Source organism: Carya illinoinensis, chromosome 9 (assembly GCF_018687715.1).
Source record: "Carya illinoinensis cultivar Pawnee chromosome 9, C.illinoinensisPawnee_v1, whole genome shotgun sequence".
Taxonomy (NCBI): Eukaryota; Viridiplantae; Streptophyta; class Magnoliopsida; order Fagales; family Juglandaceae; genus Carya; species Carya illinoinensis.
The window spans coordinates 17,651,615-17,723,703 of NC_056760.1; the positions used below are offsets into that span (position 1 = coordinate 17,651,615).

General features: G+C 38.2%; 2 protein-coding genes, 1 long non-coding RNA gene and 1 pseudogene across 5 annotated transcripts; 2 read left to right on the top strand and 2 right to left on the bottom strand.

Moving 5' to 3' along the window:
• Window positions 1-4,238: 4,238 nt before the first annotated feature.
• On the bottom strand, window positions 4,239-7,234 carry LOC122277386. Its single transcript, XR_006228992.1, has 2 exons — window positions 6,525-7,234; window positions 4,239-4,842 (listed from the first exon to the last, which is right to left on the bottom strand). It is a non-coding gene; the product is annotated as an uncharacterized LOC122277386 (long non-coding RNA).
• Window positions 7,235-23,166: 15,932 nt separating this feature from the next.
• Window positions 23,167-23,568, top strand: LOC122276876 (receptor kinase-like protein Xa21). Its single transcript, XM_043086770.1, has one exon. The coding sequence runs from the start codon at window positions 23,167-23,169 to the stop codon at window positions 23,566-23,568; it is 402 nt and encodes a 133-aa protein (XP_042942704.1).
• Window positions 23,569-26,440: 2,872 nt separating this feature from the next.
• LOC122277383 (receptor kinase-like protein Xa21) lies at window positions 26,441-31,958 on the top strand. Of its 3 annotated transcripts, XM_043087354.1 has the most exons (3): window positions 26,441-26,746; window positions 26,963-27,397; window positions 31,498-31,958. In XM_043087354.1, the coding sequence occupies exons 1-3, from the start codon at window positions 26,476-26,478 to the stop codon at window positions 31,854-31,856; spliced, it is 1,065 nt and encodes a 354-aa protein (XP_042943288.1). In that variant the 5' UTR covers window positions 26,441-26,475; the 3' UTR covers window positions 31,857-31,958. The 3 variants fall into 3 exon arrangements, with proteins under 3 accessions (XP_042943288.1, XP_042943287.1, XP_042943286.1); XM_043087353.1 differs by having other exon boundaries at window positions 26,441-27,397; XM_043087352.1 differs by lacking the exons at window positions 26,441-26,746; window positions 26,963-27,397 and adding an exon at window positions 29,348-31,358.
• Window positions 31,959-32,541: 583 nt separating this feature from the next.
• On the bottom strand, window positions 32,542-48,915 carry LOC122277384 (annotated as a pseudogene).
• Between the last annotated feature and the right edge of the window lie 23,174 nt (window positions 48,916-72,089).

Genomic DNA, 72,089 nt, shown 5'->3' on the forward strand with positions numbered 1-72,089 from the left:
CTAATTTGTACAAATACAAATAGCTACAAATTTTATCTTTGCCAGATAATAATTTTATGGGAAGGGTGCCCCAGGGAATATGGAACTTAACCATGCTTATAGAGTTATACCATGGCTACAACAACTTTGAAGGTATGTCTAGTCTTGTTTTTATCAATTAATATATGGATGCCAGTAACATTGACTTAGCAAATTAACATGCTTTTCGATCGTATCAGCTAGATTAGCAGGGTAGTTTTCAAATGAGGGCACAAAGTAATTTGTCGACAATATACAAACATGGTAACTAAAACATTTATTTTGGTGGTGTTTGAGAGGGGGGGGGGTGTTCTAGGCTTCTTTTTGTGGATCATCCACCACCACCAAATATGACATACTAACTGATGAACAGTACTGGTTGGCTTTATCCAAGAGTTTGCCAACTGGCCTCGTGAACAAAACTAGGCCGTAATATTAATATATTTGTGGGAGATCAGCAGCTAGCAGGCCAGATGGCTTGTTTAATAGTCAACTATATTAATATCTTTGAAGTCTTGGATATATTAATAATGATATGCTAATTTGAATGCATGATGATCCATATTTGTGCATGATAGGTGCAATACCAAGTGAAATTGGAAATCTACAAAACTTAGAGTTGCTTGACATCACAAGTGGCAGTTTTGCTGGTCCCAATTCCATTGAAGATCTTCAATATCTCAACAATATAGTATATAGGAGTCACATTAAATAATCTTTGAGGACATCTTCCATCAAATACGGGAAATTTCCTTCCAAATCTTCACCAGCTATATCTTGGGGGAAATCAACTTAGTGGAATAATTCTCAATTCTATCTCCAATGCTTCACTGCTCATTGAATTAGAGTTGGCTTACAACTCATTCTCGAGCTTAATCCCTAACGCACTTGGTTATTTAAGGTTCCTTAGGTTAATCACCTAGCAAGCAATAATCTGACTATTGAATCTTCCACTCTAGAATCAAGCTTTTTCTCTACCTTCTCAAATTTCAGTAACTTGAAATGTTACTTTTGTTGGATAATCCACTAAATGGAATCTTTCCTAGTTCTATTGGAAATCTCTCTACTTCTCTTCAATACTTTGGACTAGGTCATTACTGTATAAATGGCAACATTTTGAGAGAAATCGGCAATTTAAGCAGTCTAACAAGTTTATTGCTAGATAACAATCAATTTGCCAGGCCTATTCCAACTACAGCGGGGAAATTGCACAAGCTTGAAGCTTTATACCTTCAAAATAACAAACTTGAAGGTTCCATCCCACCAGAGCTTTGAAATTTGGAGAGCTTGGTCGAATTAAGTTTAGCTAGTAATGAGCTCACTGAAGGCATTCCTGAATGCATGGGAAAACTAAATTCTTTAAGAAATCTTTACTTAGCCTTCAACCAGTTAACTTCTATGGTTCCCTTAAGCTTGTGGAACCTTACGTGTATCTTGGAGGTCAATTTGTCATCAAGTCTTCAAGATGGCTCTCTACCAATAGAGATGGGGAACATGATGGTCCTAAGAATATTAGATTTATCAAGAAATCAGTTATCAGGTGATATCCCAACAACAATCAGTAGACTCAAAGATCTAGTTAATCTCTCCTTAGCCTACAATCGATTGGAAGGATCGATCAATTCCTAAAGCATGTGGAGAATTGGTAAGCTTGAAATTCTTGGATCTTTCCAATAACAAGTTGTATGGCAAGATTCCCAAGTCCTTAGAAGCACTTTTATATCTAAAATATTTAAATGTCTCGTTCAATTGACTACAAGGAAAAATTCCTTCAATAGGGCCATTTGAAAACTTCTTGGTTGCATCATTTATGTCTAATGGGGAATATTGCAATAAAAGTTTTGAACTTGCAAGTGGAAGGGGCATTCAAGAGTTTTGATGTAGAGTGTGACATACTCCGCAATACTCACCACATAAATCTAATTAAAATCATCAACATTTGTAGCAACATTGAATTCATGGCACTTTGTTTTGGAATACATGCCTAATGGAAACTTGGAGAAGTGGTTGTATTCCCAAAATCACAATTTGAATATCTTACAAAGGCTAAACATAATGGTATTATATGTCACATTAGCACTAGAATATCTCCATTATGGTTATTCAACAACTATTGTTCATTGTGATTTGAAGCCTAGCAACATCTTACTAGACCAAGATTTGGTTGCACATGATGTTGATTTTGGCATGGCCAAACTCTTAGGCGATAGAGATTCTATGATGTGAACCTTGACACTCGCTACTATCGGTTATATGGCACCAGGTGATTATTTGAAACTTGCATATCTATCACTTTCTACTCATGTAAATATACATAATTTGTGTGTGTGTGTATAAGTAGTCTTTGTGTATAATATTGATATGTGAACAATCTTTGTTTTTGTTGGGATTTTTTTTAACTATTATCAAAAGTTGAATGTATATGCTCATGATAAGTTGTAATGTTATTACTTAATAGAATACGGATCGGAAGGAATTATTTCTCCAAGAGGCGATGTGTATAGTTACGGCATTATACTCATGGAAACTTTCACAAGAAGAGACCTACAGATGACATATTTTTAGAAGAAATGAGTTTGAAGAGTTGGATAGAGGTATCATTACTAGGACTTTCGGTAATTGACATTATTGATAGCAATATGTTGAGCAACGAAAGAGATTATGCTTCCATGGAGGAACTAATATCTTCTATTATGAGATTGGCTTTGGATTGCTATGCAGAGTCACCTGAACAAAGAATTAATATTAAAAATGCTTTAGACACACTCTGCAAGATCAAACTGCATTTTCTTCAAGATCATACAGATCAAGGAAATTAATATTGGAGTATCAAGGACTTTGTTTAAGATTGATTCATGCATGTGGCTTCCCAAATAAAATAGATTTGTTGGGGCTATTGAAAAGATATTGCGTGTTATTATTACTCTGTTGTGGCCACGACAAATTATATATCATTAGAAATGGAGCAGTTCATGATTGCAATTACTTCCTAACATGGTACATCAGATTGTAAAATTATTTTTATTATAAAATAAATTTAATATATCACATAAAATTATATATATTAGTTTGTAAGTTTACATTTATGAATTATCTTTGTGGCTATAGCACTTATAAGCAACAAAGAGATTTTATAAAAATAGACTTATAAAATGATGTTGCTTTATATAATACGTTAAGTTCACTTTATAATAAAAATAACTTTATAATTTGATGTATCACATATTAAGTGAGGTCAATTTGTAAATTTACTTTTACAAAATTCCTTTGCAGCTAAAGTAATTCTCGATGACTTATAATTATGACATCCAATCATGTTCTCTCTATCATGTTGAAATGATAGCTAGAAATTGTTGTATTATTTTTACCTTTCTATATATCTATGTAATTAACATTTTTGTTATCTTAAGGTGTCGTTTGGATAGAGAGTTGAAATGAAATGAGTTGAGATGAAAGTTAAAAATTGAATCAAATATTGTTAGAATATTATTATTACTTTGAGATTTGAAAAAGTTAAATTATTTATTATATTTTGTGTACTTTTAAGAGTAAATCACACAAGCAATGGAGGGCAACGGGTTCGAGTCTGAACTCTCGTCTTTTGGCACTGAATAAAATATAGGGTACGTAGTCTAAACTCTATTCTTGCTTGGTCTCAGGTTGCTTCAAAATTAATTCTATGGAAAGTTAAGAAGTCTTTAGTCAAACAAAACTATTATGCCCTTCTAAATTATGGGCTCTCCCACATATGAAGACTTTGAAACCATGGAGGACCTTAACCTGTGTCTTATTTATTTTATTGACTAGAAAAAGAGTAAATTACCATTGCTTCTAATCTAGGACTTTGAAAAAGTTGAGATTGTTGTAATTATGAAAAGTTTTAGACAAAAAAAAAAGTCCTAAATTTGGCTCACAAACCATTATAGCTTTTCTCGGTTTTGAAAATGAGTAATGTTACATACAGTTATAGAATATGTAAGTGTCATACAATCATTTAAAATAGGACACTACAAGAAATCAGACTTTTTCTAGTGATTTTATAATCGATGCAAAAAAAAAAAAAAATGATGCAAAAAGGAGTGTTTTGAGTCAACTCCCAACTCTTTGTGGGCCTCAAAACTTACACGCAACAGTTTTCATTAAAGCAATTTTTTTTTTTATAAGTTTATTTTTTATGAGAAATTTTCATTTTATTAAAACTAGAAAATCGGACCGAAAACTGGTAAAACCGGAGTACCGGTTTAAGGGGATAACTAGTGCGTAATCGGTTTTGAAAAATGCAAAACTGATGGATACTGTTTCAATCCTAAATTTTATCCAAAACCAAACCAAACCGGACCAGTTACAACCCTAGTGACAATTTATAGTGGGTTTTAGGACAAATTACAACGTCGCAACATAAAATTATTTTGGCAACGCTGTGATTTTTGTCAAGATAGGAGCGAAAGGGGCGCCAAAAGCCACTATGCCTTTCATTTCCCCCCAACTTATTTCCCCCCATGTTTGCCCACATCGACACATGACCACCCTTCTGCACTTCGACCCATTGCACCAACAGACTCCATTTTCATCGCCTACAAGCTCCACCCTTCTCAGTGTTCTCTCACAGTGTCAACTCTTTTGTCGTGAGATTTTAACCCATTTTCCACTCCTCATTTCTTCACACCGGCCTTCTCCCTTCCGTTCTTGGTTCACCAACTTCTTAGTCTTCAAATCCCATAATTGGCTACCCTAGTTTGCACACAACCTTCTCTCCACTTCAAATCTTCACAATCGGTACCCTACGTGCAAAGCTTCCCTTACAAATTTTTTAATGCTCCGGTCCTGCAAGGGTCAGAGAGTTACTTCCTGTAATTTAAAACTCACATTCTATCAAGATATTTTCAGACTCTAAAATATAAAGTTGTCCGAATACTACAAAATATCTTAATAAAAACCGACAATCCTTAGAAATCTTCTATAAGTAATTTACTACGCTTAAATAATCAACTCACCCATGCTCCATAATCTTGATCCTCAACTAAACTATTACAAAATCATCTGAAAAATGTTATACAGATAAGGGGTGAGTTATCAACAACTCAGTAAGCAAAAAACATATGCTAGTGTGGAAATATGAGCATTTACAGAGTTCAGAATGCAGAATAAATTATTTTTACTTTTCATTTCAGAGTGCGGAAGTAGAAACATGTTATCAAAAAATGTCAGAGCGAAAGTTTAAAAAATATTCTTATTCATAATTCTCTTGGCATAGCATAACTGACCACCATTATACCAGAACATCATATTTATCAGAAGTCATGTTTAACCCCCGTGGTAGGGTTGTGCAAACCCCGGTAGCTAACCGAGCAGAAACAGAATGTGAATCTTCCCCTTATTATTCTTAGAGCCCCGAGTGTGCACACAGAGAAGACCACCAAAAATTCACTTTGTTTCCAAAGTGGGTGCACCAGAAACAGAACAGTTGGTACCATCCCAAACAGAAACCACTATTAGCACCCATGGTAGGTCAAACAAATCACAATCCACAAACCACATCCCGATTTAGAATGTCATGTCAAAAGTTTTCATAAATCACATCATTACATATCAGAGTTTAGAATATCTCAAGAACAAAATAGAATCAAATCACAAAAATATAATTTATACACAAAATTTCATATTCGCACTCTTTACGTAGTTTAGAAACAAAATGTTAAAAAAAAAAACTCATGTTTACACTAGTCATTACAAAAATATTTTTCCTTTTATACAGAATTCATGAGTATTGCTAAAACGCATAATTAAGCTTGTTTTTCATATTTCTTTTCAAAAACCAAAAGATGCATATTTTAAAAGTCAACTATGTTTCATTTTCATTTTATGCAAAATCTAATATAGGAACCTCGCTTACCTGAACTTCTTAACTTTTCATAATTTTTCACAACAGTGCCAAAAGAATATCAATTATCAGCTATAAAATTCATGTAACTTAAATAAATATCCAATTGAACAATTATCACATATTTATGCCTAAAATACCTATTTTAATTCCTCAAAAACTTAAGATTCTCTTAATTCTAAAACATCATCATTTTCTAAAACAATCAATATCAGAATGAAAAATCACTAGAATAATTTCTTAAAATGTAACTCGGCACATACTAATTTTAAAACCCAAGTTCCAATCAAAACCCAATCTCAACCCACAAAGGGAAAACAGCCTACGTAAATGAACAGTTTTTAAAACATAAAGTCCAAAATGGACATTTAAAGTTAAAAAACTTAAATAATCAAAAGTTGGCTTTTTGGGAAAGGCAAAAACAGAATTAAATAAATAAAAGAAAAGATCTTCTTGACTTTACCAGACCATCGGGAAAGTGATAAATACTAAACAAGGACAAGACTGTAAATTACAAGCATGACCTAAAACTACAGGCATCCCATCCCAAACACACAAATCCAAAGTCATAAGAGTTGTGCGGCTGCGCTTACAGTGAGGAAAAAGGAGATGTGCAATAACTTACCCAACGAGCATATAATACGTACACCGTGCGGAAAGGTCACCGTGAGCCTGCTATGGTGGTGCAAAAGCAGTGCAGTGGAGGAGCTACACAGTGGCTTGCTGCAGCTTCGATGTGAAGGAGTTTGCTGTATGTGGATTGTTCTGTTTTTTTTTTTTGCGAAAAACAGAGGCTCACCGTGTGACTGCAGGTGACGTGGTGGCTTTCTTACACGGTGGTTACAGGGCTGGGGTACGGTGGCTGGCCAGAGGTTGTGGTAGATGCTCTGTTTGGGGAGCAAAAACAGAGGTCCCTTTTAGGTGATGGCCAGCGGTGGCTCCACGTACGTTCACGGCTGGGCTGGCTTACGGTTTCACATGGGGTTGGGCAATGGCCAGTGGCTTCCGTCGTTGAGCGCACACGGGCGTGGGTTTTTTGTGATGGTGAGGTCTTGCAACTAAGCTGCAGGCGAGGTCTAACGCCGTGGGTGCGGAGGTTCAGAGACAGGGACGGTGACTGCATGGAGGTTGTGGAGGGTGGAGACTGCCGTGGAAGGTTTGCGGCAGCTATAGGCTTGGGAAACTATCACATGCAGGTACGTATGTATATATTTATAGACGATGGAAAAAACCCTAGAGAAAGAGACGCGCATGAAGAGGGAAACGGACGGCGAAGGCAACCCTAGTGATGATGGAAGAAATAACCAAAAGTATATCAAAAAAATATACTAACTGCTTGCCGAAAAAATAGAGGAAAAAATAGATACGTGCATCAAGCATGCCGTGGAACACGGACTTGACGAAGAAACCGTGCATACAGAAAAGACTGTGAGGGCTTTGCGTGAACTTGTGCAACACTAGAAAATAATAGAGTGATGAAATTAAATAAACAAAATAACCAAATGGCTTGTTCCTGAATTTTAGATAATCCAACTTGTTTAAAAAGATATCTGAAAAGTCAAATGGCCTTTTCACATATATAATTAAATAAATTAAAAAAAAAATTTGAAAACAGCTTGGTACTAGTTTGGGATGTTACAAATTTTGTATTCCTTTGTTCCTAGATTTCACGCAATATATATAAATATATATATATATATATATTTTGGGCAGTCCAGTATCATCGACCGAGGCTCCAAGTATCTCTTGTTGCCATTGCATTTATCATCCCCCTTCACGAGTAGGTTGTGTTACAAAAGTAGTGGTTTTTAGTGGGTACAATCATTTTTTCCAAAAATGAAACTAATGTGCATGTTCCTCTGTTTGTGGTTTAATGTTGTGTATCTGCCTCTTGTGGTGTTTGAGCTGGTCAATCAGCTGTGGGTATTAGATTATTTCAGTTCATCAAATATTGCTTGTTTTACATGAATCAGAAGCCTTTTCTTGTAGAATTTATGGCCCTGTTTCTTTACCTTCTATGCTGTAAGTAACTGATTTATGTTAATGCTTGAAGAAAGTGCTGCCATTTTTCCCAGAGTATATGAATTTGTGAAGTTGTTGCACAAAGTTGGCGGTTTCCACACTTTATGGGACATTTCTCCGTAGCTGTTCTACCCTTGTATATTTCAATGAGTTGCTCACTTTGTTTGTTTTTTGGGTTATGTTATGCAAAAAAACTTTTTGATAAACAATGTAAGGAGTTTGAACTTGCTAAAAACTAGAAAGTTCAGTATCCATGAGCTATATGTCAAATGACATCTCTTGCCCCTGTACGAATGTGAAGGTGGTGTCATTATTGTTTTAAAAATATAATGGAGTCCTTATATAAGTTACTAATGAAAAGAAAATAATTATACAGTTAAGGCTAGAGTCTAAAGGTCCAAAACAATGCCTCATAAAGATAGAGGGATTGATGATCACCCTCAACTATTACATAAGTCTCACTGCCACTTATCTGTACCCATAAGCACACATAGGGCTATAAACGAGCCAAGCTCGAGTGAGCATGGGGTGTGCGAGCTCGACTCGTTCACTACTCGAGTCAGGCTCGACTCGACTCGTTTGTCAACCGAGCCTATGAGCCAGTTCCAGGAATGAAGTGATACCATGTTTAACCATGTTCTAGATTAGCTCTTTTCTTGTGAATCCCCTAAACCGCATTGAGTCCTTCAATTTTCACCCCTAGTTCATGCCACATTAAATGCGCCCCTCAGAGGGCCACGCCACATTAAAATCACCCCCTCCAAAAGGCCACACTGCATCAAAAGCACCCCCTCTAGAGAGCCACACCGCATTAAATAAGCATGGCTGGAGAAGCTATGAGGAGGACACCTCCCCCTGTCGCAGGGCATGGGCGCCTAATTCTAGAACCAGGAATAAAAATGACTCACAAGTATCAGGATAGGGGATAGACTCCTTGAACTCTCTCTACTAGCTTAAGCACTCTATTAAGGATATACTGACTTTAGCATCAGAAACATCCCAAGCAACACCCAGGCAGTCGTCTCACGGTGTTTTATTTGTGTTCGCAAGCCCAAGACTAAAGACTCAAGCTGCTGAGGGTCCAACTCAGAGGCGTACGAAACACAACGTCAACAATGGTGGGATTCTAAAAATTTTTAGGTGTTCTTCATATGCTTATGAGACCTCACTTTCAAACTGTTCGGGACCAGAAGGAAACAACCCCAGTGAACATAGAAACTAAGTTAGCAGTGATGGAAAAACTAGTAGAAAAGCTGACCACTGAGGTAGGTGTCCTCTGAAAGGAAAACCAAGCCCTCAAAGACAATGCCCAAGAACCAAGGCAGGATGAATAACCCAACAACAGCAAGAATCATCGGTCCAGAAATGCCGGGGAGGACGGTGATGAAGATGAGGAAAGAAAGAACATGCAAAATGAACTATATAATCTCAAGGGAAAGTACAAGGATATGGCGTGAAAAAATAGGCACCTCAACGTCGATGGAGTAGCTGATTGTCAGCTTGGGCTCGTCGTACAACGCAGAGGTGATGTCAGTACCACTACCATCTAAGTTTTGGGTCCCCCTGTGGAAATTTATGATGGGACCCTAGACCTGGTCAAGTACTTCGAAACCTTCAAGGCGCACATGACCTTGCATGGTTTTCCCAAGGAGGTGGCCTATAGAGCCTTCCCGCTAACCTTGAAGGGACCAGCGAGGTTGTGGTTTGGTTCCTTGGCACCCAGCTTTATAAACAGTTTTGTGGAACTGGCCCACCTATTTCTCACACAAATCATGGCAAGCAGGAGCAAAAGGCTCCCCGCGACATTCCTCCTCACCATCAAGCAAGGAGAGGAAAACTTGGAAGCATACCTGCCTAGGTTTAACAAGAAGCGCATGACGATGGAGCATATATGGTTGCCGTGCATGCCCTTTGGGCTTCTAACTTTTTCATGTCTCTTCATCTTCCTTGTAGAGACTCTCCCCTACAATGACAGGTGTCACCACCTATCACCTCACTAGAAGACCTTCTTGCATGTAGGACACATGGCAAGAAAGAACCTCTTTCCCTTAAGGTAGGCGTCTACCCTAACTCTCTGGGCTCCAAACCCTAATTTCACTATAAGGCTAAGTTCTATTTGGCCTTCCTCAAGGCCTCTTATGCCTTCTATTCCAACCAAATTCCTCAATAGGTTATTCCTCCTCTCTTGGCCCAAATTAACAATACATAATAAGATAAATAAAAAGCTTAGCAAAAGTTTGGTCGTCACATCCTCCCCCCTTAGAAAAAGATTTCGTCCTTGAAATTGGTACCGTAGTCACCAAAACAAATCTATTGATTGAAAGCAATTCAATCCCCATTAGTACCTCTTGCATTGGCTGTGGTAGAATCCTCAGGTGATGATGGAAGTGGTACTTCGCCTTTTTCTTCTGTCATTGAATCTTGCGATAAATAGAATATCACTTTGAAGTCCGGATCATAATACATATTTACTCGCATCTCATTTAAGTTATGCTAAATCTCAAGTTCGGTATCTTTAATAGATTGTCCTTCTTCATGATAAAGAATACAGTCAGTAGATGTATCGAAAGTTTCAAAAGGCTCATATCTTAAAGCGTAAGCTTCTGCAGTGCGAATGGATTCTACCTCAGTGTAAGTTTGAGTAGACATAAAAAATAGTGCCTCGCAGATTCATGTACAACATGAGTGCAAGGATGCTCGAACCTTTCCATCTGATACCAATGAGCACTCATCATTCGATCCATCCTTACTCTCAGTTCCTGCGATTGTGTTTGCATCTCTCTCTAATTTGTGCTACATAGGATACAATCATACATGGGGTTTGCCTATTATGAGCCATGCCCTGTTCATGGGTATGGAAGGTGCACATATCACCATTAGAATTCACAAATAACACATAGACATCCATATACAAGAAATCAAGGTATAGTCAAACAATCATTCATAAATGAGGTTCATGAATACAAAAGTTCTAAGTTACAAACAAATGAGGATATTTATTGCTCATTAAATCTTCTCTCTCCCATGTCACTTCTTGAAAAGCTGGGTTGTTCCAAAGCACTTTTACTAACGATATTCTCCGATTCCTTAGCTCTTGCTCTTTGCTATCCACAATTTGCACTAGCCATTCTTCATAGGATAGATTAGGCTGAAGTTGTATACTACCGTCTTCCATTACTACGAGCTTCCTTTCCCCAAAGCTCTTCTTCAATGACGATACATGAAAGTCATTGTCCACTTCTTGCATCTCGGCTGGTAGATCCAATCGATATGCCACTGCACTGACTCTTTCCATGACCTCAAACAATCCTACATACTGAGGACTCAATTTTCCTTTCTTCTCGAACTGCATGACTCCCTTCATGGGCGAAACCTTGACATACATCCAATCTCCAACATCAAACTCTAAATTCCACCATCATTTCTCGACATAACGTTTCTAACGACTTTGGGTTGCTTTTATCATTTCTTGGATTAGTGCCACTTGTTTTCATACGTCCTACAAGTACTTGGTCCTAAAAACCTTCTTTCACCAACTTCATCCCAATATAAAGGGGATCTGCACTTCCTTCTGTACAATGCTTCGTAAGGTGCCATCTAAATTATTGCCTGAAAGCTATTATTATAGGCAAATTCTATCAATGGAAAATGGCTTTCCCAATCGCCACTTAGTTCCATCATGAAAGCACGTAACATATTCTCCAATGTTTGGATAGTATGCTCCATTTGTCTGTCTGTCTGCTGGTGATAGGCACTACTAAACTTTATATTCGTGCCCAAATCTTTTATAGACTTTGCCAAGAACATGAAGTGAACCACACATCCCTATCAGACACTATAGACTTAGGCACTCCATGAAGCCTAATTATATCCTTAACATAAACTCGAGAAAGCTTGTCTAACGAGTCTGTGTTAGCAATAAGCAGGAAATGTGCACTCTTGGTCAATCAGTCAACTATATCGTTTGCACTTTAATGGTTGCAATTCTCCAGGTGGCCTCTAATGCTCAGCCTCTAATGCTCAGCCTTCACTAGTTGATAGATTGAACATTTTGCAACAAACTCTGCCACATATCTTTTTATTCCATCCCACCAAAATTGTCCCTTTAAATCCCGGTACTTCTTGGTGCTACCAAGGTGAGTGGTATATGGTGTGCAATGGGCTTCCTTCAGAATCTTTTCCTCCAATTCAGGAACATTAGGCATCACTTTTCTCTCATTGTAATACAGCATTCCCTATCTACCAATCTAAAAGTGTTGTGGTCAATGAAGCAAATTCAGCCTTAATGTGCTGCTCAAACTCTACCAAAGTATCTGGGTGAGCCCAGCCTTCACATGCCGCTTAGCCCCCTCACACCAAGTGCGAAGGTCAATGAGGTGAGTTCAACCTTAAGGTGCTACTTGACCTCTGCCAAAGTATCTAGGCGAGCCTAGCCTTCACATGCCACTCGACTCGGTCTTGCCAAGCGCAAAGGTCAACGAGGCAAGCTCAGTCTTAATATGCTGCTCAACCTCTACCAAAGTATTGAGACGACCTCGACCTTTACATGCCACTCGGCCCCCTCTCGCCAATCACAAGTGTCAATGAGGCAAGTCAAGCCTTAACGTGCTGCTTGACCTCTGCCAAAGGATTAGAGCGATCCCAACCTTTACATGCCCCTCGGCCCCCTTCGATTGGCAGGGAAATCAACAAGGTGGAGGGTGACTTAAGGCATTCATACCTCCCCCCACAACGTGAAAAGTCGCCTACCCGCGAGGTAAAAGGAGGTTCAAGCCTGTGGCACTAGCAACGCCATATTTTGCCTAATGCTTGGCCTCTCATTGGAACAAGCGAAGGATACACACAAAGTGTAAACAGGTGTTGATAAAGGAAAGATAGAAAAATAAAGGAACATAAGCAAAATGATAGAGAATGCTTATTCATTAATGATCGAAGTCTTTACAAAGAGAAAGATTGCAACGTCTCTACAAGGGATCTTACAAAAAGAAAGAATAGACGCACACATCTTAAAAAGGAAAGTACTCTGCCGATGAGCTTGGGTTTCTCAAAGGCACACAATCCCTCACCCAATCCAAGAAGTAAAAAAAGATAGGATTCGGAGGGCCATCATGTTTCATGTACCTCAAGACCCTTCAGAGCACTAGGAAGACCGTTGTTAGAGCAAATCATTTTCTCTTGGAAGTGGCAGATAGGGACACCTGAAGCATGATCCTCATCACTATCAAGGATGTCAGCAATAAGCAGGCACCGGGTTGGTCTCGAAAGATGCCCTCCTTCTCGGTATCTTTTCCACCTCCTTGGTTGGAGAGCATTTGCCCAAACCTAAATGGTTCCATTGCGAGAGAAGCTCCTGGCACCAGCCAAGCCAGATAGGGTAGCGCCGGCCTAATCCGTTCAATTGAATGGGTTGCGATGTCGTAATGAAACATAAACTGCATGGCAAGTCCTAAGATAGGAACAACACAACCATGAAGCCCAAGCCATACCACCTCTAGGACGCACCTCCAAGTGACAGAGAACAACACAACCTTCGACAAGACTTCCTCTGGGCGAACATTTGCTTCAGTGTGAACCTGTGGCGAGCCTTCATCCAAGAAGCGTCCCCCAAAGCCAAAAGGGTCATCAGACCCAGGGTCCCTTAGAACAAAACCCACGCAAGAAATGCAGAAAGGCTCTAGTTGCTTGAAGGGCAAAAAGGGAGATACGATGATTGCCAACGAAGAAATGAAGACTTATGTAGGTGTTCACGACAGTTCGTTCCCCAAGGTTTTGGAAAAGTGTGTATCCCAAGACCCCCATCAAATTCGGCGCAAATCTCATAGCACACACCGCAAAGACTATCTGGCACCATTAATGCAAGAAGGGTGTAACAGACAAGTATTAATATCTAACTGCCTGAAGTGTGTGGGAACTCATGCACGTCACATTAGCTACCAAAGAAGACCAATGGAGAAGCCTGGGAACTAACACGTGGCAAGTGGGCAAGGCGCAAGTCCCTCTCCTTTTTCATAGAAGGGGGCATCTCAAGCCTTAGTGGAAAAAGTGAGTAGAAAGTCCCGACAAACTGATCGACAAAAAAAAGAAAGAGCAAGAGATGGATGAGGAAATCACCACAAAGCAAAGCACGTGGCAATACAATGAGAAAACAAATGTGTATACAAGTATACTAGTGGGCCGTAGTGGTTTCATCTTCAAGAGGAAAAGTGTCTGAGATCATTGCTTGGCAAATTTCGCCCCCGTGATTAAGGGTGGTAGGATAGAGATTGAATTATTTGAGATTGACGGCCCTCAAGTGCGCCTCTAGTGCTTGAGAACTCACTTGAGGATTCGAAATAACATGATCCCGCATTTTCTTAAGCCCTTAAATATACCCATATGCCCAAGCAGCTTCCTGCAATTGAGCCAAGTTGCTCCGTAAGTCCTCGATTACTACATCCTGGGTAGCAATCCTCCACTGAGCCGCCCTTAACTCTTTCAAAGCCTCTTCTGCCCTTGTCTAAGCTACCAACAGCGAGTCTTCCCGGACCTTCAAGGCAACTAACAATGACGAGCACTCCCCCTCCAATAGCTTGAACCATTGGGCTTCAAGCTGGCTCAGTGCCTCATTCTCCACCTAAAGTTGACTTAGCGACTCTTTAGTCGTCACCAGCTCTGCCTCCACGCATTTTTTCTCCTCCCTCTCCCCACTTGTGCAATGGAGAGCCATTTTCACCATGGAATGAAGCTTTCGATTCTGTTCCTCAACTGCCTCCTGGCTGCTCACAATGAAGTCAGCCTATATGTCGACTCCCTACAGTCCACTATGACAAGGCATAGACGAGTCAAAATAAAAGACAAAGAGAGATGAACAAAACAGGAAAAGAGTGAGTCAAAGAGAAGGAAAGCTCGGAGAAAAAGCTCTACAAAAATCTAAAGCCTTTGCTCGCACAATCCCGGCTTCAAGATGAGTGGATGCAAAGATAACCTCCACCAAGCTACCTATGGGAGGTGACACTGGTCCACCCCAATGCTCCTAATGTCGCCCAACACCTCCCTGTTTGGCCCACCGGTTGAAGGGTTGGGAAAACCCAAGTCATGGACTCTGAATCCGCCTAGGAAAGTGAGTGATCTTTCCCCTCGCCCGGTGTATGCGGACTGTCCTCCCCAGACCTCATGACAGTGGCTGCAACCCCCTATTAGGGACCTCAGTTTAGTCCCTAAACATTATGGTCCACAGGCTCACCTTGTTGTGGTGATGACCAATTGTGCCTAGCCAACTTGCTTGGCCTTGAACTTGCATGGCAATTGAGGGTTCCTATGTTGATAAAGGTTTAGTGTTTGAGTGCTGGAAGTTATGATAATGATGATGATGTGGTAGGGTGATCTAAGTGATGATTTATTGCGTTTGATGCAATGGGGAACTGCTTGTTGGTTGCCCTTGATGTTGGCACCACTTGGATGATGCTTAGGGTTGGTATTGTGAAGTATAGCTAGGGTTTTGGGTGGTGGCTAAGAGGGATTACGAGATAGGGAAATGATGGACTAGGGTTGGAGTCTAGGGTGGGTTGCTAGGGTTTGGATGGTGTTTGAATAAGTCTAGGGTTGTTCCTAGAGTTTAGGGTCTTGGAAATGATAGGATTTGAATATGGCAAGTGGATGAGGATCTTTGGTAGGATTTGGAAAGATGGAGATGATTGAGGGAAAATTCCTAAGTTGTAGGAATCTATCAAGGAAAGATAGGGTTTCAGTTTTGGCAAGTAGAGAGGGTCTTGTTTGAATTGAGAAATTGAGTGATTTTAGGAATTAGATTTGGAAGATGAGATGAGAATTCCTAAAATATAGGAATTATCTTGTGGGAGTCTAGGTGGTTTCGGCTAGGGTTTGTGGGAATGGATGAAGGATGGCTAGGGTTGGCAACTAAGGCAAGAGATGTGTATGGAATTATGAAGGCAATGGGAATTTCAGCTAGGGTTAATTTGGATAGAGGAGGGCTTGTTGGAAAACTAGATCTAGGGTTCTATGACTTTATGGAAGTGATTTAATATGGACTTGAGTCTTATGGAGGCTAAATATGTGTTTGGTAAGTAAGAAAGTGTATGGAATGGATATGAAATTATAGACCTGGGCTATGGCATGTGAGAATTATAGATCTATGGATGTGGAAATGTGTTAGGTGTGATTTATGATTGGGAGATGGGAAGATGAAAGTGTTTATAAAATCAAAGAGAAATTATATGAACAAACTAGAAAATATAAGAACATAAAAGTATTTATGGATATTTGAATAGAGAATGGAAAGATACGAAAGATTGATAATTAGATGATATGAAGATTGAATGGAAAATAAAGAAGAGATTGATAAAATGAATAAACACCTATTCACGAATTGCAAGGTGTTAATCCTCTCCTTGGGACTCACGAATTGCATCCAAAAGAGTCCAAGTGCAAAAGCACCGAAATTGTTCACAAGAATACACCCAAGTGTTCCACAAAGGAAAATATACCAAAAGATACAAATGAAATGACTAAGGGTCCTATTTATTGAGCTTACAAATTGGAAACTTCCAAAAGGTCCTTAGTAAATTAAATGAAAAACAAAGCAAATTAAATAAATAATACAAATAAACAAAATAATAAAATGGATAAATGACCCTATGACCATGACATGCATGGCCCATGGTGGGCTAGGGTAGTGCATAGCCCATAGCTAGGCTAGTCTTGGTTTGGTCCGATGGCTGACTGCATGGCATGGCATAGTGCCATGCGTTGGTCTGGTGGTGGACACGACATGGCGCTGTGTGTGGCTTGCTGATGGTGGCATGACATGGTGCCAAGCTTAAGCCTGATGGTGGGCACAGGGTGGTGTCGTGCTGCTACTGTGAGGCTCAATCAAGTAGCTTGGACGGTGGTCCTACATGGCCCGGGTTGGTGGCCTGGGCTATGGGCATGCATGGCCCAAGCTGATGGTCTGGGCGCTAGGGCTACAAGGCAAGGGCTGGAGCCATGAGCTGGATGGCATGCCTGGTGGGTATGCCACTAGCCTTGCCTGCAAGGCACGGGCTGGAGCCATGCGCTAAGTGGTGTTGGGGTGCGCATGTATAAGTGCAGGCGCATGCACAAGGGAATGCACATGCCTACATGCAAGGACTGCGCGTGGCTAGTAGCCTCCATGGGCGCCTGCTACATGTCCGGGTATGAGCCAAGGCATGCATGCAGGCTAGCCATATGACTATCCTGACCCTCCAAGAGTTGTGTTGAGGTGTGGTCCCGGGCAATCCTCCTAGGGGTTGTGACACCCTCCCCCCTCTCCGTCGGTCGGTGAGGAAACTCATCCATAAGGGCCCCTCAAAAGTGCATTTAGAGCCAGTTACCCCTTTGAGACAGGTCCTATAGCCCCGCGGGCACGACAGGCACCTCAGAACCAACGACTACACTACAACATTTGTTAGTTTTTGCCGCAAGGGCATGTGGTCGGAAAAACTATAGTCGTAGTGGGAAATGTTCTTTACCCACTAAATCTATCCGTGGGAGACTAGTGACTTAAAGTTGGTGACACTAAGTGTTTTTTCCCACTAATTCGTGAATTAGTAAGAAATTGTGACATTTTTCCACCAAATAGATAGTGGAGATAGCCAACGAATTTCGTGGCAAAAGGTTACTCAAATTAGATTGGTTAGTGAGAAATACTATATTTTATGACGAAATGTGCTGGTGGGTATTAATATTACCCACTAGAGCATTTGGTGGAAAAAAATGTTTTTTGGCAAAAAAAAAAGTGTATTTGCCACGAGACATCTTTGCAGCAAATAGTAAAAGAATTGAAAAAAAATAATTGTAAAAATAAAAATAATGATATTGTTTCACACCTACTAATCAACATTCAACTAAATTACTAAATATCACATATAAAAGAATTTAGGAAAAAAAAATTGTAAAAGCAAAAAAAGTCATCTTATGGAAAGATTTACAATCGTTGACTATTTGTACGGATATGGAAGGATTTACAATCGTATATTACACAACTATCACCTAGAAATATCTCCTATAATGGATTTCTCGATCAGGGGGCAATATTCTCGAATCCTCGACACAACTTGTAAGAATACTAAGCTCCTACATACAACCCATGTTTTTGGACTATGCCTATTGATATTATCGATCAAATTTATGATTACCTCTAAATAACTCAAATACATTATATACATGCTTTTACAGGGACAAGCTCGTGTATCCAGGCCTTTGGTACTCAAGCTTGAACTGAAAAATCCTGAATCAAGAACATCCTTGAATGCCGTAAAATAATGACCATGTAAGCGTACAAAATTACAAATAGAGGTGCTCATTTAGGACAAAAAAAAAAAATTACAAATTTGCGAAATCACAAGCAACTCATGATTAATTATTTAAGTACCTTCTTGTGAGTTGATAAAGTCTTCAAAACAAAGGGACTCATCATGTAAAACTGCACCTAAAAATCAGAAGCTACAAACGGTTCCCTTACTTCTACCAGAGCACTCATAAATCTCAACCAAGTGATCATTGATCCTATACATGGTAGGTTCATTAGCCTCCCCCACTTTATGGTGTTGTACATTCATAGCCTATTGATCAAACTACATCTTAAGATATTGTTAAATAACAAACATAAGTGTATAAAACTACCTCTTGATATATTGCTTGTTTTTAACTCATTTCAACTAAAAAATATGTAATATGCAGCGAACCAGAAACAATTCCCCCCCACATAGGTAAAAATAAACCCCCAAACCAGAAACAATTCCCCCCCACATCCTGCAACCAGAGGCTCCACAACATTCATTTCTTTTCTTTTTGATAACACAAGAACAATGGAAACAGCCATTCATTGGGCCGTAAATTATTTCTTCATTAAAGTGTATCATAGAACAATTAAAAGAATGAAAACAAAAGGAAAAACTAAAATCTCAACGCTTCACCGACTACGAACACATTCTCAACAAGGCCCAACACTTCACAAATCACATCACCAACACCCTCAACACGACATACATGTGCTTCTAACACTTAGCCCAACTTCACAACTACAACACAAGACCCAACACTTCACAATCCAACAACAATATCACAACCAAATCTGTTTCTCCTCCGACTTCCACAACAACACAATCAAAATACTACATATCCATGAATATAAATCTGTCTAAGCAATCAACACCATGCTATACATGTCCATTTACTCCAAAATAAAGCACTAAAGATATAAAGGTAGGATTTTACCATGCTTAAGGGCTTCGACAATGATGAAAGCGTGCGGAAGTTACTGCTGATGTGTCGGTGGGTTGCTCGTGTGGCTCACGGCGGCAGATCTGGTGGCACAGAACAGGGGATCCGTGAGAGAGAGAGAACGCGAGGGAGGAAGAGGGATCATCGCCAAGGTGGGGGCTTTGGCTGTGGGAAAGGGAGGAAGAGGGATCATTGCCGAGGTGGGGGGCTGCTGGCATGGTGGTGGTGCGGCTCAACCGCTGGCGGTAGAGTTGGCTGGCAACGGCAAGGAACCGAGTGAGGGTGAGGGGACTCGGTTTGGGCTTGCCTCGGGGAGAGAGAAAGGGAAGAGAGGGAGAGGGAGGCGTGGGGTGGCTGGGTCCAATGAGGTGGTTGCACTCAGTGGCGGTGACGGTGGCCTGAGATAGAGCCGAGGAGAGAAAGAGTGAAAGGGGAGGGGGTCCGTGCTGCGGCGTCGGAGAAGAGAGAGAACACAAAGATTAAAGAAAGGGCGCACAGGTTTTGGGGGGGGGGGAATTTTAATGTTTCAAGTTTAATTTCAACCGTTTGATCTTTAAATTTAATCCAACGATAAAGGTTAAATACCGAGTGGAACTAACTTAAGGGAATACTTATTTGCGGCGACTTCTTGTCGCCGCAAAAGACCTTTTTTTTTTCATCTCCCCCGTTTGGTGTCAACATGTTAGTTTTTTTTTTCACTACATGAAGTAGTGGCAAAAGGTAGTTTTACCCACAATTTTAAAACCGTGGGAATGGCAGTCATGGCAAAAGAACATTTTTTTTCCACAAATAGAATTTGTAATAAGAAGTAAGTATTCTTCATGAGCATATATAGTGGGAAAAGCACTAGTGGGAAAAGGTCAATTTTGTTGTAGTGCCACCACAAGCTTGATGACTAAAGCAATAGCTGAAGAAGGAGCAGCCGACGTGCTAAGGCCGAAGGATTTCCCCTCCGCGGGCCTCGGTCACTGGATGCCGACTGCCCTCGCTTATTGACCTAGAGGAGATGCAGGGTCACTACCAACGTTGGTTATCTCTGTGCAAGGCTTCTTCCCCTTACCTTTGAGAGGAAGGCTCGGAGAGTGCTTCTTTGGTAAGGTTGCTGGCGGCTAGGTGGAAAAACCAAGGCTGGCATGGATGGTGTGATCAATAGGACGAAGGTACACCACGATGTTCTCCTCCCCTAGAAGAACTTCTGAGTGGATAGTAAGGGGGTGCTCTTTCACCCACTCTTTAATGATGGCAAAGCATAGCAACTTCTCGAGCGTGCCTGTCGGTCACACGACCTTGTCACTGGAAACGACACCCTACTAGGCCTTGATCAGAAACTCAGCATGGCCAATCTGTCGAACGGGGAACTCCTACCCCTAGCCGGACACGAAGAAGAACTTACTAGTCCAATATGTGATTTTGCGATATCACAGCTCCAGTACGATAAGGGCATGTCTCACCCTAAACCTGCAGATATCCCCAGCCCCTCTTTTTACATTGTGGATCAGGAGGAATTCACTGTAGGTCAAGTCGGCATGCTCTAGGTCAGACTTCAATAGTGCACACCGCCACAAGACGTAACCGCATATCAAAATCTACCAAGAGTTCAGATGAAGTTGGGCAGGAGCTAGCCCAAGATAATACAAGACTTCACAAACAGGACGAGGGAAGGGCAACCTCAACCCATAGAAGAACATACCGGGAGGCCTCTGAATGCCAGTGATGACAGGCATAGCCCAACTCCAGGGTCACCTCGGGATGGTTTTGCTCATCAAAGTTTGTAGGCTTAGCGAATGTTTTAGTGGCCATTGGAAGTAAGGGCAAAGAAAGGGGAAGTAGGAATGCGAGGAGAGGGCAAATGAAACTAGAAGAAAGTGACAAAGACGAGACAGAGCTTTTATAGAGGAGCAACGGTTGGCCTTCCAACTCCCACGAGTCGAATGTGGGAAGTAGAACGGTTCAAATCCCGAGTACACAATATGCGAACCTAAAAACGCCACCTGACAGTCACTAATGCGAAAGGGAACCCAAGGGCCACACACATGGAGGGGCCGAGAGGTAAAGTGTTGCCCCACTCAAGCAGAAAGGACAACAAGCGATGAAAATTGAGAAAGAAAGAGGGAGAAGAAATTCCTATCTGGTTAGCCCGATGAGAATTGGCAGGGTAACTGATAAGGGGTTTTTTCCCCTCGACCTAAGGCCCAATCCCAATATTGTGAGAGGCCCAGGCCCATCGGGCAATCCATCAGCCCCATTAAGGTGTCCTAACCCCTAGCAGAAGGCGATGACCACCTAGGAAGCGAGGGAAGATCACCCTGGAGCAAAGGTTGGTTGAACACACCACATCAAAGAAACTCTGTCCCAGATAAGCTTGAGTGGACAGGAGAGTGAAAGTCATGATCTTCTAGTGAGAGAAGAAAGAAGAACTAGACGGCATGCATCCTCTGGCAGGACAAGGTAGGGAGTAAGTCGTATAAAATGCGCACCTAAGAGGGCCACGCTACATTAAAAGCACCTCCTCCAAAGGGCCATACCACATTCCTCTAGAGAGCCACACTGCATTACATAAGTATGGCTGAAGAAGCTATGGAGAGGACACCTCCTCCTGCCTCAAGGCATGAGCACCTGATCCATAAACCAAGTATAAAAAAGATTCTCAAGTATCGGGATAGGGTTAGACTCTTTCAACTCTCTCTACTAGCTTAAGCACTCTACTAAGGATATACTAACTTTGGTATCAGAGACTTCCCTACCATTACACCGGCGGCCGTCTCGCGGTGTTTTCTTTGTGTTTGCAGGCACAAGACTAAAGACCTGAGCTACTAAGGATCTGACTCAAAGGCGTACAAAACATGACATTAATAGGAACCAAAAAATCAATTGCAACGAAGAGAATATGTTTTGCAATAGGCCAAAATCATCGTCATTAGGACATGTCTATAGAGTTGTAAGTGTGGGCCCATTTCTGAAGACATGCAAATCGCCACAATAAGTGACATATTGTGGAGCTGCGAGTCAAGAAGCATTTCCAGCGTTTATCTTTTGTCCATCACTATTGTCCTGCATATAGGTAAATAAATCACATTATTTACCGTGCAGAGTAGTAATCTCTACAATATTGGTTCCATCCCACCTGATCTTTGTAATTTGGAGAGCTTGGTCAAATTAAATTTAGCTAGTAATGAGCTCACCGAAGGCATTCCTGAATGCATGGGAAATTTGAAATTTTTAAGAAATCTTTACTTAGCCTTCAACCAGTTAACTTCTATGCTTCCCTTAAGCTTGTGGAACCTTATGTATATCTTGGAGGTCAATTTGTCATCAAATCTTCTAGATGGCTCTCTCTTGATAGAGATGGGGAATATAAAGGTCCTAAGAATATTAGATTTATCAAGAAATAAGTTATCAAGTGACATCCCAACAACAATCGGCGGACTCAAAGATTTAGTTAATCTCTGCTTAGCCTACAATCGATTAGAAGGATCAATTCCTCAAGCATGTGGAGAATTGGTAAGCTTGGAATTCTTGGATCTTTCCAATAACAAGTTATCTGGTGAGATTCCCAAGTCCTTAGAAGCACTTTTATATTTGAAATATTTAAATGTGTCTTTCAATCGACTACAAGGAAAAATTCCTACAGGAGGACCATTTGAAAACTTCTCAATTGCATCATTTATGTCTAATAAGGCACTTTGTGGTGCTTCATGACTAAGTTCCCCCATGTAAAGAAGATTCTCCTCTTAAGAAAAACACTACTATGGCGCATGTGCTAAAGTACGTACTACTAGCAATTGGGTTAACAATATTACTTGTAGTGGTCCTTGTATTGGCCTATACTAGATGCAAAAAAACAGAATGCCAAAGCTCCAATTGAGGCAGACCCATCACCACCAGTGATATGGAAAATAATTTCCCACTAGCAACTTGTACAGGCAACACAAAGGTTCAGTTTGAACAATTTACTTGGCAAATAGAGTTTTGGATCAATATATAAAGGAACACTCTCAAATGGAATGAATGTTGCAATAAAAGTTTTGAAATTGCAAGTGGAAGGGGCATTCAAGATTTTTGTTGTAGAGTGTGAGGTACTTCGAAATACTCATAACGGAAATCTTATCAAAATCATCAGCATTTGTAGCAACATTGAATTCAAGGCCCTTGTTTTGGAATACATGCCTAATGGAAACTTGGAGAAGTGGTTGTATTCTCATAATCACTATTTGAATATCTTACAAAGGCTAAATATAATGGTAGATGTGCCATCAGCACTAGAATACCTCCATTATGGCTATTCAACAACTATTCTTCGTTGTGATTTGAAGCCTAGCAACATCTTACTAGACGAAGATTTGGTTGCACAAGTTGCTGATTTTGGCATGGCCAAACTCTTAGGCGATGGAGATTCTATGATGTGAACCATGACTCTCGCTACTATCGGTTATATGGCACCAGGTGATTATCTAAAACTTGCATATCTATCTCTACTCATATAAATATACATAATGTGTGTGTGTGTGTGTGCGCGCGCATGTGTGCGCGTGTAGGTAGTCTTTGTGTATAATATTGATATGTGCACAATCTATGTTTTTGTTTGGATTTTTTTCAACTATTATCAAAACTTGAATGTATATGCTCATGATAAGTTGTAATGTTATTACTTAATAGAGTATGGATCGGAAGGAATTATTTCTACAAGAGGCAATATGTATAGTCACGACATTTACTCATGGAAACTTTCACAAGAAAGAGACGTGCAGATGACATATTTTCAGAAGAATGAATTTGAAGAGTTGGATAGAGGAATCATTACTAGTACTTTCAGTGACTGACATTATTGATGATAATCTGTTGAGCAACGAAAGTGATGATGCTTCCATGGAGGAACTAATATCTTCTATTATGATATTGGCTTTGGATTGCTATGCAGAGTCACCTGAACAAAGAATTAATATTAAAAATGTTTCAGACACACTCCACAAGATCAAACTGAAGGTTCTTCAACATCATACAAATCAAGGAAATTAACGTGGGAGCATGAAGGACTTTGTTTAAGATTGATTCATGCATGTGGCTTCCCAAATAAAATAGATTTGTTGGGGCTACCAAAAAGATATTGCCTGTTATCATTGCTTTGTCGTGGCAGTAAGTAGACGATAAATTATATATCACAAGAAAAGGGGTGGTTCATAATTGCATGACTTCTTAACGTGATACGTCATATTGTAAATTTATTTTTATTATTTTTGTGGGTATAGTACTTCTCAGCAACAAAGAGATTTTATAAAAATATAGTTATAAAATGACGCTGCTTCATGTAATACGTTAAATTAACTTTATAATAAAAATAATTTTATAATCTGATATACCACATATTAAGTCAGATCAATTTATAAATTTACTTTTGTAAAATTCATTTGTGGCTAAAGCAATTCTCAATGACTAATAATCATGACATCCAATCATGTTCTATCTATCATGTAGATATGATAGCTAGAAACTTGTTGTATTATTTTTAACTTTCTATATATCGATGTAATTAACATTTCTGTCATCCTAAGGTGTCTTGGATGATCAATTGAGATGCGATGAGTTAAAAGTTGAAAATTAAATAAAATATTATTATTTTAAAATTTTAAAAAATTTAAATTATTTATTATATTTTATGTGTAAATTTAAAAAATTATAATAATAAACTAAAATAAAACAATTTCACCTTCCAAATCTTCAAAATACACAATCGATGGAGGGCAATGGGGTTCAAGGCTGAACTCTCAACTTTTGGCACTGAAGTCAATATAGGGTACGTAGTCTGAACTCTATTCTTGCTTGGTCTCAGGTCACTTCGAAATCAATTCTATGGAAAGTTAAGAAGTCTTCAGTCAAACGAAACTGTTATGCCCTTTTCTAGATTATGGGCTAGCTCTCCCACACATGAAGACTTTGAAACCATGGAGGACCTTAACCTGTCTTATTTATTTTATTGACTACAAAAAGAGTTAATTACCACTGCTTCTAATCCATTACTTTGAAAAAATTGAGATTGTTATAATTATGAAAAATTTTAGACAAAAAAAAAAAAAAAAAAGGTACTTAATTTGGCCCAAAAATCATTACACGTTTTTTCTCAGTTTTGAAAGAGAGTAATGCTGGTACGTATAGTTGTAGAATGCCTAAATTTCGTATAATTGCATTGAATGTTACGTGGAAGTTTTGGTTTCATAATGGAATTGAATGCTGCGAAGAAAAACAAAGCGTAAGATTGCTTGCTGCTCACTGTCAAGACATTCAACCAAGCAACTTTGTCAATAGCTACCCACTTGCTTCAGTCTTCATCAGTCGTTTCTGATTGGGAGTGATCTGGGAAAGTGGGATATTGACTCCTATTTTCTTTTGCTTTTTTATGCACCCATATGCACGTCAACCAAAATCTCTACTTCTTTAATTTACGATCCAATTTTGAACAAAACTGATCATCTTCAAAAACAATTACAATTTAATTGGACTTGTAGATTTAATATATGTAATATGATTTTAACAAGAACGTACACTAGATGATCAAGTAGATTATAAGTGTCATTAACGAATATATATGACTAAATTAAACTTAAACGTCGAATTCGATTCAGATCATGAAAATGCCAGCAAGAACGAACCGACCATGTGAAACTACTAATTATTTGAAAATTAAGTTGATTCAACAGCTACCACGTAAGTTTTCTTCGAGTGTAAAATCTACGACCTGTTGTGTGGAAGTTTTGGTTTCGTAATGGAATTGAATGCTACGAAGAAAGACAATTAAACAGGAAAAGAGCCATGTGCGTACGATTGCTTGCTGCTGACTTTCAAGTGTCAAGACAATCAATCAAGCAATTTTGTCAATGGTGGCTATACCCACTTGCTTCAGTACTCTTCATCAGTCGTCTCTGATTGGGAATGATCTGGGAAAGTGGGATATTAACTCCTGTTTTCTTTTGCTTTTTTATGCACCCATATGCACGTTAACCCAATCAAGTCAAGTAATCTTTAGACCTGTCTTTCTTTCAAAGGTGCATGGTATTTAGTTTAGGTCTAAGGAACATTAATTGTACGTCTTTGATGAATTTCCAAGGTTATCAAGAGACCAATACTCGAACAAGAAAATGGAGCCAGCATTAATTAGGTACCTACGATCACAACGATCTCAAGTCATTATTCGTCAACTCCCCTGCCATGTAATTACCTCTTAATTTTTTAATGCTTCATTAACTGTGAGTGCCATATATATATATATATATATATATATAAATACTAATTCCTCTACCTCATGAGATACATCATCACTTATGGATAGAGTACTCCTCCTTTGTGTGATACTGCTTTTGGTACGATGTTACAATATGGCTATCTTAGTTGATGCAACCATTCCAAATATTGCCACAGATGAATCTGCTCTTCTTGCCTTAAAGTTTGGTATTTCTCATCCCAACCCTGATCATAATATTCTAGCGAGCAATTGGTCCACCAATACATCTGTTTGCAATTGGATTGGTGTCACTTGTGGTTCTAGACATCACCGAGTCATAGCCTTGAACCTTTCTTACATGGGTCTTGAAGGTACAATTCCTCCACAGATAGGAAACCTTTCGTTTCTTGTTAATCTAACACTAAGAAACAATAGTTTTCATGGCTCTGTGCCTAATGAGTTGTCGCGTCTTTACCGGTTGAAAAACTTGCACTTTGGATTCAACAACTTCAATGGAGAAATCCCATCATCTTTGGGACTATTATCCAAACTGCAAAATTTGTTTCTAATTGGTAATAGATTCACAGGTGCTATCCCACAATCCTTATCGAACATGTCTTCCTTGGAAAGGATTGGTTTGGCCTTCAATGGGTTCTCGGGTTATATACCTTCCTCCCTCTTCAACATATCTACCTTGCAAGCAATTGATCTTGGAGTTAATAAGCTTTCGGGTCCGATGCCTTCTATTTTGTTCAACATGCCTTCCCTGCAATGGATTAATCTCTACTCCAACGAGCTCTCAGGGAGACTTCCAACGGATACGTTTAATCATCTTCCTAACTTAAAACGGCTTCAACTTTCTCGTAACAGATTTTATGACGGACTTCCATCCACTTTGTTCAGCTGCAAACAACTGCAAGATTTGTCGGTGTGGACTAATCATTTCACCGGAAGAGTACCGCCGGCAATCGGAAACTTAACCATGCTTAAGAAATTGTACCTTGCCGAAAACAACTTTGCTGGTATGTTAATTTAGTCATTAATTCTATGTAATTTGTGCATTAAAATCATGGAAAGCATCATTGATTAGCAGATGTACGTACGTACGTACGTGTTTTCGGATTGGTCCCCTTTCATTTGAATGCATGTGCAAGTGCTAGCTATATATAATTTATTTATTACTGCTGTTTTTTTTTTAAAGAAAAAAATTGTTCATAGATATATTTTTTATTTATATTTTTCCTATACAAACTATTATCTCTTAATCTTTAACCATTCCATGCTCACTAGAATTTAAACTAAGGTACAAGCTGTAGTAAGTTAAAGATTAAGAGATAATAATTACCACCGTACGTTTTAATTCATTGGAGAAATGTAATTATCTCTGTATAATTATATATATATATATACACACACACATAAACACACGAAAAGTAATAAATGTTGAAGAACCAAATCTCTGTCTTAATTAGATTTCCCAAGCCTACCAAGGTGGTACCCCAGTTGGTACAAGCTGGTATTTCATGGTTTCGAGGTCAAGAGTTCGAGTCAAGACATTAGTTGAAACCACTTGTAGTAATAAAGCTTAACCTTCGGGCCATAGGATGGAGTTTGGACCAACAGTAGCTATAGCTTAAACCGGACATTCCGCAACAGGGAATAGCTAATCCTATGGTCAAGCCCAGGGATCATTGCTATGCTAGTCACCCCACCTCCCATTTTTGGAAGGAAAAAAAAAAAATAGATTTCCAGAGAGGCGAGAAGGCCATTTGGCTTTATTATTTTTTTTATGATTTTTTTATACCATTAAATATTTAAAATAAATTCACAACATCATTAAAAAGTAATTCTTTAATCACTAAGTTAATAAATAAAATAAAATAAAAAAGAACTATTAGGACCACTGTTGGGACCCATTATGGTGGATTTTGCGTTTTCCTTTCATGACTCCTAATTATGGACCCCTTTTCAGACACATGGCCCTTTTCAATATATATGATTTACAGAATCTTTTTTTATTTTTTGATGAGTTAACGTATCATGATTATTCATATTGTCGCAGGTGCAATTCCAAATGAAATTGGTCATCTACAAAATTTGGAGGACCTCAATATTGGAGTCAACCATTTCTCTGGCCCAATTCCGTTCGAGGTTTTCAATATCTCAACATTACAAGTCATTAGGGGTGTAAAAAAAAACCGGTAAACCGGAAAACCGGCCCGGACCAAACCGGACCGGACCGGTTGTGCCGGTTTTGGAACGGTTCGGTCCGGAACCGGTTTTCATAAATGAAAAATCGGCCGGAACCGGTCCGGTTTCGATTTCGGTTAGTTTTGGACCGGACCGAACCGGACCGGACCGGTACTATTTATATATTAATATTATATATAATATATTTTATATTATATATAATTTTTAATCACATAAAAAATAATCACATATATACTAATACTAATATTTTAATATAGATTATAGTTATAGTCATACTAATATAGTTATACTAAATCATCAAAACTAACAGTAACATATAGCTATACTAATAGTCTAATATTAATACAATTATATTGTCTAATACATTATATAGCTATAACGAATACTAATATATATACTAATACTAATCGTCTAATATAGGATTATAGCAGATTTTTTTTTTACACTAAATTTCTTATTTTAGTTTTTGTTTTATAGCAGTTTTTTATATAGCGAATTTTGTTTATATAACAGATTTTTTTTATAAAACAGATTTTTTATATCAGAATTTTTTACATAGCAGATTTTTTTTTTTTTTATAAACCAGATTTTTGAAAGCAGAATTTGTTTACATAGCAGATTTTTTTTTGTAAAGCAGATTTTTGTAAATGGTAAACAGAATTTTTTAAATCAGTTTTTTCTTTTAAACATAATTTTTATAAAAAAATTTGTATTTTATTAAAATCGGAAAACCGGACCAAACCGGACCGGAAACCGGTAAAACCGGAATACCGGTTTAGGAGGAAAATTGGTGCGTAATCGGTTTTGAAAAATGCAAAACCGGTGCCTACCGGTTCGGTCCTAGATTTTGTACAAAACCGGACCGAACCGGACCGGTTACACCCCTACAAGTCATTTCAATGTCTTCGAATAATCTCTCTGGTCCTCTCCCATCAAATCTAGGCCTTTTCCTCCCAAATCTTCAGGTGCTTGAGCTTGGGGTAAATGAACTCAATGGAACAATTCCCAGCTCCATCTCCAATGCATCACAACTCACTGTTCTAGACATGTCTATGAACTCATTATCTGGCTTCATTCCAAATACAATTGGTAATTTAGCTCTCCTCCAGTATCTCAACCTAGAAATCAATAATTTGACTATTGGATCTCCAGAAATGAATAGCCTTTTCTCTTCTTTGTCAAATTGCAAAGACCTGGAAGTGTTATCTTTTGCAGGAAATCCACTAAATGCTATCCTTCCCAATTCCATTGGAAATCTCTCCACTTCTCTTTAGAAGATTTCATTGTATAATTGCAGTATCAAGGGCCGCATTTTCCAAGATATTGGCAATTTAAGCAGCTTGACAAGTTTCTCCTTAGGGAACAATGAGTTGGTTGGACTGATTCCAACTGCATGGGGGAAATTGGGAATGCTCCAAGGTTTGTCCCTAGAAAATAATAGATTGCAGGGTCCCATCCCATCAAATCTTTGTCATTTAAAGAGCTTATCTAAGTTATATTTACGAGGCAATGAGCTAGTTGGACAAATTCCTGGATGCATAAATAATCTGGCTTTGCTAAGATACCTCTACATAGGCTCAAACAAATTAACTTCTATGGTTCCTTTGGGCTTGTGGAGCTTGACAGATTTATTGGTGGCTGACCTATCATCAAATTCTCTAAGTGGCCCCCTCTCATTAGAGCTTGGAAATGTGAAGGTACTGATAGAGTTGGATTTATCAAACAATCAATTATCAGGTGATATCCCAGTAACAATTGGTAGTCTCAAAAATCTGTATTTTCTCTCCTTAGTAGGAAATCAATTAGAAGGTTCAATTCCTAAATCATTTGGTGATTTGGTAAGCTTGGAGCAGTTGGATGTTTCCAATAATAATTTATCTGGAGAGATTCCCAAATCCTTAGAAGCACTCATATATCTTAAATATCTGAATGTCTCATTCAATAGACTACGAGGAGAAATTCCTACAAGAGGACCATTTCCAAACTTCTCGGCTACATCATTTATGTCAAATGATGCACTTTGTGGTGCTCCCCAATTGCAAGTTCTCCCTTGCAAAAAAGATACTTCTCGATCAACAAGGTCCAAAATAAGGCATATACTAACATTTTTACTACCTGCAATTGGATTAACATTAATACTTGTGGCATCCCTCGTATTAATCTCAAAAAAATTCCAAAAGAAGTCAACAGGTTTGGTAGACTTGTCTCCTTTAGCACCATGGAGAAGAGTTTCTCACTATGAGCTTCTACGAGCAACAGAATGGTTTAATCCAAGTAAGTTGATTGGAGAAGGGAGTTTTGGGTCTGTGTACAAAGCAACATTCTTGGATGGGAAGGATTTTGCAATAAAAGTTTTGAATTTGCAAATAGAAGGGGCATTTCATAGCTTTGATGTAGAGTGTGAGCTACTAAGTAATATTCGTCATCGGAATCTTGTCAAAATCATTAGTGCTTGCAGTAATATCGACTTCAAAGCCATTGTATTGGAATACATGCCTAATGGGAACTTGGAGACTTGGCTTTATTCTGGTGACCGCTTTTTGAGTATGTTACAAAGGCTAAACATAATGATTGATGTGGCGACAGCACTAGAATACCTTCATTTCGGTTACTCAAAAACAATTGTTCACTGTGATTTGAAGCCTAACAATATATTGTTGGATGAAGAAATGGTTGCACATGTTGCTGATTTTGGAATATCCAAGCTCTTAGAAGATGAGGATCTTATAAAGCGAACCATGACCCTTGCTACTATTGGGTATATGGCACCAGGTGATCTTATAATGCTGATTTTGCTTTCCATTGATCATAGAATATTTTTCCCTTAAAATATTGGGTATATGGCACCAGGTGATCTTATAATATTCTTCAAATTCTTTAAATTTTTCCCTTTTTCTTTTGTATAATGCAGAGTATGGATTTGAAGGAATTGTTTCTACAAGAGGAGACGTGTATAGCTATGGCATTTTACTGATGGAAACTTTCACGAGAAAGAAGCCTACAGATAACATATTTGTTGAAGAGATGAACTTGAAGCGCTGGGTAGAGGAATCTCTAGATGATCGCTCCATAGTTGAAATCATTGATGCTAGTTTGCTAGGAGACGAAAGATATAATGATGCAGCTACGATGGACAGCGTATTATCTATCATGGGACTAGCTTTGGACTGTTGCGTAGATTCACCTGAAGAGAGGATCAATACAAGAAGTATTCCAATAGCACTCAACAAGATCAAATCCAAGTTTTTACAAGATTTTCAAAGAACCTGATCATTTTAGATATATGTTGATCTTCTTAATTTGTCTGCGACTCTTCTTTAGTTAATGTTTGTTCATTTCCAAATATTACAACGGTGACTCCCATCTAAGATATATACTTGTTCAGTGTGGCCATTTTTGTACTTATCATTGATCTTTTTTTTCCCTATAGAAGAAGGTGATGACATTTTATTATTGATATATAAATAGCACCAATGGATATTAGGATATTACAAACAATGATAGATATGCAATATTTTGTAAAGCTATATTTTAAATGAGAAATATTTTTATAAAAGATTTACAAAAATAACATCACTTTATATAAATATCCTCATTTTAAAATATCGTTATACAAAAGGTTGTGAGAAGAACTATTTTGAATGAGACACCACTATTCTCCTTTTCATCTATTGAGAATGAGACACCATTATTCTTATGCCTTTTTGTTGCCCTCTTTGGGGTTAAGTTTGTTTGGTCTGCTCATGAATGGTCTAAATTGCTCGTACCTTTGTATATAGACACACAATATATATATATATATATATATGGGTATGGACTTTCTTATATAGTACTGATGTTTGTCAGCACGATTCAGAAAGCTAGATAATGGAGACGTGAATATTTCTAAGAGATGCTAACAATCGCAACAAGGATTTAATTTTATGTCTCTGTATTCAGATATATTGTAATCAAATTACCTTCCACTAATTTTTAGATTAAGAAAAACAAACATGAAAAAAGAAGAAGAGAGGAAATAAAAGCTTAAATTTCCAGTGTTCTCACAGTGGAGTTAATAATCCATCTGTAAAAGAATGCCAACTTTGATTACAGAGCTACAAAGAGGAATGAATACTCACACTTCTCAGCAAGATTCTGAGTATGGTTTGATATCACCGAAGTCATGTCCACACGTAGAGGAAGAGCAAAATGTTGTTGAATTGTGGGTTTAGCTTCCACTCAAACTCCGATTTTGCCCATCTTTATGGAGGTTTCTCAGGGCCTTAAACTTCAGGTCTTCATGATAGCTGCTTGCTTCTGGGATCCGGTCCAGAACAGCCAATCGCCCTACAAGCATGCTTACCACCTCAGACATGGTTGGCCTAAGTGATGCAGATGCATTTGTGCATAACAAAGCTACTTTAACCATAATTTTAGCTTCCTTTTCATCAACCTCAGACACCAACCTCTCATCAATGAGCTTCATCAATTTTCCAGTTTGGTGCAAATGACTGGCCTGCAATATAATTTATTCAATTATCATATTGTATAAATTTATGGTAGCTTCGGGAATGAGTTAGTAACAATGGAGGTAACAATGGAACAGGGATACGAAGTCGTATGGTACCTGATCTAAAAGACAAACACAGTTGTCACTTGGCATATAATTATTGTTGCTCTTTCCACTGAAAATTTCCCAGGCCAAAACTCCAAAACTGTAAGCATCTACTTTGTATGTCAGATAACTCCATAATGCATATTCTGGAGCCATACATCCTCTGCAGATCAAAATCAGAATGCAATTAATGCCAATTAGCCACATAAATAACTATAAGATTGTAGATAAGTTAGAAACCGACATGGTCCCAGCAATTCGGGTGATAATGTGGCTCTTCTCCTCTTCATCAAGCCTAGCCAATCCAAAGTTAGATATTTTAGGGTTCAACTCTCCATCCAGCAACACATTAGTTGCTTTGATGTCTCTATGAACAATCTTGAGTCTTGATTCTTCATGGAGAAAAGCTAAACCTCTTGCTATCCCAATACGGATCTTAAGCCTTGTAGGCTAGTCTAGTTTAAGCTGACTGTTTTCTGGATGTACAACGACAAGAAATTCATTGAAAAAGCATAAAAAGGAACACTGACACAAGAACACAGTACAAAGAGAAACCAAACTAAATAAAACTGCCGAAACTGAAAGAATAAAAAACAAAAACAATGACTATCTGAAAAATTCAGGAAACCTACAGGGAAAAACCAGAAAAAGGAAGATACAAGAACACATACAAGGAGAAACAAAATACCTGAAGACACAAGAACACAGGAAACATTCAAGGAGAAACCAAAAATAAATAAAGAAAAGAATATAAGATTTGAAAGCCAGATGAGCTCAGCTAAGGCAAACTTTAGCTGCATAAAACTTCAAATCACAAATAGTTCATACTATATTATTTTTGTCATAATATCTCACAGCTGAGCAGAATGACATATTACTCACCAAATAGGGCACCAGCAAGGCTATTATTTTCAATGTACTCATATAACAACAATAATTGATTCCCTTCAATGCAACATCCATGAATTCATAAGATTTGGGTGTTGCAAACAGGAAATCATTCCCATCTCATTTAAAAACTCCTGATTACCCCGTTTTGATTTAGACGAGAGCTGCTTAACTGCTATGATAGTGCCATCAGGTAACTGACCCTGCACCCAACCTTACTCAAATAAGCAGGAAAATCCATACTCAAATGGAATAAGTCAAGTGAAGTAAGTTATGGTACCTTGTAAACAGGACCAAAGCCACCTTCTCCAATTTTGTTGGCACAATCGAAATCATTAGTAGCAGATTTTATTTGTTTTAAGCTAAAAGTCCCCGTCACTGAATCTAGTCGTCTAGCATCTGTACGGACGCACATACGAACCAGTAAACCAAGGAATTCAGTTTCTTTGTAATTAGTTCCTCAGGTTACACTTGAGGAAAGATTAAAAGCTCATCTGCATAGCAAAAGCATGTCCCCCCCAAAGGTTCCCAAGATATTCTCTTGTTGAAAATCATTGGGGCTAGTGCAAGTAATTAAAGCACATATAGTGTATTAATAGATGGAAATAAGACAATGAGGAAACATTCACACAAACTACTCACCAGAAACTACAGAAATGGCTGATATAAGGGGACCATAAACTCCTCTATCAGGAATTCTTGTCGTCCTTTTACCAGCCCAATAGAATCTGATCCCTAGAATATTGTTTGAGATGATCACATTAGATATAGGTTTTACAACTGCCTTTTGAGCAACACCGGTGTAATCTTCAACATAGAAGTCCTTCGCCACTAATATTTCCTATGGCAAAGAGTTCTTATTAAACCTTGATATGTAACTTCAAATATACAGAATTTCCATCAACGTCACAGATTACCTGAACATAGATATCAAATACACGCTTCCCAAGGCTATTATGTGTTTTTTCATTCGTAAACACTATTTCTGCAAAGTGGAGATTTAAGGTGTAGTTCCCATTTTCTAAGCAATAATGGAAATAAGTGAGCGACATAGGAGATACACGTGCGGTGGCATACAATTCAGATATATTGGCTGATGAGAGATGCAGAGTGTAACGTGTATTTTGGTATTCATTATTATCCATGAAATCCCCAGTGCTACTAAACCCCCAGTAACTATTGTCACGAATAAAGTACTCCGCAGCACCACCTTCAACATCTCCATCTCCTTCATATACAACTGTGACTTTATCTTCCTTGATGGCTACATTGTTTCCACCAGAATTAATATGCAAACAATTTGAATCTGCCATAAAATAATAATTTTAAAAGTATCTATTAGAAAGCAAGCTTTATGATAATCACAGAAATATACGCTTATATACCCCTTTGTAGTCTTTAACTATCAAGTGATCACAACAATTCATAACTACTTTAAAGCATGCTACCATAATAATTCAATCACTTTCAATTCAATTCTCTCCCTCCTCTCCAAAATTAAGCTTCGAGAGAATGAAACACTAGCTGTAAAGAGTGTAATAAATCATCCTCAAAGCCAACACATGACAGCCCCACAAATCTGTGAAAATTGTTTACCTTCTGCCGCACCCAGTTGGAGGGCCCTGAACTCATGGAAACTAGAGGTCTACTGTCTAAAGACTTGTATATACTCAGCTCTTGCCCAGTGGAGTTCTTCTACTTGCAAGCTCGTATGGAAGATACACCCTCCAGATCGCCGACATTGCAAGACTTAATATGCAATAAAAGTTAAAATTAAATTTTCTTGCAAATCACAGGCTGTCGTGTCGGCAATGTGGATGGCGTGTCCTCCACACTGGTTTGCAAATATAATTTTTCTTCCCAGTGATGAAGACTAGTTTATAAGAAGATGGATGCTCTCCTAATCTCCCACTACATTCTTCCCCAAGCCCCAACTCCCCCCGTCCAACATATCAACAACCCCTTTCAATGGAAAATCTCCATAACTAAATTGCCCCAAACTTCTGTGTTGAAAATTTCTAAATTTCCATAGAGCCCGTGGCCTTATGTCTTAGTACCCTCCAGCCCACTTGCAATTAGAGATGGGGCCGAATAGGCAGATGGGCCTTTCAACAAACTGTGGAGCCCCAGGTCCACAGTCACCTTTTTTAAATAGACCGTTGATATACTCGTCCATCTTCTCCAATTGGTTCTTCATAAATGCTCATAGTGGATTTCTAAGAGTGCTTCCCTTGCATCAGGATTATCTGCATCTTCCTAGTCATGTTGATCCTCATCAGCCTTGAAAGCCTCCGTCCATGAGTCTGTTGCACCTCGTAGTCCTCGGATGTCCCCAACTATGCTCATGAGAAACTCAAGACTGTCCCCTACCACTGGATGTCAACCACTTATGCCTTTCTAGTCTAAGTTTCCAGGATTTTCTGGCTCTTTTTCCTTCCTGCTACTAGGAGCTTCAAATGCATACCCCAGCATACTTTATTTTTGAAGGTAGTAAATGACAGCATGATACGTTTTCTATTTCCTTATTTATCTTTTATGAGTTGTATATATATACTTCCTTATTTAGATAACAGAAGTTCCATACTTAGACAGGTTTTATACATAGTCATAGTTTCCTTTCTTGTAAATAGATTTAATTCCTGTAATTTAGGCTTAATTCCAGCCTTGTATCTTGCACAATTGTGCCTATATAATGAAAGGAAATCCTCACTAAGGAGGTATTGAATCCACTTGACATGGTATCAAGAGCCAAACCTTAGAAAATTTTCTGGTTCTTTCTCGTGGGATTTTCTTTGGGTTGGACGATAGTGTTGACTTTGTCGGCACTTTTTGTGAGCTGTTTGCTTGTGGCTGGGCTGCGATAATTTTTTTTTCGGTGGTGGGTGACAGTTTACCCCTGTCGGCACTCTCTGTGAAGGTTTCTTACTTTCGTTGTTGCTGGGCTGCGACATTCCTTGGAGTTTTTGGATTTCAGCAGCTTCTGTTCAAGGCTTTTTGGTTCTCGGTTGTCTCTGTGCAGTTTCTTCTTTGAATCTCGGCTGATTCACACTGCTTCTGTGCAGTCTTATCTTTGGGTTCTCGGCAATTTCTGGGCCAGCTTTGTGGTTGCCCTCTGTTTTACTTTCTCGTGGTTGGCACGGGAAGGTATTATTCTTGGCTATTTTTTTTTTACGAGCATCATGTCTTCAGAAGCATTTGCTGTGTGAAAGTCGCGGGCAAGAACTATTATGCGTGGAAATTTCAATTTCGCTTATTTGTTTTGGGGAAAGAATTATGGGGTCATATAGATGGTAGTGATCCCGCTCCTATTAAGCTTCCTAAGTTGGCTCAGTGGAAAATCAAAGATGCTAGGATGATGTGTTATGAACTCTGTTGATTGTGGAAATAATAAGGTTGGGTTGCTGTGTATCTTAGGAAGATGATGGAATAAATGAACAAGTGCTCATGAAATGGTAGGAAGCAATGCATGCCAACTGTTTGGTAAATTGCTAGTGAAGAGAAAACAGAGTGTATTGTTACGGGAGTGCTTCGAGGGCTCCCAAACCTCCTTACAATATTTTTCTAACAAATTCCAGATTCTTCAGATGCCTGACAATGATCCATTTTCTTACCTTTATGCGCTGCCTCTAACAGAATTGAGAAAACTCTAGTCTGACCCGTAACACTTGCTAACAGGTAACAGTTTGAATGCACCGTTTGGAAGACTCTTCCAAACGTTGCGTTTCTACAATTATTTAAACGGTGCGTAGCACCTTACATAATAAAAGCTACAGATTACTAATACCAAAACGACTCCAGTTTAGCCAAACAGTGGCCTCTATACAATGTTGCCCCTTTCTTTAATTCTTCTTCATTTCTCCCTTCAACCCGACAGTTCCAGACCACTTCCACTTCAGTTCATCTTCACTTCTTTCTTCTAGTGGCTTCTGTCAGAACCCTAACATTCTCTCCCTCTTCAAAAAACCTTGCCCACAAGGTGTGGGTATAGGCTTTGAAGCTTCCACAACAACTCCCAACTGCTCTCTTCATAGTCTAGCCCCTTCCATTTCATAAGCACTTTTGTGACAGCACGGTCCCTCTGTTTTTTCATCCTTCGCCCTAGAATCCTTTCGGGTTCGGGCTGTATTTCACCATCTATGTCAGTGGGAGGGAGATCTTGAAGGATGGGAATATGCAAACCCAATTTTTTCTTAAGACAGGAAACATGAATGGTAGGATGTATCCTTGACAATTCAGGTAATTTCAATCGGTATGCCACAGATCCCACTCTCTCCTCCACTTGAAAAGGTCCATAATACCTTGGGGATAGCTTCAAATTTCTCCTCAAAGCCAAGGTCTTTTGTCACTACGGCTAAAGCTTAAGGTAAACCCAATCCCCCTTTTCAAATTCCCTTTCAGTCCTGTTTTTATCTATGTAATACTTCATTCGGTGTTGTGCATCTGTTAAATTCTGTTTAAGCAAATTGATGGTCTGATCTCTGCTTTTAAGAAACTGATTTGCTGCTTCATTTGTTACTGTGCCAGGCACATAGGACAAAAGAGTGGGTGGGGGGTAGCCGTAGACAGCCTGATAAGGGGTCATTTTAGTTGTCGTATGATAGGTGGTATTATACCACCACTCAGCCATTGGAAGCCAGTAAGACCATACCTTAGGTTTAGAACTAGCATAGCAACGTAAATAGGCTTCCACACACTTATTCACAGCTTCAGTTTGGCCATCTCATTGTGGGTGATAAGCTGAACTGAAATCAAGGGAAGACCCTTGTGCACTGAAAATGGCCTTCCAGAAGTTACTTAAAAAGATTGGGTCCCTATCCGATACCACAGACTTAGGGCACCCATGCAGCTTAAAAACATTCTTCATAAACTCTTCCACCACCACTTGAGAAGTATAGGGATGGGGCAAAGGTATAAAATGACCATACTTGGAGAGTCAATCAACCACCACCAATATTACACTGAACCCCTTTGAAACTGGTAGACCTTCCACAAAATCCAGTGAGATATTAGTCCAAGGTTGGTTGGGAATGGGAAGTGGCTGGAGTAGTCCAGCTGGGTGAGCAGTCTCGTTTTTCATGGCTTGGCATGTGTTATATTCCCGTACTAGCTTCTTGATGTCTTTTTTCATGCCTTTCCAATAGAAATTTAGTTTAGCTCTTTGGTATGTTTTCAGGTACCCGGAATGGCCTGCTTGAGGGCTGTCATGAACAAATTGTAACACTTTCTTTTTAAAATCAGAATTTTCCGCCAACACAATTCGCCCTTTTTTTAAGATCACCCCTTGCCTTAGTGAGAAACCCTTAGGTATATTCTGATTTGTCTGCAGCTGGTCTAATAGCACAACCAGCTCGCTAGACTCTTGGTAGCTTCTTTTTAACTCTTCCAACCAAGAAGGAGTCGGGAAAGACAATATAGCTGCACATTCAGCCCTGTTTGAATCTTCCATTCTCCTTGAGAGTGCATCCGCAACCCTATTTTCCTTCCCTCTTTTGTATTCAATAGAGAATTGATAGCCCATCAATTTTGCTACCCACTTGTGCTGCATTTCAGTCCCCACGCGCTGTTCAAGTAAAAATTTGAGGGCTTGTTGGTCAGTCTTAATAATAAAGGACTGACCAAGGAGGTAAGGCCTCCATTTTTGGACAGCCGTTACAAGAGCTAGTAACTCCTTCTCATAAGTTGATAAGAGAAGAGCCTTGCCCTTAATGGCCTTACTTAGATACGCAATAGGCTGTCCCGATTGCATTAAAACTGCTCCCAGTCCTATTCCACTAGCATCACACTCAATAACAAAGGGCTTGCTGAAATTAGGTAGCCTTAAAACTGGAGGGTGTGCAATAGCCTGTTTCAAGGCCGTAAATGCCTTTCTTGTCTCCTTACTCCAATAGAAAGCATTTTTCTTCAACAATTCAGTGAGAGGGGCTGCAATACTACCATAGTTTCGGATGAACTTCCGATAATACCCCGTTAACCCTAGGAATCCCCTTAGAGATTTCACATTCTTAGGTTCAGGCCACTCTAACATAGCAGCCACTTTAGAAGCATCCGCCATCACTCCATCTGAATTAATCACATGACCCAAGTAGTCAATCTCTCCAATAGCAAATTTACACTTGGATCTTTTGGCATATAGGTTGTTTTTCTGCAGTAAGGATAGAACCTTCCTTAGATGCTCTAAATGTTCAGCTTGACTCTTGCTATAGATCAAGATATCGTCAAAAAATACAAGTGCAAATTTCCTTAGATAAGGTTTAAAGACATCGTTCATTAACCCTTGAAACGTGGCCGGGGCATTAGTTAGCCCAAAGGGCATTACCAAAAACTCATAATGCCTTAGATAAGGTTTAAAGACATCGTTCATTAACCCTTGAAACGTGGCCGGGGCATTAGTTAGCCCAAAGGGCATTACCAAAAACTCATAATGCCCATCATGAGTGCGAAACGCTGTTTTGGGTATATCCTCCTCAACTACCCTCATTTGGTGGTAACCCGACCTTAAATCGAGTTTAGAAAAAATAATCGAGCCAAACAATTCTTCCAACAGCTCATCAACCACCGGAATAGGGAATTTTGCCTTCACTGTCTCCTTGTTTAATGCCCTATAGTCCACACATAATCTCCAACTCCCATCGGCCTTGCAGACCAGCAAAACAGAAGAAGAAAAAGGGCTGGAGCTAGGTCGTACCACCCCTGACTTCAAGAGCTCTGCTACTATTTTCTCTATTTATGCTTTTTGGTAGTAAGGATATCAATAGGGCCTATTAGCAGTGGGTGGGGTACCCTCCTTGAGGATTATTTGGTGATCATGGGGACGAGATGGTGGTAGCCCCTTAGGTTCATTAAAAACCCCTTGAAATTCTTCTAGGACTTGAGTAACATCACCCTGCATAAGCTTCCGCTCTTCCACTTCCCCCTCCACAGCCATAATTTGTAACAAAATGCCCTTGCCCTTAAGCATCTTATGACCGTCATCCACCACTGCTGGTTTCAGCTTTAACCCTTGTAATTCAGTAATTTAGAGAAATCCCAAGTAATGGGACCCAAAGTCTCCAACCATTGAACTCCTAACACCACATCACACCCCACTAAATCAAGTACATAAAGAGAGGGTTTAAATGAAGTACCTTGCACCTTTAAATTCACATCATTGCACATTCCCCCGCTTCTTAAGCATTGCCCATTAGCTACCTTGACCCTTAATGCAATGGAAGTATCCACTGTCAACTTCAGTTTTGGAACCAAGGTTGAATCGATGAAGTTATGAGAGCTGCCCGAGTCCACTAGAATCACCAATTCCTTGCCCTTGATGCTACCGACCAGCCTCATTGTACTTACTGTAGGAGTGCCTGCAATTGCAGCTAATGAAATTTCAGGTACCTCTCCTTTGTCATCAATCTATTGTCTTCACTTACTGCTTCACCAATCTTTGGAGGGCTGTCATCCTCTTCCTCTTCTAAGTCATCCTCATCAGCTTGGATGAAATAAACTCTTGGTTTATTGCACTTATGGTTTGGGTTCCACTTATCATTGCAGTGGTAACACAACCCTTTCTTACGTTTCTCATCCATTTGGGCTGAGAGAACTGGTCTGGTGGCACCAATAGGTCCAGACCAATTCTTGTTGCTGCTACCCGCGTAAGACCCTTTGGAAAAACCCCCAAAAGTTTCACTAGACTTCTTCCATGTGTGCTTGTTGGATTTTTTTACACTTAAGAGGTATTCCTCTTGGATTCTTGCTAATCCATATGCTGCATTCATATTGACAGGATTAAACATTTTTATGGGCAAGCGGATTTCATCCTTCAGTCCACTAATAAAACAACAGCTTGTGCTCATCTGAAAGGCCCCTCAACCGATTAGCCAAGGCTTCAAATTGTGTCGTGTAAGCCGCAATAGAGCTGGACTGTTTTAGTCGCGTTAGTTCCTCCATGGGACTATCGTAAGACGTCGGCCCAAAGCGAAGAAGCATAGATATGGTGAATGTGTCCCAGTCATGGAAATGGCCCCTATCTGAAGACTCTTGGTACCACACAAGAGCCTCCCCCTCCATGTGGTGAGACGACATGAGCAGGCGGTGTGGCAAGGGAGTCTGATGAAATTCAAAGTATTGATGTGCCTTAAAAATCCATGAAGCTGGATGGTCTCCTTGAAAGTGTGGAAAGTCTAAACGCACGCCTCGGAAGTTGCCTTGTCTTGGTTCTTGTGGTTCTTGGTCATCATACTGCAGCTGGCGCTGTTCCTGGTGCTGGTGTTGATTATTTTGTGGGTGCTGATGGTGATGATTTTGTTGTTGAAGTTGCTGGACTATTGTGCGCATCATGGCATTTACTGTCTCCATATTAGTCTTGAATTCTTGCATAGACTGCTGTGTTTGCTCATTTTGTTGTTTAAGTTCAAGTATCTGCTGCTGTAAGTCCTCATTCTGATGATGCCTAGACCTTGTATTTTCTGCCATAGGATCGTTGGATGCTGATACCAATGTTATGAACTCTGTTGATTGTGGAAATAATAAGGTTGGGTTGCTGTGTATCTCAGGAAGATGATGGAATAAATGAACAAGTGCTCATGAAATGGTAAGAAGCAATGCACGCCAACTGTTTGGTAAATTGCTAGTGAAGAGAAAACAAAGTGTATTGTTACGGGAGTGCTTCGAGGGCTCCCAAACCTCCTTACAATATTTTTCTAACAAATTCCAGATTCTTCAGATGCCTGACAATGATCCATTTTCTTACCTTTATGCGCTGCCTCTAACAGAATTGAGAAAACTCTAGTCTGACCCGTAACACTTGCTAACAGGTAACAGTTTGAACGCACCGTTTGGAAGACTCTTCCAAACGTTGCGTTTCTACAATTATTTAAATGGTGCGTAGCACCTTACATAATAAAAGCTACAGATTACTAATACCAAAACGAATCCAGTTCAACCAAACGGTGGCCTCTATACGATGTTGCCCCTTTCTTTAATTCTTCTTCATTTCTCCCTTCAGCCCGACAGTTCCAGACCACTTCCACTTCAATTCATCTTCACTTCTTTCTTCTAGTGGCTTCTGTCGGAACCCTAACATGATGACATGGATTTTGGGCTCTGTTAATCCTCTTATTGTTCTCAATTCGAGGCCTTATAAGACTGCTAAATCTATGTGAGAATACTTATGGAAAGTATATAATCAGGACAATACTGCCCGGCATTTTCAGTTAGAGTATGAGATTGCCAGTTACACTCAGGGCAATCTCTCCATTCAAGATTATTTTTCTGGCTTTGATACTCTCTGGGGAGAATTTACTGACATGTTTATTCCAAGGTACCGGAAGATTCTCTATCTGTTGTGCAGGCCGTTCATGAGCAAAGCAAGCGAGATCAGTTTTTAATGAAGTTACGACCTAAATTTGAGGTCACTCACTCCAATTTGATGAACCGTGGTCCCGTGCCGTATTTGGATGTTTGTTTTGGGGAGTTACTTCGTGAGGAGCAGCGTCTTGCCACCCAGGCCACTTATCAGCACAACAAAATGATAACCAATGATGTGGCTTATGCTGCTCAAGGGAAAGGCAAGGGACGGGACATGCAGAACCTTTAATGCTTCAGCTGCAAGGAATATGGACATATTGCTGCCCACTGTGCCAGGAAATCTTGTAACTATTGTAAGAAGCCAGGGCATATTATTAAAGATTATCCTACTCGTCCTCAAAATCGTCAGGCTAATGCTTATCAAGCTACTGTGGGTTCCTCTTCTTCTGCTACTGCGGGTGACTCTTCTACTCTTACTATTGAGATGGTCCAGCAAATGATTATTTCAGCATTTTCAGCCTTAGAGCTGCAAGGCAACAGTTCCATTTTATCCTTCTCATGGCTTGTTGATTCGGGTGCGTCTAATCACATGACTAGCTCTTCTGATACCCTTAGCAATGTTTGGCCTTATAATGGATCGTCACACATTTAGATTGCTAATGGTAGTCAGTTACCTACTCATGCTATTGGGGATGTTGATTCCATTGTTCGGGATGTTTTTGTATCACCTCAGCTTTCTACTAGTCTCATATATGTAGGTTAGTTGGTTGATAACAACTGTGCTATTCGTTTTTCTCGTGATGGTTGTCTTGTACAGGATTAGGTGTCGAGCCAGATACTCGCGAAGGGGCCTAAAGTTGGACATTTATTTCCTCTGCATTTTTCCCTTCTTGCTATTATTTCATTTGCTTGTAACGCTGTGAACAATAAGTGTGAAGTGTGGCACAAATGGTTGGGTCATCCTAATTCAGTTGTTTTATCCCATGTAATAAATTCTAGTTTGTTGGGTAATAAAGATCAATCTTCTTCTCATCTCTCTTTTGATTGTTCCACATGCAAACTAGGTAAAAGTAAGTCTCTTTCTTTTCCTTCTTATGGTACTCATACTGAACGTTGTTTCGATTTGATTCATAGTGATATGTGGAGAATTTCTCCAATTATCTCACATGCCAATTATAAATACTTTGTTACTTTCATTGGTGATTATATGAAGTATACCTAGATTTATTTTCTTCGCTCTAAATCTGAGGTCTTCTCTATTTTCCAAAAATTCACTACTTATGTTGAGAATCAATTTTCTTCTCGCATTAAAATTCTCAAGTCTGATTCAGGTGGTGAATATATGTCTCGTGAGTTTCATGATTTTCTCCAACAAAAAGCCATTGATTCTCAACGTGCTCTGTTACAGGTTGGTTCATGTTTCTTGGTGACTCTTTGATATCTTGGAAGAGTAAGAAACAAGATCGTGTTTCCAAATCTTCCACCGAATCTGAATACTGTGCGATGTCTGCTGCTAGTTCTAAGATTCTCTGGCTTCGTGGTCTCCTCGCTGAGCTTGGTTGCGCTCAGTCTGATCCTACTCCTATACATGCTGACAACACTAGCACCATTCAAATTGCTGCAAATCCCGTGTTTCATGAACATACGAAACACATTGAGATGGACTGTCATTTTATTCGGGAAGTATTGGACACTCGTATCATTTCTCTTCCTCATGTTTCTACTGACCTCCAGATCGCTGATGTAATTACTAAGGCCATGACACGACAACGTCATCAGTTTCTTGTGGGCAAATTGATGCTTCTTGATCACTTCTTGATCGACCAGCATCAAGAAGCATCAATTTGAGGGGGGATGACAGCATGATACGTTTCCTATTTCCTTATTTATCTTTTATGAGTTGTATATATATACTTCCTTATTTAGATAGTAGAAGTTCCATACTTAGACAAATATTGTACATAATCATAGTTTCCTTTCTTGTAAATAGATTTAATTCTTGTAATTTAGGCTTGATTCCAACCTTGTATCATGCACAATTGTGCCTATATAATGAAAGGAAATCCTCACTAAGGAGGTATTGAATCCACTTGACAAATTATAAAACTTTTTTTACTTCTAAAACTTACCAATGTTTACGATATCATTTTTTTATTAGTACTACAAATCTGATTAGGAGAAATGCAAGAAAGAAGGGTGCAGCCCTAGAGCATGCGAGCTCTACAACAGAAGCACTATTTATGCAAAGACTGAAAAGAAAATATTACTAGAACTACCCAATAAGTCAATGAATAGATGGTATGTAAGAAAGAAACATAGTTAGCAACAGAAGCACTACTTTCAACACCCTACAGTCCTATATTCCAAATTCACCACTTCAAGCAAAAATAAACTGCTCACTATGCCATTCAACTCATCCTACTTCTAAATCATCATCAAGAGAAGCTGACAATATATTTCACAGGAATGTAGGCATCACCTAGTATACTCAAATAGAAAAATGACCACGAACCAAAGCTCCATAGTTACCATCAATGTAAAAACAGATAATTTATTTTCCCTCATTCATTCTACATATAAAAACGGCCAATAGAAAATTGCCTCCTCTTTGTACCAAACTCTCCACCAAAACAATACAAAAACTAGGTACAGTCACTATAAACACTACCTTATGGTCAGAGTTAACCTCAAAACTGAAGACTCAAGCTCAACTTCTAACACAAAAAGTGTTCAACAGAACTACAGTCTCCATGAAATAAATGAATCAGGACCTCATTCGGTTCTAATTCTAATAGGTCACGTAAGTCCCTTAAGCCAAAATCCCAAATATTTCAAGCAGTATGCATGCAACGTAGATGGAAGACTGGGTCATTAAGCACGTGAAGACCATGCAACGTAGATCAGAGAGAGCTGGGACGTGCAAAACCATTGCATGATGCATGCAATGTAGATGGGAGACATAATCCATGCAGGAGTGGACTTGGTCGTGGCCATTTACGTGCAGATCCGTAGTTGCGAGTTTTATGTCATTTTTGTCAGTTTGTGATTAATGCTCTATTTTATGCTTTGTTTTTACATGTGTTGAATTTCATTTGTCAGTTGTAACTTCCCTTTTATTCCGGTTGGTTTGTAACTGGCTTTGCTTATTTAAGCAGCCATTGTTTTCGTAATGAATGAAGTAATCATTTGTTACTCAATCTGCAGTACTATTCTCACCTGAAGAGAAACTATTTTGTGGTACGTTCTCACCTGTAGAGAACATTTGCTTATCATTCTGTGTTGGGACCTATCATTGGCCTCAGAGCCAGGTTAGCCAGGTTGTTATGGGAACTAACAAGGAGTGTATTGAGCACTTGGAGTCTAGACTCGATGTAGCTCAAGAAGGACTGCTGCGAATGGAGGAAACTCTCAATCGATTTTCGAGTATGTTGATTGCAAATCAAGAGAATCCCAACCACGGTGACCATCATCGAGAAGGAAACGATAGGGGTCGGCAGATCATCTCTACCAAAACGGCAAAGCTGGAATTCTCACGATTTTCCGGTGAGGACCCAACCATGTGCACCAGTTTTTCGAATACTAGGGCACGGTGGAAGCCCAAAATGTTTCCATGGCACCATACCATTTGGAAGGCGAGGCTAACCAATGGTGGTAGTGGATTCGCAGGACATTTCGGGACGAAGGACACGTGCTTTCATGGGAGAAATTCGAGGAAGAACTCTGGGCTTGCTTCAGACCATCGGAGTGTGAGGACTTCAACGAAGCTCTTTCCCGTGTCCGACAGCTAGGGACTTTGCGTGATTATCAATGCGAGTTTGAGAAGCTCGGCAATAGGGTTCAAGGATGGACTCAAAAGGTGTTAGTGGGGACATTCATGGGTGGCTTAAAAGCTGAAATTGTTGATGGAATTTGGATGTTTAAACCTCAGTCCCTCAAGGATGCCATTAACTTGGCACGGATGCGAGACGATCAACTTACACGGCAGCTGGAGTTCTTACTGTAACCCCCACCTACACGAGCAGCTCTAGCTCTTCCACCAGCAGCTAGTGTAGCTTCCGCAGCACCTGTTGTTCCAATCAGGCACTTAACATGGGAGGAAATGCAAAGGAGAAGGGCTCAAGGTCTCTGTTTCAACTGCAATGAACGATTCACAGCAGGACATAAATGCCAAAAAACACAATTGTTACTCTTGGAAGGATATGTGGGAGCTGGCAACATGATACTGGAGGAATTCACTGATCAACATGTGTTGGAAGCTGACCCAAGTGGAGGTGCAGTGGAATAAATTTGGTCCAATGGAAGCATCTTCCGTCAGAGGAGGCGACATGGGAGCCTACGAGTAAGTTGCTGGACATGTTTCCAAGTGTGGACCTTGAGGACAAGGTCCACTTAATGGGGGAAGTATTGATAGGTCACGTAAGTCCCTTAAGCAAAAATCCCAAATATTTCAAACAGTATGCATGCAACGTAGATGGCGGACTAGATCATTAAGCACGTGAAGACCATGCAACATAGATGAGAGAAAGCTGGGACGTCCAAAACCATTGCATGATGCATGCAACATAGATGGGAGACGGAATCCATGCAGGAGTGGACTGGGTCGTGGCCGTTTATGTGCAGATCTGTAGTTGCGAGTTTTACGTCATTTTCGTCAGTTTGTGATTAATGCTCTGTTTTATGTTCTGTTTTTACGTGTGTTGAATTTCATTAGTCAGTTGTAACTTCCCTTTTATTCCGGTTGGTTTGTAACTGGCTTTGCTTATTTAAGCAGCCATTGTTTTCGTAATGAATTAAGTAATCATTTGTTATTCAATCTGCGGTACTATTCTCACCCGAAGAGAAACTATTTTGTGGTACCTTTTCACCCGAAGAGAACATTTGCTTATCATTCTATGTTGGGACCTATCAGATTCCAATCTTAGAATTTCTTTCATAGGGCTAGCTGAGATTCACTTGAGCAGTTTTTAAATGATTAAAATAGTTTATATGTCTATACTGATAAATCAAAACAATTTCACATTTTCATATGAGAGTTCAAAGAGAAATTTCAAAGAGAACTTGGAGAATTGATGTTAGTTTCATAGCGGTCAATAGTTTTTGGAGCACCAGAAATGTATCCTTACATCGTGGACAATTGAAGTTCTTTAAGCAATGAGGACCTTGTTTTCTGTACAAAAATGAGTATAAAAGAATATATCAATAGGAAATGTAGTCGTCAATCAATATTTGGAATCCTAACCTTATACAAAACTTCTTCTCATTTTCTAGCTGCTTGGAAACTTATTAAAGAAACAGTGTAATAAATCAACAAAAGAAGCATCTTACATGTTGTCCTCCTTGAAGGAGCTTCGAAATAAGTTAAGACTCAAATTCCTAATAAAATAGCAGAGGTTGAAAGAACTATCAGCTTTAAAGCCATGTCAAACTAGAAATATACGAAATTAATGAGTATAAAAGAAGTATGACAACTTTTCTCCACAAGCTGGCTGTTCAGGACCTTTCCATGTGAAGTTATTGTAGGAAAGATCACTGCATCCTTACGTCAGAGAAAACCATGGCAATCCTTTAATAAAAAATAAAAAACAAACAAAACTAGAACAAAAAAAAAAAGATAACATGAATCTAAGAATACTATTATTTTAGTATTTCAGAAGAATTTGAACCCAAAAGGCATGCAGTTATCAGGGAATATGCCATTTCTTCAAAATGGCCAAGATATGACACTAATGCTAGTACTCTCACCATCCAGAAAATAAAAGCAAATTTGCATAATTACATGCTTAAAAGCCCAGACAATGTCGGGAGGAAGGTTTAATACTGAAGTTGTTCAGACCTGCCTCGCCCCAGACAGGTCTGAACAACAAAGGCCCTTCTCAACTGCCTTAATATTGATTTTTTTGTTTTCTTTGCCTCTCAGAATATTATTGGAAAAGTAATCTAGTGTATAGAGTGACTCTCAAATCTTTTTTTTATTGGCATAGGGACTCTCAATGCAAAACTGTCAAAATATATTAATATTAACCATAAAGAGTTTTGAGGAAATTCTACTTTTAAGTTCCGAAACATGCATTAAAAAGACAGACCATCTACGGAAGAGAAAATAGAGCTGTCATGAACTTGATAGCATTAAAAAAGAAAATAGAATTAAGTAAAAAGAAAATCAGGAATCTCCACCCTTATATATGGAAATAGAATTAACTAAAAAAAAACATACATATTACTCCGCCTTCAAAATTGATTCTGGCACATTTCCTCTTAGCGAGTTGCCAGTTAAAAGGCTAACAAAAATGCAATCAAATGTTTAGTGTTTTATCCAAATACTAAAACTCAAAAGCATTTGAACGCATCCTACCAGAAAATATAATACTGCATTCTAAAACATTTATGACACAGTTCTGCCCAGAAAGGAAGCTCGATTATAGAACATCGTGGCATAGGTGTCGCATGCACATGTTTGTTTGGGTGTTTGTGTGTGTATAAATTGTGTCCTCTAGATTTTGAAAAATATTTTTAAGTATGTTAGCAATGGAAGTTATAATATATAAATTAATGCAGCCTGTTTTTTGGTATACTTAACAGGAATCTCGGGCGCTCTAAGTTGGCACTGGTTGGAATCTCCCCAATTAATTTGTTAAAACTGACATCCCTACCACAATAACAAAGTCACAAGATAATTAATATTCATCCTCAGAAACAAGTTACCAACCTGGAAAGTCCTAAGAAAAAGGTGTTCTAAAATTTTATAATTTGAAAAAATACCTTACATGAAGGATATTCAGGTAGCCTAGGTCCTTTTCCTTATGAAAGAGAACACTGGTTCTATCAATATGTGATTTTTGCTAGTAAGCCATGGAAAAGGGAGCAAGCCAGACAACACTAACAAGAAAAGAATTGAGAAACAATAGCAGCAAGGAATTCGGTCCATGTTCAGCAGTAAAGAAATGAGTTTCATAGTTTTATCAGTGTTTTTGGAACTATAGGTCTCTGCACTTTGATTTTACATAAACCACATATCTACAAGTATGTTGTGATATCCAGAGTAGGGAAAGCGTTGTATGGGTGTTATGTTCTACATGGGATATTTACTAGGTGGATTGCCCTTTGTAAGTGATTCCTCAAAGTTCCATATAACTTCAACTGGTTCTTTTTAAGGTCATGACAAATGGTATCAAGGTCGACAAAGTAACACCATATGACACCAGAGCACTGCATACAAGACAGGACAGCCAGAATGTCAAGATTTCAAGTGAGGGAAGATTGTTACCTTAAACAGTGACGAAAAACTGCAAGGGTGCTCTGTTCCAGATGAACTGAGCTTGATAATTATTACTGGAAGCTCCATGTGCAACTTCAACTGGTCTTTTATGGTATAGCATAGATGGAGTTAACAATTCCTTGGGTCATGACATGTGGACGCATTTGCACACCAATATGTTGTGTAATTTGCATAAGTACGTGCCCAAGTGTCTAACAACAAAAAGATGTGCCCATTGCTATCTTCAGTTTCTGTAATTAGGTTCCTCAAGGAGAACACAATCTTCATAATGTTTTTGAGCCAGGTTGTTTTCTATTGTGTTGATCTTTCCAATAGACTCAGAACTTATTTCTACATCTTCATTAAAGCCATTTTCTATTCCATTCTTTTTATCTGATGACTTTACTCGAAGTATGAATGTTGAGATATTGCTTATCATCTTTGCATGAACATTTACAACGTTCTTTTGCCTTGTTCAGTGATAACTGAAAGCTTGAAGCACCAGGCAATACTTACAATCCTGTCTTCAAAGAGCATAAATGATACTCCCAGAAATAGTTTTCTATTTTCAGTTAAGAGAAACTAACACCATTGAAAATATCATGTTTTTCATTTTTCTTTTTATTCTTTGGAAACAAAATTTAGAAATACTTCTTTGAAATACACAACATACTATATTTGGGATTTGGGTCCCAAGAGTTCCTACCCAAACTCTAGGGCCTAGAGTGGCAGTCCACAGCATTTATAGCTATATTATTATCCACTTCTATAAATGTTTTATTACCCACTTTCACAAAACCAAGTATAAAAATACATTTAAAAATTTATTTCGAGAATTCTCAAAAAACAGAGAAGTTTTCACTTAACAAACACATTTCAAATTTTTTTTTTTTTTTTTTTTTGCCCTTTAAATTGCCCCCATATTTTCTAGTTCACTGCAACAAAAAACATGTTTTATTTAAGTATTTATTTTTTTGAAGATACGCACCCCCACATATGCCATCGCAAGCTAACAGAACACAGGGCTCCAATACATCAGATGCTTTACTTAAATTTTCTTTTTTTTTTTAACCGAGAAATCCTCCTCATTCCAAAAAATAAAAAAACCTCACTTTTGTCGGATAAATACCTTGGCACCTCCCTTATGCAATCTCATGAACACGTGGTCCCATCTGCTCCCAACCTTGCTAAGTGGTCCGCCGGACTATTCCCTTGACGATAAATATGAAGCATACAAAAAACCATCTGATAAAGAAGCGCCATGATTTCATCCCAATAGTCCTCCAAGTACCAAAGATTGCAACGAGTTCCTCTAATCCAATTGACCACAATCATCGAATCCAATTCCAGCACTATCCGATTAAAACCCAACCTTTGCGCCTGTCTAAGACCGTACAAAAGACCCAGCACCTCAGCAAAATTATTAGTACCATGCACCAGCGAAACAGCATAGGCATTAATCAACCTGCCCTCATGATTTCTCAGAACTCCACTTGCACCAGCGTCACCCGAATTACCACCACTACAGCCATCCGAATTGAGTTTGATCCATCCTAATTCCGGCCTCTTCCAAAATACTAATTTAAGCACTTTTCTTTTAGTCGAATTGATAGGCACTAGCGGCTCCAATAAAATAGCTTTATCTCTTGAAGAAAGTCCCTTTCCTGCACCAATTTTCTCCCCAATCCACGAAACCCAGTAAAGAAGCTGTCTCCATACCGTATCAACTGAGTCAGCTAGACCAGCCATACGAGCTCTACATCTCCGCAACCAAAGACACCAAGTAATAATTCCCGGCAATAAACCAAAAACCTGACCTGATTGTGAAGACCGAGAAGCTCTGCAAAACCACAACTCAACCAGATCAGACCAACTTCTTCCATCCACAAACAGCAGTCCCACAATTCTAAAACACCTTCTCCACATTTCTTTAGCAACCTCTCCTTTAGCTCATACATGATCCAGCGATTCTACAGCTCCCAATAAACAACAATCACATTTAGAAGCTAGAGGAATGCCAACTGATTTAATTTTCTCATCCGCACTAAGACCATTAAACATTGCTTTCCACCAAGTCACCGACATATTTTTAGGCAAATAGGAGTGCCAGATTTTCATGGTAATATTTTTTTGTAATTTTTTAGGGGCCGGTGGATATATAATTTTTACAAATATGCATAATGTTGAAATATCACTCAACTATAGGTCTAATTCAATCATCATATGAAATGGGTGGATTAAACTAATTTTTCTGGAGAATTTAATTTGCATCATACACCATGTGTCACCAGTAGAAAGGAGTAGTAGATGAGCTTGTTTTACATTGTTATGTAGCTTGTCTGTTATCTGGCAACAATATATTGATAGTTAAACGTCAAGTTGGCCAGAGATGTTTGATGGTCTGAGCCTGAATGATATTGGATTAAAATCAACAAAAGCCAAACATAGATTTAGGGAAATGCAATATGGTAAATACCTGATATTATGACACAGCTAATTTAGATTATAATGTTAAATGACGTCAATCATGCTACTTCCTCAACAGTCATCCTCCAGGCTGTTTTAGTAAATGAAATAGTTTGGTTTTACAACCTGTAACTCTAGTCGAGGGTTCTACTCTGCGGCTGCTTGCTTCAACCTCTTCTCCGCCCTCCGAACTGTCGTAGCAGTTGAAGAACAAGATTTTAATTAGTTAATTTGTCACAGGAAAAACCGGTATTAAAGGGTTTTGATATTGAAAATGCCGCACAAGGGGTTGATAAAAGTATGTCTATGACATATAAAGCAGTTGTGAGCAATAAAGTTTTACAGATCCACTTCCATTGGGCTGGAAAAGGGACGACAGTTGCTCCAAAGAGAGGAACTTATAGTCCTCTCATATCAGCCATCTCTGTGGAATCTGGTAACCGTTTCTTGGAATATGAGAATTCTTCTATCCTTTCCAAATTGTTTCACACTTCTCAGATTAGAGAACAGAAAATGCATACACAAAATCAGTTTTGTGTATGGAGCTTCAAAATCGCTTTATTCAGCTCCTTTTCTTTCTTCAGATTTCAGTACCCCTGTGAAGGTTGAGATATTTATCGTGATTGGAGCTTTAGTATCAGTGTTATTCCACATTCTAATGATTCTAGGCATTCTATGGCGGAAAGGATGCATAGGAGGCAGGATATCAAGGGGAAAAAGGTACTCAACACTATGGAAATTATGATTTAGATAGTATGAATTTTTTTAATGTCTTCTCCAACTATGTATAGCGATATCTCTACATGCCTCAACAATCCAAAGTACAATGTGGAAGGCAACTATAGGATTGCTGCATTGCAGAGCATAAGACACGGTCTTCATATATTGAAGCCACTTCCGTTTATGATCACAAAAATATCAAATCGTGTCTTAGATCATTCCTCATATGTAAAATCCAAGTGAAGTTATTTCGAAACGGCCCCAAAGTCACTTGAGAATTAGTTTTTCTGTTGAATATTCTTATATAGCAGTAAAATGATCTTATTTTAAATGCTAAGAAGAGCCAAAAGGCACATATCATGCTAAGGGATGTACCAATCAAATATATCTCTTTTTCGTTTGGCTTTTGATTCCAATACACCTGTGATTGTTTAGCAGACTTAGAAAATGATTTCCAATACACCTGTAATTTTAATTTATCTATTAGAAAGCAAGCTTTATGATAATCACATAAATATATGCTTATATACCCCTTTGTAGTCTTTAACTATCAAGTGATCACAGCAATTCATAACTACTTCAAATTACGCTACCATAATAATTCAATCACTTTCAATTCAATTCTCTCTCTCCTCTCCAAAATTAAGTTTCGAGAGAATGAAACACTAGCTGTAAAGAGTGTAATAAATCATCCTCAATGCCAACACATGACAGCCCCACAAAGCTGTGAAAATTGTTTACCTCCTGCCACACCCTTGGAGGGCCCAGAACTCATGGAAACTGGAGGTCTACTGTCTAAGGACTTGCATATACTCAGCTCATTCCCAGTGGAGTTCTTCTACTTGCAAGCTAGTATGGAAGATACACCGTCCATGCCGCCAACACTGCAAGACTTAATTTGCAATAAAAGTTAAAATTAAATTTTCTTGCAAATCAAAGGCTGTCATGTCGGCAATGTGGAGGGCATGTCCTCCAGACCAGCTTGCAAATATAATTTTTCTTCCTAGTGATGAAGACTAGTTTAGAAGAAGATAGATGCTTGGAAACTTAATAAAAAACCAACGTAATAAATCAACAAAAGAAGCATCTTTACATGTTGTCCTCCTTTAAAGGAGCTTCGAAATAAGTTAAGATTCAAATTCCTAATAAAATAACAGAGGTTGAAAGAACTACCAGCTTTAAAGCCATGTCAAAATAGAAATATACGAAAATTTAAATCCTAAAACTATTTTAAAAACTTTAGGATATAAAACTTTGTTAATCCAAAATTCTACTCTTGATGCTAGAATTTAGGTTCTAAAAATGATTTATTGGAAGGATATTACCCTTCCAATGAATTGACTTTGGAACATGAATTAGTTCCGTCTGCAAAAGTAATATTTCTAATGAACTTAATCTTGATTATATTCAACAATATTTGAATGTTACCGTTAAAATTTGTTTTGATAACCAACTTCTGGTAATCAATGAAAGAAAAAATTATTTTGCTAGATCTAGAAGTTCCTTTTCTGAATCTATTGTTAACAATCCAAAAAGAAAAGACCAGAATCTCATAAACTTTTTAGAAGACTCGGTCAAAACTGATAAGCCTGATTAAAATTTAAAAGCTGTTTCAACCTCTTTTCAAGTTACTTCAGCTTATTATACTACCCAAGATATAGATGTATCTAAAGGCAAATCCATAAAAGAAGTTGTTGAGGAAGAAGAAGAATATGATTATTTTTTATCTCCACCGGCTTTAGATTTGCTCGCCCCTATTAATCACACCCAATTATCTGTCATGAATAGAGCTTTTGAAATTGATTTGATTGTTTTGTATGGTGAATATAGTTTTGTTAGAAATCGTGATTAGAGAAAATCTTATCATGCTACTTTCTGTTATCAAGAAAAAGTTATGTATTGAGCGAAAATGGAAAGAAAAAATGTATGCCCTGCAAAAGCATATTATATATATATATATATATATATATATATAATCAAGGATAAATACATTTTATGGTGTAATGAATTATAATACATAACATTTTTTATAAATACATTTCTACATAATCATATATATTAAATATTTAATTTTAGTTTCATAAATCATTGTGCAGAACACTTGCTATGTTTCTCAATTCTAGAAACTTTGTGAGGTTTTTATCATTAAAATTACACCAGTAAAGCTGGACCGAACAGGACCAGAAGGCAGGGGCAGATGTTCATGCCACAATGCAGGACCATACGGGGGTCAACTCCTCCAATGATGAAGAACTCTAGGGCTTAGCAGATGAAGGAAACCAAATGGCTCACAACAGCAACGCCAACTTCAAGATAAAGATTGATTTACCGTGTTTTAATGGGAATCTTCATGTTGAAAGCTTCCCTGATTGGCTCCTTGAAGTGAAAAATTTCTTTGACTACATGCAAATACCGGAAGCTCAACAAGTAAAGCCGGTGGACTATAAGCTACGTGGGGGAGCATCAGCTTGAATTACAATTAATCCGCCCCCTCCCATAACACCAAGCCTCACACCACTTAATAAGAGACCCGAGCCCTCTACTTAATCAAATCCTGTACCATCTCCTTCATATAGCCGAAGCCGAAGAATCAATAATAACAGCTAGGCCCCAAACCCTGTAACACCTGGGCCCAGCCAAGCCGGCTTTAAAAAATTTTTGGATTTATAAGTATGAAAAGTCCATTAGAGATTATGAGTAAAATTTTTGAAAAAGGCCTAAGATAGTTTTGGCAGAATATAATTTTTCAATAAGTTAGTTAATTAGGTTTAAAATCTTTTAATGGACCAATGGATCTTCAATCAAAAAATTTATGGGAGAGTAATTATTATTAGGTTGAGTCAAGATCCAAAACTGAGGCCAAAAGCCCATGCATTAACCCCATACAAGATCCAAGACATGGGCCAAATATTTTTAGGTTATAGAGCCCTAGCCCGTAAAAATAATTTCAAACTCCACGTTCTACACGTTCATGTCCGTTTACTCACTACATGCGCCCCGCTCTCTCATATCTAGCGTTTTCTTTTGGTCATCCATTTCTCTATATATACACGTACGGTTAGCCCTCAACCTCATGTGCATAGTGCTCACCTTCAACCTTTAGACTAGAGTTGCCACCGCTCGTTCTCCTCATCAAAGAAGGTCAAACCATGACCGCCGCTTCACTCCCACTAACAAGGCCTATGTGCAACGACTGGTGGCACTTCTGTGGTGTTGCTATGTTAGAAATCCAACCCTCATGCGTCCCAGCCACTGTTAGCCCCACCGAGAGCCACCCATCTCACGGAAAACCTAGCCGTTGTCCCCTGTTTTAGCAACTAAAAACATAGCAGTCCACATATAGCAGCTCCTCCACGCCAGTTGTCTCAACCACAAATAACATCACTACCCAGCCGCTGAGCTCACCACCGTCAACCTCCATTCTCTCTCACGCTGAGCTCTCTCACCGTTTCACTCTCTCTCATACACACTCTCTCTCTCAGTGCGCAGTCACCCAATCTTGCCCGTCTCTCAGCCATCTCCCAGTTGCCCCCCACGGTGAGCCTCCATCGCACGACTTGGTTCTTCACTGCTAAAAAAGAGAAAATAAAAGTGTGTGGCTCTTTAGGTAAGGTTAGGGAAGGATTAGATCTAGGATATTACAATTTTACCCTTGAGTTATAAGCCAAAGCATAATTTTATTTTTGGACGTGAATTGTATGATGAGCCTCAACAGTTTTAGAAAATTTGTAATTTATATTCTTTTAAACTAGGCATAGTTTTGTTTTATATTGCTACGAAAGTTTTATTTTATTTTGTAATAAATATTTTAGAATTAGTGTGTAAGTAATTTGGGAAGTGATTATATTTTAGGGTTATAAGAGTTGTGGATTGTTTTTTTTTTTTTAGGAATATTAGGTTTCGTAGTATTTCAGGTTTAAGTATTGATATACATGTTCAATTGGAAATTTATGGGAGGACATGACTATTTTATAGGTAACAATTGATTTTTGTTCAATATTGCTATGGAGAAATTCTGAAAGTTGAGAAGTTCAAATAAGTGAGATTCCTATGTTAAACTTTACATAAAAGAAATGAACTAAGGCTAATTTTGGAAAAATATACATATTTTGTTATGAAAATAATTTTGAAACAACCTCAGTTATTTGTTTTGCATTATTTATGAAATTTTGTATAAGAATAAAGTATTTTCTTGCATGACTGGTGTAGACATGAGCTATTTTGGTGCATAAATTATATTTTTGTGATTTGATTTTGTTATGTTCTCAAGATGTTCTGTACTCTGATTTAATATAATGTGATTTCTGAAAACCTCTGGCATGACATTCTGTTTCTGTTTCTATTTTGTTCTGACCTTACCACAAGTGTAAAACTGTGGTTTCTGTTCGGGTTGGTACCAACTTTTCTATTTCCGGTACACCCACTTTGGAATTAAGGTAGTTTTCTACGTGGTATTTCTTGTGTGCATACTCAGAGCTCCGAGAGTGATAAAGGGAAGATTCACATTCTGTTTCTACTCGATTGGCCTGCCAGGGTTTGCACAACCCTACCACGGGGGTTAAATATGGAAGTACATTTTGATGTGATGTTTCAATTATGTTGTGCCAAATGAACTTTGAATAAGAATATTTTCTAAAATTTTCACTCTTATATTTTTGATAACATGTTTTGATTATGCATATTAAAAGTAAAACTATTTTGTTCTGCATTTTGAACTCTGCAAATGTTCATGTTTGCACACTAGTATATGTTCTTTGCTTACTGAGTTATTGATGACTCACCCCTTATCTCCAAACATTTTTCAGATAATCTTGATGGTTCTGCTGGAGAGCAAGAGTAGGCAGTGTTAGATAGGTTTGATGATTGTTGAGGAATAAGTGCCCGAGGGTACATGTACTTATTTGAGAGTCATAATTAGTAAATTTTTTATTTTCAGTTATTTTGATATGTGGAGTTAAGGATATTTTCATGTCTTTGGGGAGTTTCTAATTGATTTTATTGAGAATTTCTTTGTTGTCCCTATGAAGGAGTATTGATATTTGGATTGAGCAAATGAATTAATATTTTATGGAGTTTTTTAGATTTTATAGTTGTGATTTTAGAGTTGATATTAAGTTATAAGAGCTAACTCTTCAGACCTCTCAGATCCGGGCGTTACAAACCCCATGGCCACCCACACTGGGAGTCAAGTGAGTACCAGCCAAAATCCTTATGGTAGGCCGATAGCCAGGAAATGTTTCCACTGAAACCAGCAAGGACATTGTTCCAACAAATGCCCCACACGAAAATCAGTCAGCGTGGTGGAAGGTGATGATTTTTCTAAAGAGAACAATGCTGAATTAGCGGAAGAGGGTGAACTCGTTAAGGGGGATGAAGATGATTTTATGAATTGTGTTATACAACGATTGCTCTTGGTGCCAAAGCATGAAGAGCCCATTTCCACTTTGCAGTTGAAAACAGAGAAGTATCCTTGACCCTATAAAATTAGTTGTATTATGAAGGGAGCCGAAGCAAAGGTGTCCACCATTTGTCATGTTTTGTTTTTGATTGATAAAATTTGTAAGGAAGAGGTAGTTTGTAATGTTGTGGAAATGGATGCTTATCACATGCTGCTTGGGAGGTCTTGGCAATTTGACATAGACTACATACAGGGCAATTTGACATAGACTACATACAAGGGGCAAGAAAACACCTACACATTTTGGTGGCATGAACAAAAGACAGTGTTACTGCCTACAAGGGAATGGGATCGTGGGCCTGCAATGCTTGAGCAATAGGCCACCTTTCTCACCGAGCCTGAAGACCAGTTCCAAAGTGACGCAAAACAGTGCGGAGAAATCTTGAAGGGAAGAGTAGAGGAGGAAGCCCCTGAGGTACCTCTAACCATAATAGAACTATTTGATGAATTTGAGACCTTGTTCCACAGCAGTTACCAGCTGGACTACCTCCCATGCGTAACATTCAGCACCAATTTATCAAGTACCCAGCACAAGCCTCACCAATTTACCACATTACCGAATGAGTTCCAACGAACACAGGATTTTACAAGGCCGAGTTGAAGACCTCATCCGTAAGGGACTAATCCGAGAAAGCATGAGTCCTTGTGTCGTATCAATCTTGGTCATTCCCAAGAAGGATGGTAGTTAGAGGATGTGTGTGGATAGTTGTGCCATCAATAAAATCATGTTTAAGTATAGGTTTCCTATACCAAGACTGAATGACATGTTAGGCCTCATTTGGTTACACAGTTCAGATGAGATGGGAGAAGACGCTTTGTTAAAAGTTGAATAAAATATTATTATAATATAATTTTTTTAATATTTATTTTGTTTTGGGATTTGAAAAACTTAAATTGTTTATTATATTTTGTGTGAAAATTTAAAAATCTTGTAATGATTATATAAGATGAGATGAGATAGTTTGGTTTTGTGTAACCAAACCAGTCCTTAGACATGCTTGCAAGTTCGAGAGTTTTTTTCGAAACTTGACTTAAAGAGCGGCTATCACCAAATAACGATTCAAATAAGGATTCAGCTTGCCGATGAGTGAAAGACAGCTTTTAAAACAAAAGAGGGAGTACTCTATGAATGGCTGGTGATGGCATTCGGCTTGGCTAACACGCCTAGCACCTTCATGAGAATCATGCACCAAGTTCTCAAACCTTTCATCGGTAGGTTCGTTGTTGTTTATTTTGACGACATTCTCCTATACAGTCAAGATGAACAATAGCATATGGAGCATTTGAGGGAGGCACTTTTGGTTTTGAGAGATAATAAATTGTACCTTTACTTCAAAAAATGTAATTTTCTCACCAGCAGGTTATTATTTCCTAGCTTCAACTTTGAGGTTGAAGGGATTCATATAGACGAGGAGAAGGTCCGAACCATCTGAGAATGGCCCCGTCCTTCCACCATCCACCATTACTCAAGTTCGTAGTTTTCATTGGCATTTTATTAAGAATTTCAGCACCATTGCTGCACCTACACTGAATGTATGAAGAAAGGATGTTTCCAGTGGGCTAAGGATCAAGATGTGAGCTTTGCCATCATTAAAGAAAAATTATCTTCAGCACTTGTACTAGCGCTGCCCAATTTCAAAAAGTTGTTCAAGGTGGACTGCGATGCTTCGGCTGTCGGTGTTGGGGCTGTTCTCTCACAAGAAGGGCGACTTGTCGAATTTTTTAGTGGAAAGTTGAATGAGGCTAGACGCAAGTGGACTGTCTATGAGCTGGAGTTTCATGTCGTCCTCAGATCGTTGAAACACAGGGAACACTACCTCATCCAGCGGGAATTTGAGTTGTATAGCTATCACCATGCTCTCAAAATTCTTAAAACCAAGAACCATGTGAACCAGATGCACGCAAGGTGGGTTACGTTCATACAAAATTTCACCATGATTCTCAAGTACAAGTCTGGGTAGCACAATAAGGTTGCGGACGCTCTCGGCCGAGGGGAAAAGCTTCTGATCACGTTACAAACCCAATTTTGAGCAACTCAAAGACTTGTATGCGGATGATGAAGACTTTGCTGAGGAGATGCCAATGGAAACAACCAATGTCTGACTTCCACACCCAATGTGAATGTTTGTTTCGAAGCAACCAACTATGCATCCTGAGAACATCACTAGGTGAACACGTGATGCGTGAGCTGTATGCGGGTGGCTTAGGGGATCATGTGGGAAGAGATAAGACAATCGCCTTAGTGGCCAAGAGCTACTACTAGCCCCAGTTGGGGTGGGACGTGGGTAAATTCTTTCAAAAATGCCCCAAAAATCAAGTGGGAAAGGGTCAGTCCCGAAACACCGGCTTATACACCCCCTACCTATAGCAAAAAATATTTGGGAGGACATAAGTATGGATGTCGTAATTGGCCTTCCGCGGACTCAATGCGGTGTGAATTCCATCTTCGTAATTGTGAACCAATTCAATCTAAAAAATGTCTCACTTTATCCCTTGCCGAAGGACAGCAGATGCTTTCAACGTTGCCCACCTTTTCTTTAAAGAGGTTGTGCACCCTCAAGGAATTCCCAAGTCAATCAGATCCAATCGAGATATCAAGTTCCTCAACCACTTTTGGATCACCCTTTGGAAAAAGTTTGATACAAACCTCAAGTATAACAGCACTTGTCATCTACAAAAGAATGGTCAAACAGAAGTAACCAATCGTACATTGGGAAACATGATCAGGTGCCTTTTAGGAGATAAGCCAAGCTAGATGTATGCCTTCCACAAGTGGAGTTTGCTTTCAATAACATGGTTAATCGTTCGGCTGGAAAGACCCCCTTTGATGTTGTCTACACCTAGCCACCGAAGCAAAGGTTGGATTTGGTCACTCTTCCTAAGCTTATTGGACTTAGTATTGCAGCAGAAAACATGGTAGAATGAGTTCAACAAATCCACTCAGATGTTCGTCTCAATTTGGAGAAGGTGAATGCACGATACAAGGAAGCGGCAGACAAGCACATGCGAGTAAAGATCTTTGAAGAGGGGGACCCAGTGATGGTTCATCTTGGCAAATAGCGTTTTCCAGCAGGGACTTATAACAAGTTAAAGAATAAAAAGTATGGACCATTTTGGGTTGTTAGAAAAACTAATGATAATGCCTATGTCATGGAGCTCCTTGAAAATATGGTGATTTCTTCGACCTTCAATGTAGCAGACATCTTTGAGTACTACCCATCGGATGAACCACTCTACGCCGATCATAGCTCAAGGATGAGCTTCACTCCAAGAGAGGGGGAATCTGATGTAGTATGCAAGAAGCCAGAGGTGGGCCATGAGCATACAAATATGGCAACAGAATAAAGTAGCAAAGAATTTCGGAAAAAGAAAGTTTGCAACCTTCCAATGCTGGTCGAATCCCTAGATTTTATTGTTTTAAAAAAGGTTTCCATTTGAGAAAGTTTCCTTAGTTTGCTCTAGTCTCCGTTATAATAAGGACCAGTATTGTAGTGCAGAGATATTGCTTTTGGAATAAAGATTACAGTACTTTGAATTTTCTTTGATTTCTTTAATTTGTAGTGGGAAACACATATTTCCTACTTGAATTATCTTTACACTTCTACTGAGCAAAAAATTTCTTAAAATATGACACATCAATAGATTGAATGAGAATGGTAAGATTTATGATGAACAACAACATTTCTCCATACTAAAGATATTGTATACATCTATTTTAGAACAATCAATCCTGGTTTCAACAGAGTTTAAAAGTAAGAAAAACTTATTTTTACACATCAAATATACTATTGTTTTGGAAGACTGCCATATTAGCCTATATAAAAAAAGAGTAATACTATTATGTATCCTTGATTTTATTATCCTCAGTAACGTACACTTGTAGAGGTGGTACATTTTAAGCGATTGTTCATATAAGTGAATGACATATGAAATCACTTATAATGCACCACATAAACAGTATGATTGAAAATGACAAAATCAATATTAAGAACATCATTTAATGGCATAATTCTCAAAGCAATATGCAAAACATAGAAAATTATCACAAGTTTTTAGGATTTAATGAATTTTATAACTGTTTTGGCACAACAAGAATACTATATCACTTTTATCTTATATCGGAGTGTACAAAAGAATACACTTTGTCGATAATGCCCTTTTCCTCTTAATCGATGGTGTAATCTGTGTTCTGTTCTCCGAGGAAGAAGTCAAGAAATCTGCTGCTCCTTTTAGGTATTTGATGGTCCTTAAATTTCTAAGGTAACATCCGTCCCTTGATGCAATCCGAGTGTTCATCCGAAATCGTTGGGGTTTGAGTTCGCAGCCGATGGTTTCTGCAATGAGAAACCTCAGAATGTGTTCATGCGTCTTTCTAATGACACTGATTTTGTGAAGGCATTGTTGAGGGGGATTACTGATGTGGATGGTGTTCCATACTGAGGGTTCCATTGGCATCTGGGTTTTGATGAGGATATAGAGCCTTCTTTGGTGCTGGTGTGGGTTTTCCTTCTTGGATTGCCACCAAATTATTACCATATATCGTTCTTGATGAATATTATCACCCCTTTGGGTCGATTTTTGCATTGTGATAATGCCACCAAATGTGCGACGAGAACCGATGGGCAGGGGTCTGTTTGGAATTAGATGCGGCAAGGGAACTAGTTAGGGGGATTTGGATTGGAAATCCTCACCATGCTTCAAGTTTCTATATTGAGGTTGAATATGAGATTGTCCTTGCATTTTGTTCAAGACGTGTAAATGGAAGGGAGGTGTTACTCAGGTTGTTGATCGGGGCTTGAGAGGGAAATAGAGAAGCCAATGAATATTCTGAAGCCTAAGCCATATGTGAAAGACACACCTAAGGAGGTATTGAATCTTGATTATGTGCCTAATGATAAGTCGGTGCCTGTTCCGACAAATATGGAGATTTCTGGATCTCTTGAATTGCCTACGAATGACGTTGTTGTTGGTGTGGTGGTGGCTGAGAATGTGGATAGTGATTTGGCTGGTCCTAGTCATTCCAAAACACAAAGCTATATTGTAGAATGTGCTGATATAGAGTTAATGGTGGTTGGTTGTCAGGATCCGAAGATATTGGAAGTGGGTAAATATTTAACTAGCAAGGTGGCTAATTGGTTTCATGAATTGCCTACTAGTGTCTCTTTCGTTGATGTGTTGGTGGCTGAAAATGTGGATAGAAATATGGGGTCATAGTTCTTTGAAAGAGCATAACTCTTGTGTAGACGTTACTAATATTGTAGAAGTGGTGGTGGAGTCTGGTCCAATGGAATTACAACAAGATTTGGATATATCGGGTCTAAGATGGTGATACAGCCAAGTGACACGATGGTGATTGGGAGTTAGTTGAGAAGGTGGCAGAGGATGGGGTGCTACATGATAACACAGAAGATCGACTTCTGATGGGGTCTCTGGAGTTGTTGAAGATTATGCCTTTATGCCCGATGAAGAAAGGGAAGAGCATTTGTGTAAAAATAAAGGTTACCCCTCGGATGCTAATGCTATAATGGCTAAGAATGTAGCTAAGGGTGGAAGAATTCTCAAAAGCTCATCTCAAGTTCCTAGCAAGCCCGCTCCGATGAATTTATGATTTGTCAACCTCTTTTTTGGAACATCCGTGGGATTCGATCATTAAGGAGAAGACTTTGTAAGTTGGTGAGGAAGTTACAGGTAAATTTTATTATGTTGGCTGAACCTTTTGTTAATGATAGTAATTTGGAAGTTTTGAAAAATAGTTTGAAGTTTGAACATGGTTTTTCTAATCAAAGTGTTGGTGGAATTAAATTATGGTTGTTATGGAGGGATGGTTTAGAGGTTTCGGTTAGTCAGTGTAGTGCTCAGCATGTGTCTGCTTTGCTTAAGATTGACTCACGCTTTGTTGTGGTCTCTATGGTTTACGCAAAATGTAACCATATGGAGAGGAGAGATCTTTGGAGGCTGTTACAGTTCGATGTAGTGCAAGGTACACCTTGGCTATGTCTTGGTGATTTTAACATTATTCGTGGGGATGATGAATGTATTGGTGGTAGACCCCAGTTGAGAATTGCAATGGATGAGTTCAATGATTTTATTGAGGCTTGTGGGTTAACTGAAATGAAATCAGTGGGGAGCAAGTTTTCTTGGTGTAATGGGTAGAGAGGCTTGGCTAGAAGCTGGTAAAAACTGGATAGATACCTGTTAAATCCATTGGCTATGGACTTATTACCTGATGCTTATTGTAATTATTTGCCTTGCTTGACTTTGGATCATTCACCGATGTCCTTTGTATTAAAGAATTTGGTACATCATTATGGGCCTCCTTCGTTTAAATTCCAACAAATGTGGCGTCTCACGTGAATTTTAGAGAAGTTGTTAAAAAAACTTGGTAGGTTCTACTTGTTATTGTGAGTCTCTTTCGGCTAGCTTCTAAATTGAAAAAGTTGAAACTGGCATTAAAGGATTGGAATCATAGAATTTTTGGGCACGCTGAGACTAATATTAGTAATTTGGAAAAGCAAACAGAAAGACTTGAAGGTCAGTTGAAAGCTAGCTTTTCTGAAGAGGTTGAGACAGCATTATTAGTTGCCGAGGAAGAGCTTACGGTTTGGCTTCTCAGCGAGGAGACTTGGTTGAAATTAGATACTATTATAGATTCCTGTGAGATCTTGGATCTTCCTTCTCTCATAGTAAGGGAGTGTCGAATTCAGAATGGGTGGGATGTGGATATTCGACGAAGACTGGTGGGGGATTCTAAGCTTGAAGAAATTTTGAAATGTTTAGGTGAGCAAAAGGATGGATCAGATATTCTGATTTGGAAGCCAAATTTGAATGGTAATTTCTCTTTGAAATCGGCTTGGGATTATATTCTTATTAGGGCCAAAATCTGATTAGGCTCCTTGGATTTGGCACTTAGTGATTCCAAAGAAATATTTCGATACATTGTGGAAGGTATCAAATTTTTGCCCAAGTGTGGATGCGCGTATTAAAGATATGGGCATTCCCGTGATTTCTAAATGTGAATGCTATGCATGGGGATGTATGGAAGACCAAGATCATGTCCTTGCCACAGGTTCACTGGCAGTGGAAGTTTGGCATTGAGCTTCTCTGAGTTAGGGATGCCATATGACTCATCTTGTCCTTGGAGAGCGAATATGGAGCTTTGGTTTAGATGGGCCTCACATTGTTCTCAAAAAGGTATGTTGCTTGGTTTGGTTCCAATTATGGGTTTATGCTTGAGGGCGAGTAAAAAATTAAATGATGGCGATGATCAAATATTGGCTGCATTTTTTATTTTGGTTAAAACTCCTTTACGTAAGCAGGTTTGTTTGCTAAAGTGGATTGACCAAATAGGGGATGGTTTAAGTTGAATGTTGATGAGAGTTTGTTGGAGAATCCAGGTTGCATGGGGGTGGGTGGCCTTATTCGAGATGATCCGGGATGTTTGAGGTTGGCTTTTGCCAAAGAGTTGTCTCATGGTTTGACTCACTCAAAAATGAGTTATACAAATGTTATCTCAAGTGCAGGAGGATATTGTGTAATAATTAGGATTAAAATTCCTAAGTCATCTCATCGAGAAAAATTGTTTAAATTCAAACTCGTATAAAATGGTGAAAATTTTCACAAACAAAAGTGGTAGTATGTACAATGAATGGAAGAGTGCGATGGAAATAAAAAGAGCACTAGTCATAGACTAAATTCATACTTTTAGATATTTTTTAGTGTCAAAATGGAACGTAAAAGACTAATAAATTGAAATTAACAATTAAGGATTCAACTACGCTAAATAATTTTAATTAACCTGAAAATTAAATAATAAATTAAAATTATTTAAGTCCTAATTAACCTTTAATCAACCAAAATGTAATTGTAATGCAAATTAAATGGAAGAATAAAGAAATGCGAAAAATAACTAACATAAAATAAAATAAACAGCAAATAAAATGCCTAAACTTTTAAGTTAAAAATATCAAGAATATATTATAAACTTCAAATTAAAATTATATAAAAAATAAGAAATAAAAAGAGTAAGCTAAATAAATGAAAATAAAAATTAAAAATAATGGAGGAGATTGGATTATAATAATAATTAAATTCCTTAATAAACTTTTTAACGACACTGCAGTTCCTCCGTAAAAAAGGAAGAATGAATAATCCCCAAGAGAAAATTCCATGCGGCGTTGATGAACTGGATTGCACGAAAAAATGTGAGGCGTGAATTAAATGCCAAGAGAGAAATTGTGTACGCAACGCTCAAATGCTCTGAATGAATAATAAAATGTTTTTTGCCCCCGGTCAAAGTCTCCCCACTAGAATAAAATCCTTCTTTCAAGATGCGGCGTTCAATGAAATAAATGAAAAGCCCTCAAGTGAATAATATGTGCGTCTGGCTGAAAATGCCACAAGAAAAATAAATGTTGTGTTGCGGCGCTGAGTGAATTGGCTTAACCCAAAAGAAATCGTGCCAAGTCAAAATGGAAAGAATGAAATCCCCTTTTTATCCGTCCGACACGCCCTTTAACACAAAAATGATAGGTCTTCAATTTAGGTCCTGTCCCTTTTAAGTTCCTTTTCGTTTCTTAGCCACTATAAAATAAAATAAAAAATTAAAAAAAAAAGAGTAAAATAAAATAAAATAAAAATAAACAATAAAATATCAAAAATATATTGTACATATAAAAAAATATAGTCCAATCAAATTACAAGTTATAAAATTAAGCATAAATCATTATATTAACCAATTTAAATCACAACTTAGATTTATGCATATTAACTATTTTTCATCTAAAATCAATAATAATGTAATAAAATAAATAAAATATATTAGTTCTAAATGTATAAAATATACAATATTTCAGTTCAATCATACTCCTAACTAGTGTTTTGCTAATCCTTGAGCAAAATAGTAAAAATTAATTGAGATGAACATTGTATAAAGATCAAAATTTAAACAAAAGCAATCAAACACAATTCTGAATTCTCACGAAAGGTGATCCATGACTACTCAACCCCAGGAGTTATACCCACCAAGACTGTCTCAACAATTCTTCACATAGAATTGAGGAAAATGTTTCAGAATTCATGTGTGTGTATCTACATGGTTGTGTGTTCCTCATTACTAACCAGGATTTGTCATAGAATTTTTCAACATTAAGATTAATCATTGCTGATTCTAACTACCTCAAACCTCAAGGGACTAACAATTTTCACGTCAACTCTGTTTAAAGGTTGAACGCTTAACCCTCAAGCTCAAGTTGTCTACATAATGAAGTCAAGCACATCAAGGAAACAAGCATGAGCAAGAAGGGAATAAGTTCACATTAAAATTATAGAGTAATGTTGTAAATCTCTTCAAAATTCGAAATTAGGATTAATGCTCAAAATTAATATTTTATCATAAAGCATTAAAATACATTTTCCACATGTGCATGAATATTTTTGAAAATTAAACTTGAAAAATTTGAAAGATGATTGATTGTCATCTTTTGCATGTGCATGCCTTGATTAAAGGATTGAACTTTGAAAATATTAAAGATGATTGATTGTCATCTTTCACATGTACATGTTTTATTTGAATATTTTCAAAAGTGATTGATACTTTTTTAGACTTATACAAAAAATAAAAGATTAGGTTTGAATTTTTTGAAAATGAAAGTGTGCTCATTTTGTTATATGCCAAAAGCAAAAGATTATGTTTGATTTTTTTTTAAAAAAGTGAATGATGTTGTCTTTGACAATTGAAAAAGAAGAACCTTTTATTTGAATTCTTTGAAAAAGTGAATGATGTTATCTTTGACAATTGAAAAAGAAGAACCTTTTATTTGAATTTTTTGAAAAAGTGAATGATGTTGTCTTTGACATGTAAATCTTTTTAAATTTGAATATGAAGTCTCATATGCCTATAAATAGATCATTTGAGAGCTTCACATTCACAACACCAAAAGCTTACAACATTCATTCAAAGCTTTCATTCTCTCTTTTCTAAGCATTGAGCCTTAATCCTTGTTCATTTTGAAAGATATAGTTTGCGCTGTATTGTTCTTATTTCACTCATTGAGGAATGTTTTCTGATAACCTACCCACTATCAGCTCTTGTATCAGGAAAAGGGTGTATATAACCCTTGTGTGTGTAGAAAGTATTCTACACGGGAAATAGTTGAATCACCACGTGTAAGGTGATTGCAAGTGTAGAGGGTGTTCTACACGGATCCTTTGTAGCGGTGTTGTTCAAAGGTGTAATAGGTTTCTATCTCCATCTGAAGGAAATTGAATAGTGAATTTGGGAATCCTCAAGGGGTAGCTTGAGGCAAGGACGTAGGCAGTGGGGCCGAACCTCGTTAACATACTGAGTTTGCTTCTCTCTTACCCTTACTCGTTATATTTATTGTTATTTCATATTTTGTTTATATTTTATATTATATATTTGATTTATAATTGTTATTTTTTTAATACAACTCAATTCACCCCCCCTCTTGTGTTAGTCATCTGGGCAACAATTGGTATCAGAGCTAAAAGCTCTATTATAAGATTAACTATCTTTTGAGTTAAGATCTTATGGCTAACATTGCAGCTTCATTTGGTGAAGGTCAATCTAGCAGTCGGCCTCCACTCTTTTGTGGAGATAATTACTCATTCTGGAAAGTTAGAATGAGAATATTTCTTCAAGCTCAAGGTAGAGAAATCTGGAAATGTATTGTAAATGGACCTTATATTCCAACAAAAGTGGTTGATGGAGTAAAGGTCAAAAAGGAAGAAGAAGAGTTTGATCGTGAAGACGATAGACTTTATACTTTAAATTTAACTGCTATGAATTTATTATATAATGCTCTTAATGGAAATGAGTTTAATAGAATAATGAATTGCGCTACGGCAAAGGAAATTTGGGATAACTTGGAAGTAACTTATGAAGGAAATTCGCAAGTCAAGGAATCAAAAATTTATATTCTTACTCATGAATATGAAATGTTTAAGATGAATGATGATGAATCTATTTCTAGTATGCACACTCATTTTACTAACATCATAAACAGCTTGACAGCTCTTGGCAAAGTTTATTCCAAGGTGGAGATAGTAAGAAAAATTCTCAACTTTTTACCAAAACGTTGGGAATCAAAAGTTACAGCGATTCTTGAAGCTAGAGACCTCAAGAATCTCGAAGTCAATGAACTCATTGGATCACTTATCACCCATGAGTACACATTGAAAAGAGGAGAAGAAGAAGGAAAGCCAAAGAAGAGCTTAGCACTTAAAGCTGTTCCTCATGAAAGTGAAAGTGATGAAGATGAGGAAAATGACGATAAAGATGAAGAAGTTGCGATGATAACAAGAAGAATTCAGAAATTCTTGAAGAAAAATAGAACTCCTCCGAGGAAATCCTTCAAAAAGCTTTCCAAGAAAGATTCAGGTAAAAATGACACTTTAATTTGTTATAAATGCAATAAGCCTGGTCATATCAAGCCAGATTGTCCTCTGCTAAAGAAAGATCGAAACAAGGGCAAGAAAGCAATGAAAGCTACATGTGATGATGATTCAAGTAGCTCAGATAGTGAAGCAAGCAATGAAGAATCAGCAAATCTTTGTCTTATGGCTAAAGATGACATTGAGGTAACAAATCTTGATAATATTGAAAATCCTTCATATGAGGAATTGCAAAATGTTTTAGAAGAGATTTATGAGGAATTTGAAAAATTGGGTATCAAGTATACTGCTTTGAAAAAGAAAAATTTTTCTTTAACAAACGAAATTGAAATTTTAAGAAAAGAAAGTATCATTTTGAAAGATAAAAATTTTGAATTGAATAAGAAGAAAACCGATTTAGAAAATATTGTTGAAAACTTTACGAATGGAAAAAGAAATTTTGAAAAACTTCTTGGTAGTCAAAGATGTGTTTTTGACAAGGTAGGATTGGGATATATGCCAAAACAAAAATACAAACCTTATAAAAATTTCTTTGATAATCATTCTACATCAAAGACTAATATTCAAACTTCTTTTCATAAAAATAATTTTGTCAAAAAAGGATATTATTATAATCATTCAAATTTTTCATATATGTCACATGCTATTTGTAATTTTTGTAATAGAAATTGTCATAATTATCATACTTGTCCTATTAGAAGAAATCATACAATGACTATTAGGGCCATATGGGTACCTAAAAATCTTGTTTCTTCTAATACTAATAAATAAAGGACCCAAAGAACTTGGGTACCAAGAAAAATCATTTTAATTGTTTTTATAGGTATGCATGAAGTCATCCACAAGCAAAAATAAGTGGTTTTTAGATAGTGGATGTTCAAGACACATGTCGGGAGACAAGACTAAGTTCTTTGATCTTAGATCTAAAGAAGAAGGACATGTGACATTTGGAGACAACTCGAAAGGGAAGATCGTGGAAATAGGTAAAATTGGTAATGAATCTTCTCTCATAATTGAAGATGTTCTACTTGTTGAAGGTTTAAAACATAATCTTTTGAGCATAAGTCAGTTATGTGATAAAGGATTTACAGTTACTTTCAAAATGGATAAATGCATTATTTTGAATGATCATGATTGTAATATTTGTTTTATTGCTTTTAGAAACAATAATGTTTATACAATCGATTTTGAAGAAATTACCTCACAAGATGCTATTTGCTTTTCAGCTCAAAATGAAACTAGTTGGCTATGGAATAGAAGATTAAGTCATGCCAATATGGAACTTATTTCCAATCTTTCAAAAAATGATCTTGTGAGAGGTTTACCAAAAACAAATTTTCTTAAAGACAAAATTTGTGATGCATGTCAATTTGGTAAACAAACAAAAACTTCTTTTAAAACTAAGAAACATATTTCCACTAC

Coding starts and splice junctions, on each gene's coding strand:
- LOC122276876 (XM_043086770.1), top strand. CDS start 23,167: ATGAATGTTGCAATAAAAGTTTTGAAATTGCAAGTGGAAGGGGCATTC.
- LOC122277383 (XM_043087352.1), top strand. CDS start 29,996: ATGCTCCAAGGTTTGTCCCTAGAAAATAATAGATTGCAGGGTCCCATC. Junction 31,359..31,497: donor TATTGGGTATATGGCACCAG/GTGATCTTATAA, acceptor TGTATAATGCAG/AGTATGGATTTGAAGGAATT.